At 33.3% G+C, this 72,089-nt stretch overlaps 9 pseudogenes; 8 read left to right on the top strand and 1 right to left on the bottom strand.

The window, feature by feature from the left end:
- Positions 1-5,972: 5,972 nt before the first annotated feature.
- Positions 5,973-6,518, top strand: LOC125420271 (small ribosomal subunit protein uS4c-like; annotated as a pseudogene).
- A 3,367-nt stretch (positions 6,519-9,885) lies between these two features.
- Positions 9,886-12,135, top strand: LOC125420272 (photosystem I P700 chlorophyll a apoprotein A1-like; annotated as a pseudogene).
- A 13,233-nt stretch (positions 12,136-25,368) lies between these two features.
- LOC132804252 (DNA-directed RNA polymerase subunit beta'-like) lies at positions 25,369-28,677 on the top strand (annotated as a pseudogene).
- Positions 28,678-39,753: 11,076 nt separating this feature from the next.
- On the top strand, positions 39,754-40,416 carry LOC132804251 (DNA-directed RNA polymerase subunit beta''-like; annotated as a pseudogene).
- Positions 40,417-40,841: 425 nt separating this feature from the next.
- Positions 40,842-42,139, top strand: LOC125419853 (DNA-directed RNA polymerase subunit beta''-like; annotated as a pseudogene).
- A 24-nt stretch (positions 42,140-42,163) lies between these two features.
- On the top strand, positions 42,164-44,926 carry LOC132804250 (ATP synthase subunit a, chloroplastic-like; annotated as a pseudogene).
- A 1,833-nt stretch (positions 44,927-46,759) lies between these two features.
- Positions 46,760-48,302, top strand: LOC132804132 (ATP synthase subunit alpha, chloroplastic-like; annotated as a pseudogene).
- A 9,568-nt stretch (positions 48,303-57,870) lies between these two features.
- LOC125419021 (photosystem II protein D1-like) lies at positions 57,871-58,865 on the top strand (annotated as a pseudogene).
- Positions 58,866-60,673: 1,808 nt separating this feature from the next.
- Positions 60,674-62,231, bottom strand: LOC125419023 (large ribosomal subunit protein uL2cz/uL2cy-like; annotated as a pseudogene).
- Between the last annotated feature and the right edge of the window lie 9,858 nt (positions 62,232-72,089).

Raw genomic sequence — 72,089 nt, 5'->3', positions numbered from 1 at the left:
ACAATAGCCTGGCAAATGGTTTGGTTCGATTCGGATTCGGGCACCCATGTAGGCGCCACTATAGAACCCATCATTAAGTTAAGATAGTGATAAGGTGAATACCCTATTTATTCAATGCTAGGCGTAATCAGTATAAGGACCTCAAAAAAATTATCTTTTCATTCTATCTTATGAACTTTATGGTGTATGAAGTTTCATATTTGATTCAAACGGGGTAATAGAGACTCCATTTAGCTTAAATTGATCTAGGCCAGAAGCAGACCTACATCAGAATAACCTTTTTTTGAAACACTTTGGTAGTGCTCTCGGATTGGAATTCACATAATGAATTGGAGCACATGGAGCCATCTTTTTATCTTTCTTTCATTCAAAAAGTATGGTAGACTAACTAATATTTATATAAGTTAATGAAAGAGCCCAATGCACAAAAATGCATGTTGGGTCTTTGAAACAGTTCAAATCATTTTGATAATAATAAATTTGATCTGTTTTACCGAGAAGGTCTATGGCTCGAGTTCGCATAGCCCTATAAACCTAAAACCTATGATTTTAATTGTAATATAAAAAAGAAAAAAATTAATATTTATAGAATATTAAAATATTAAAAATTTTAAATAATTTATATAATATTCTATATTCTAATTTAGAATTAATTCTAATTTAGAATTTTATTTATAATACAGAATATAAATATAGAAAGAATAAAAAAAAAAAAGAATTTTGAAGTCCTTTTCTTTAATTCTTTAGATTTAGTTAGATTTAGAGATAATCTAATCAAATTATCTGAAGTGAGGCAAAACCAAGAGAGGTTTATTTGTATAAGAGCAATATAAACAAATATGTATTCTATCTATATCAAAATAAATATAATAGGTAATAGAAATAAAATGGAATTAGAATTATAGTTTATAGTGGCTATGGATAATCTCGAAATTAGAGATATACCATAGCACTACACAATTATAGATGACTTGACAATTAATTCAATTCCAATAAATTAATCCGGTGTATTTTCTATATTTTCCACATTATTAATAGGAGTACATTTATCTTTTTGCTTTACGAATATGATATTTTTTGGGCATTTCTAATAATATCAAGTGTTATTCCTATTTTGGCATTTCTAATTTTCGGAGTTTTAGCCCTGATTAGCAAAAGACCCAAAAAACTTTTGAGTTATGAATCGGGAATAGAACCAATGGGGGATGTTTGCTATCTTTTTTGTTGTTTTTGATGTTGAAACGGTTTTTCTTTATCCATGGGCAATGAGTTTTGATGTATTGGGGGGATCCGTATTTATAGAAGCTTTAATTTTCTTACTTATCCTAATTGTTCGTTCAATTTATGGATGGTGAAAAGGAGCTTTGGAATGGTCTTAGCTCTTAAATATTCATCAGATAATAAATAAAAAACAAATTGAAATAGTTATGAATTCCGTTATTGAGTTTCCCTTCCTTGATCGAACAATCCAAAATTCAGTATTTCAACTACATCAAGTGATCTTTCAAATTGGCCAAGACTCTCCAGCTTATGCTCATTTCTCTATGGTACCAGTTGTTGCTTTATTGAATTTGCTTCATTAATAGGATCACGATATGACTTTAATCGTTATGGACTGGTGCCAAGATCTAGTCGTTGACAGGGCAGACCTAATTTTAACAGCGGGTACAGTAACAATGAAAATGGCCCCTTCCTTTGAGATTATATGAACAAATGCCTAAATCGAAATATGTTATTGCTATGGGAGCATGTACAATAATAAGGGGGATGTTCAGTACCGATTCTTATAGTATTGTTCGGGGGGTCGATGAGCTAATTCCCATAGATGTCTATTTGCCTGGCTGTCCACCTAAACCAGGGGCGGTTATTGATACTATAACAAAACTTCAAAAGAAAATATCTAAAGAAATCTATGAAGATTGAATTAGATCTCAATAGGCAAATCGGTGTTTTACTACCAGCCACAAGTTTCGTGTTTGATGTAGTAGTCATATGGGAAATTATAATCAAGGATTAATCTATCAACCACCATCTACTTCAGAGATCCCCCTTAAAACACTTTTCAAATACAAAAGTTCAATATCTTCCCATGAGTTAGTGAATTAGGCAGGAGCTTTTTTTGTTGTTGTACAGATACAGAATACCAAACAACAAGCAATCTTCATAAATTTCATCGTAATCGTAAATGTCAAATATTTATAATACTTATACAAACAAATTACTTATACAATACAAATAAAAATGCGAGAGAGATAAAAAAGATTCAGGGTCAGTTGTCTGCTTGGTTGGTCAAACATGGGCTAGTTCATAGATCTTTGGACTTCGATTACCAAGGAATAGAAGCTTTACAAATAAAGCCTGAGGATTGGCATTCCAGTGTTGTCATTTTATATGTATATGGTTACAATTATCTACACTCCCAATGTGCCTATGATGTAGCACCAGGTGGACTGTTAGCCAGTGCGTATCATCTTACGTGAATAGAGTATAGTATATATCAACCGAAAGAAGTATACATAAAAGTATTTGCCCCAAGGAGGAATCCTAGAATTCCATTTGTTTTTTGGGTTTGGAAAAGTGTGGATTTTCAAGAAAGGGCATCTTATGATATGTTGGGAATCTCTTATAATAATCATCCACATCTAAAACGTCTGTTAATGCTGGAAAGTTGGATAGGATGGCCTTTACGTAAGGATTACATTGCCCTTAATTTTTATGAACTACAAGATGCCCATTGAATAATCAGAAACTCATATTCACTTCTACAACTCCAGATATTCAAAGAATATTTGTACTTTTTTTATAGGTCAAAGAGCTGAAGTTTCATTCATTTCATATATTATGTATAAGTTAAAAAAAGGATAGGCTAAAAAAAAAATCCTAAATAAAAAAAAAGATAAAAAAACAATTAAATTAGAGGGATTCAGTATGATTTTCAAATTTTGAAAGATACTTTTTCTACATGAGCTGAGCTGAGTCAATAGGATGAAAAAGTTAATGATGCAAAACTATGTACCGTGAACATCACTTAGGGGGGTTCCAGAAAATAACAACATAAGGGGAAATGGAGAAATAGAATGTGAAAAGAAAATTGAAAAAAATGAATGCAAGGGGATCAGATCCTAGTTGTATTATATGTGAAATGAATGTTGTCTATTTGTACCCCTCAAATCTCCTTGTAATATAGAAGAAGTAGTACCATTCTTTGGAAATGAGAGGAGACACAGTATGAACAAATAAATAAAAAAACGAGGAAACAAAATCTATTTGTTTCTTTGGATACGCTTTACTCATCTATTAATACTCATCTATAAATATTCTCTATTTCTTAAATAGAAGGGATATCTCTCTAGCCGTTTAGATGGATAAACATGTATCATGATCTATACTATTAATTAATGAATATGTATGTCGACCAATTTGTAGAATCGATACTCATACAAACAATCCATGTGCCAGGAACAAGATTTGGATTGGTGACACGAGGATTTTCAGTCCTCTACTCTACCAGTTGAGCTATCTCGACCATTCAGGATGCATCATCCTCATTTTAATAGATGACTTGGGTCTATGTCAATTAAAAAGACGAAAAGGGGAGTACAAAGTCTTACCCAGGCCTTGGTTGAATTTCTTAGATCTTTTAAAAAAAAAAAAGACTTTGTAAGTTTCAGTACAGTACGAGTGATAATATGATCATTCCAATTTACAATCAGGGTTACTTGCTCAATAATGTTCATTTGTACATGTATCATATATATCACACGGCTTGTGAAAAGAAAAAAATTAATGAATGAGAAACATAATGAATTTTGAACCGCTAACGAAATGAGAGTATAGGATAAAAATTAGGGAATCAAATGGGCGTTTTTGGGGATAGAGGGACTTGAACCCTCACGATTTCTAAAGTCGACGGATTTTCCTCTTACTATAAATTTCATTGTTGTCGATATTCACATGTAGAATGGGACTCTATCTTTATTCTCATCTAGTTAATCAATTTTTCAAAAGATCTATTAGATTACGATGGAGTAAATGATTTGATCAATGAATATTCCATTTTTTTTACTTGGAATCGATTCACAGCAATTCTTTCATTTTTCATATAAACATATAAATAAATAAAAAAAGATTCGGGTCATCATTAATCATTTGGCTTGGAGATAGTATTTCAATACGTATACGTATATATAGGTTTATTCTTCATCCTTTGTGAAGTTTCGATAGAAGGATTCCTTTACTAATGCATCGCAGCCAACTCCATTTGTTAGAACAGCTTCCATTGAGTCTCTGCACCTATCCTATTTTATTATTACTTTCTAAATCCTTATTTGTTTCCAGAAAACATGATTTGGCTTAGGATTGCCCATTTATAATTCCAGGGTTTCCTTGAATTTGAAAGTTATCACTTGGTAGGTATCCATACAAAGGCTCAATCCAATTAAGTCCATAGCGTCTACCAATTTTGCCATATCCCCCCTTTTTTTATTAGGGTCTTGATGCCACTCTTCTTTATTCGTTTATTTATATTAGGCTGGAACTGTTGAATTCATTATATAGCAATTCCATATTGAAAGGCGTTTTCTCCTAATTTGGATATATTGTATATCTTCTTTCATCTCTATTGGATACTCATATCTGGTCCAATTAGAAAAGATTCTATCAGTTCTGTATTCGAAATTAAATTCAATATGAAATTAAATTTAACATACAATATATATGGATATATACCACATATATATTATGTATATTTATTATACATAAATATATATGTGGTATATGTATAAGCTAACATGCTATGCCCCTATTTGTATCATTTTTAGCGTGTAATTTTGAATACTTGAACGGTCGATTCTTTTTTTCGTTTAGCTTTCACCTTTTCGAATGAAAACACCGGAATATTTCATTATGATCTCGATTGCGTTTATATAGATTGGATTGCACTTTTCCTTTTCATTTTTTTCTCCCTCTTTCCCTTTTCTCAGGGCAGACCTTCTATAACAATAACATAAATAACATAAAAAAAAAGAACTAAAAAGGAAATTTTTTATTATAATACTTTTATAATATTAATTCTTTATTATAATATTATAATATTTTTAATCTTTTTTTATATTATAAACATTAATATTATAATATTCAAAGATAATTACAAAGTTATTTTTTAATTAACAATAAAAAATCTTACTATCTAATCAAGATATTGATTATTGATAGACATATAGTTGATAAAAAAATTGAAATTATATAGCGCTATATTAATTGTTATGTTAATTGTTATGTTTTATAATATTCAAATATCCAATATTTCTTTGAACTTCTATTCTATATTTTCTCTCCAGTCATATGAATTATGAACAGTTAATAGCTAAGATCCCAGTAGTTTACTAAATTCCTATGCATGTACAATTTATGTTATGCGAGCTCGCTTAGCTCAGAGGTTAGAGCATCACATTTGTAATGCAATGGTCATCGGTTCGATTTCAATAGCAAGCTTTTCTCCATCTGTTTGATTTTTTTTTTTTTTTACAAAATCGATAATAAGAATATTGAGATAATAAAAATATTGAAAAGGCTTCTTACCTTTTTACCTTACCAAGGGTCACCGATCTATTATCACTCTATTATCTCATAGAAACACCCAATTATAAAAAATAAGAAAAAAACTAGAAGTTCAATCTCTGTAAAACAAATCAATCAAGAAAAGAACCTTATTTATATATTGCTTATTTATATGTATTTATAAAATATATCATAAAATTTATTATTGTATTGTATAAAAATTATACACAATAATAAATAATATTTATATATACATATATTATATATACAATACAATACGGTGCGGATATTGATACAATTCATCTAATTATTTTTTGTAGTCCAAGACTTCAGTAAATTTCACTTCATTTATCATTTAGTTTAGTTTTAATTTCATTTAGGTTTATGAAATTTCAATAAAATAAGGAGTCTTGATGTCGTGTTACAGAGGACCTAGTTTCAAAAAAATATGTCATCTGGGGGCTTTTCTAGGACTAACTAGTCAAAAACCTCGAGCTGGAAGTGATCTTAGAAACCAATCGTGCCCGGTAAAAAATCCCAATATCGTATTCGTGTAGAAGAAAAACAAAAATTGCGCTTTCATTATAGTCTTACAGAACAACAATTACTTGAATACATTTATATCACTGGAAAAGCCAAAGGGTCAGGTTTTACTACAATTACTTGAAATGTGTTTGGATAACATGCTTTTTCGATTGGGTATGGCTTCGACGTTTCCCTGAGGCCGCTAATTGGTTAACCATAAACATATTTTTGTTAATGGTCGTATAGTAGATATACCAAGTTGTCGCTGTAGACCCCAAGATATTATTACAGCCTCTTCTGAGGAATTGCCAAAACATTTAACACTTCACCCATTTCAATATAAAGGATTAATCAATAAATAAATAGATAGTAAATGGGTCGGTTTGAAAATAAATGAATTGCTAGTTGTAGAATATTATTCTCATCAGACTTAAATCGAACTAAAATAATAAGAACGGGGTTTGAACACCCCCTAATACGTAAAAAGACATGAGGTAAGGGGTTTTAATCCGAGGATTTTTCTTCTGTTCATATTTCATAGATTAGTATGGCGATTTTCATTCCTTGTCCCTTCTTTACATTATAGTGTTTTCCATACCATAGAAATTAGTATTAGGAATAGAGAATCTATATCAAAGAGAGGGCTAACTGTTGGAATAATGGTATCCATTATTATTTGCTACATTGCGATCAGCAACATTGGTGAAGTAGGTAAAGGCTATGGAAAGAGACGGATTCGACCACTCGACCATCTATCCTACATAACGATTATGGTTCAGAAACCAAGTGAATAGTGAGTTATTCATATTCGATTTTTGGATAGGTATGTACACTCTATTTTTTTTTAATAGAAAAACTTTTATTGAATTAAAGATAAACCCTTCCTTCGATGCTGGGGAAGAATAATTTTTTTTGTCAAAAACAATACATAAAGATTTATGTTTGCGAAAATGGCACTCCCGGGCTTTTCTAATATTTACACCAGAATAAATCACTGAATTGATGCAAATACATCGAGCAATCTATTTTTTAAGACTATGTTTTATGGATACTTTTAGTTTATTATTATATTTAGTTTAGATTATTCGTCCATTTTCATAAAAATTCTAAAATGACTTTCCAGTTTTAGATCTTTCAACCCCTTATCCCAACTTCGGCCCCATAGATTTATTCCAAATTCAGGAAACATCCTGGGGTTTTTATATTTGATTGTATAGCGTATACCATTATACACACAATACACACAACACAAAATGGATGGTTAGACTATTTTCATCCATCATAGAATGATTATTCACTTCTTGTTCTTCTCTCTTTGGATCATAATACGATCAAAACTTCTAATTATCCTAATCTAAAGGAAAAATTCTTTGATTCTTCAACTTCGATGAAATAGGAATAGTTCCTTTCATTCTTTTACTACTACTATATTTTTGTTAGTATATTTTACTATATTTACATTTGAATGAAATATAATTGGATTCAAATTTTTTTAGTTTTATTGATTCCTGTCAAAAAGGAAAAGAAAGAATTTGAGTAGAAGGTCTTCTTTTTTAATGAGTCTATTTTTATATTATTTCATAATGTCCAATTCCCGTTGATTGGGGATTATTTTCTCACAACATGAAGGGGTAATTCAAAGAAATTATAGAATGGATTTTTGCATATGTCTAGATCTGGAATCTTATTGTGAATAATTCCGACAACTTCGGGAGAGAAAGAGGCATTCACCTATTACCAAGATGGTGTGATTCGATTCTTTTATTTATTTATTATTATTTTCTTTTTTCTTTCTTATTTAGTTATTATATTATAATTAATTATGTTGTAAATAAATTAATTACATTATCTTAAATTATAATTAATAAATAATATATATTATATATATTTATTAAATTTATAAATAATTATATAATTATAATAAATTACAATTATCAATTATAAAGTTTTAAATCAATTTTATATATATTTTTATATATTTTCTAATTTTTTCTTTTTATAGATATACTTTTTATTTTACCGCTCTCAATCTTAGGAGAAAGATACTCAGAATTAATATGAAGCTATGCAATTAGAAATCGATCCCTATGATTGAAGTTATATATTTTATAACACAGGCCTTATCCACGCAAGGAACGGAGAACATACGAAAGCTTTGGAATATTATTTTCGGGCACTAGAGCGGAACCCATTCTTACCACAAGCTTTTAATAATATGGCCATGATTTCTCATTACATGCTACTATCTCCACTATAGAAAGGGAAAGAAAGAGCAATTCCATTAAATAATACTAGAAAAAATAGCCTTTCTATATATGTGTTGTCCAAAACAACGATTTTTATCAGTTGTAGTAAAGAAATGCACTTCATAGAAGAGGAAATATGACTAAATTGGTATGCCTAGATACTTTATTCTATGGATAAAGGGTCTAATTGAAAAAGAAGTGCCGTAAAGATCAATTACTGAGATTTTGGGCCAACACAATAACAACTGCTTACTTATGTCATGATATGAGGTAAAAGTTAGGAATCCACTTATGTAATAGAGTTAATCCCCTAAGGTATTGAGCAGCGGTGTAGCATCAGATCCTAACGATAGTAAGTCTTTTCCTTCTTATGACGAAAGTCTTTTTCAAAGATTCTATATAAATTTATATATGAAACGGAGATATTTACCTTTAAGAAAATTCCAATGATAGCGAAAATACCTATGCTTTATGAAGGTGGGAGAAAAGATAAAACTGATTAAATCATTAAGCAAAATTAAAGTTTGAAACTCATAACCTTTTTTGGTTAACTCGAGAGAAAAAAATGGGATAGATCCATAAGAAATCTTATTCAATTATATATGGTAGATTAAAAAAATGAGATACTAAAAGAATTTGACTGCTGAGCTGTATGAGGTCAGAAACTGTCAAGTACGGCTCTAAGGGAAGGAATTTACCTACCTATTTAGACCGAGGAGAATAGGCCATTTGACAAGGAGATTCTGAAACTACTGAGGCTTGGTTCGACCAAGCTACTGAGTATTGGAAATAGACTATAGCGTTTACTCCTGGGAATTATATTGAAATGCAAAATTGGTAGAAGACCACAAGGCGTTTGGAATAAGAACACTATTTTACTCTAACTGTTTTTTTATATTTGTTATAATGAATTGTTTATGAATTGTTTGTGTCTCTATCAATCAAATAAAATGGATCATTTCTCTGGGAAGAACCAATCAAAAGATTTCATTATATCCCTTCTCCTTCTAAGATCGTTCTATTTCGTCTGTTATTTAGTAGGGATAAACGATTACAGATAAGTTAGAAAATATATTTCTTTTCTCCTGTTAATAATAATAACTAATAAAAGTAAAAAAGACCCTCGAATGACTAAATAGAAATACTAGTATGTCTCTTAGTAATGACTAATGACTGTTCACACGGTTTGGAGTAGAGTAATAGTAATAGTAATATATTCTATGTAAGACATAAAGTGTCTTCATTTAGGAACTTCTAATTGAGATATGAATACATTAGGTTGCATAAGAAAGAATTACATCAATTCAAAGCCCCCCTAAAAAATTTTATAAGATTAAAAAGGTCCGTTAATCGCCCCTAGCTATGTCATAATAGATCCGAACACTTGCCCCGGATCGACTTCCAGATCATAATTGCCCTAGTGAGTAACTAAAGAAAATAGATAGATGGAAGATAGAAGATAAAAAACTAAGTCTAAACATCTCTCATAGGTTCACTAATTACTTAACTATTGGCGTGTTTCTTTGTATGTGTTGTCCGTAAAGCGAAAGACTCAATGATTATTTGTTCACGGGAATCAGAAGTGAAAATTTTGGTAGATAGGGATCCCATAAAAACTTCTTTAAGGAATGGGCTAGACCACATCATTTCTTAAGAACAATAGCTAAAGGACCAGATACTACCACTTGGATCTGGAACCTACACGTTGATGCTCATGATTTTAATAGCCATACCAATGATTTGGAGGAGATCTCTCAAAAAAGTATTTAATGCCCATTTCGATCCATCATTTTTCTTTGGCTGAGTGCTATGTATTTCCATGGTGCTCGCTTTTCCAATTATGAAGTATGGCTAAGTGATCCTACTCACATTGGGCCTAGTACCCAAGTAGTTTGGCCAATAGTGGGTCAAGAAATATTGAATGGTGGTGTAGGCGGTGGTTTCCAAGGAATACAAATAACCTCCAATTTTTTTCAGCTTTGGTGAGTATCTAGAATAACTAGTGAATCACAGCTCTATTGTACTGTAATTGGTGCATTGGCTTTTGCAGGCTTAATGCTTTTTGCTGGTTGATTCCATTATCATAAAGCTGCTCCAAAATTGGCTTGGTTCTAAGATGTAGAATCTATGTTGAATCATCATTTAGTAGGGCTACTAGGACTTGGGTCTCTTTCTTGGCCAGGGCATCAAGTACATGTATCAATTTCTAAATGCTAGAGCAGATCCCAAAGAGATTCCATTTCCTCATGAATTTATCTTGAATCGGGATCCTTTGGCTGAACTTTATCCCAGTTTTGCTGAGGGAGCAACCCTTTTTTTTCACTTTGAATCGGTCAAAATATGCAGAATTTCTTACCTTTTATGGAGGATTAGATCCAGTAACCAGGGGTCTACGGCTGATCGATATAGCACACCATCATTTAGCTATTGCAATTCTTTTCCCAATAGTAGGTCACATGTATAGGACCAACTAGGTCATTGGTCATGGCAAAAAAGATATTTTAGAGGTTCATAAAGGCCCATTTACCAGCCAGGGTCATAAAGGTCTATATGAGATCCTAAAAATGTCATGGCATGCTCAATTATTTATTAACCTAGCTATGTTGGGCTTTTTAACCATTGTTGTAGCTTACCATATGTATTCGATGCCCCCTTATCCATATCTAACTATTGACTATGGTACACAACTTTCATTGTTCACACATCACATGTGGATTGGTGGATTTCTCATAGTTGGTGTTGCTATGCATGCAGCCATTTGTATGGTAAGAGACTATGATCCAACTACTCGATACAATGATATATTAAATCGTGTCCTTAGACATCACGATGCAATCATATCACATCTCAACTGGGTATGTATATTTTCAAGCTTTCACAGTTTTGGTTTGTATATTCATAATGATACTATGAGTGCTTTAGGGCATTCCCAAGATACGGTTTCAGATACTGCTATACAATTAAAACTCGTCTTTGCTCAATGGATACAAAACACCCATGCTTTAGCACCTGGCGCAATGTCCCCTGGTTCAACAATAAGTACCAATTTAACTTGGGGGTGGGGGGGGGGGGGGGTGGGGTGTGGTGATTTAGTGGCCGTGGGTGGCAAGGTTGCTTTATTACCTATTCCATTAGGAACCGCCAATTTTTTGGTACATCATATTCATGCATTTACGATTCATGTGATGGTATTGATACTTTTGAAAGGTGTTCTATTTGCTCGTAGTTCACGTTTGATACCAGATCAAGCAAATCTTGGTTTTCGTTTCTCTTGTGATGGGCCTGGAAAGGGGGGACATGTTAAATATCCACTTAGGATCATGTCTTGTCAGGGCTATACTGGATGTATAAATAAATTTTGATAGTAATATTCCATTTTAGTTGGAAAATGCAGTTAGATCTTTCGGGAGTATAAGTGATCAAGGAGTAGTAACTCATATCACGGGAGGCAACTTGTGCAAAGTTCCATTACAATTAATGGGTGGCTTTGTGATTTCTTATGGGCACAGGCATCCTAGGTAATTCAGTCATATGGTTCTTCATTATTTGCATATGGCCTCTTTTTCCTACGTGCTCATTTTGTTTGGACTTTTAGTTTAATGTTTCTATTCAGTGGGTGTGGTTATTGACAAGAACTTATTGAATCCATCATTTGGCTCATAATATATTAAAAGTTGCTCTTGCTACTTAGCCTAGAGCCTTAAGCATTGTCCAAAGATGTGTTGTAGGAGTAACCTATTACCTTCTGGGTGGAATTGTCACAACATGGGCATTCTTCTTAGCAATAATTATTGCAGTAGTATAATGGCTAGGAGGATTTGAAAGGCATTATGGCATTAAGATTTCCAAGTTTTAGCTAAGGCTTATCTCAGGACCCCACTACTCGTCGTATTTGGTTTGGTATTACTACCGCACATGACTTCAAAAGTCATGATGATATTACCGAGGAACATCTTTATAAGAATATTTTTGTGTATGCCGCTTTCTTGATTGCTTTTACATCAGGCAAATTTGGTTAATTCTTTTTTTAATGTGTTGTATTATCCTTGATAATATCATTTCTTTTGGTGGAAAAGGGGGATTGCCTTCTTATATTTCTAAGTCTAGGATCTGACTTGTATCATTGAAACTAAACTAATAGGAATTGAACCATTATGGCAACAAAAAATTTGATTCAGAGGAAGAAAAAGAGGCAAAAATTGGAACAAAAATATCATTTGATTCACTGATCCTCAAAAAAAGAAATAAGCAAACTTCTGTCATTGAGCAAAAAATGGGAAATTCATGGAAATTTTACAATGCCCACCCCATAATGGTGCACCTACATGCCTTCATCGATGTTGTTTCTTGACCAGAAGACCAAGAGCTACCTATTGAGACTTCAGTCTATCTGGACACATACTTCGTGAAATGGTTTATGCATGTTGGTTACTTGAAGCAACAAGATCAAGTTAGTAAGGATTGAACTATCTCTCCGTTTTTCTATTCATTTCTATGATTGATGATCATAGAGGGCCCTTTTACCATTCTGTATAAATGGGCTGTCCTATTTGTACAGATATGGTCGAGGGGCACATTCAATCCTTGTTTGCCTATTAGTTTCCCACTTGTCTTTTCATCGTGGGGTAGAGTAGCTTGGTAGCTTGCAAGGCTCATAACCTTGAGGTTACGGGTTCAAATCCCATCTCCACAACATTTTTTTGACAAAAAAATTTAGGTTTGGTTTTGTTAATTTGTTAACTAGTAATCAATTACCATTTTTCTTTGGGAGCCGGAGAAAAAGAAGGAGGGATAGAACCAATATACTATTGTGATCAACTTTACTTAATCCTTTATTCTATTAACTTAAATACATTAAGTTATTATTTCGGGCGGATAGCAAGAATCTAACCCTCATCTTCTCCTTGGCAAAGAGAAATTTTACCATTCGACTATATCCGCATCTTTTTTTTCGTTCCTGATACGAAATGTATAGATTATATTGGAGCAGAGCTAGGCCAAATACTCTCTTTCATTTTCATATTTGATGTTTTTTATAGTATACATAATTATATATATAATATAATTTTATATAATTTTAAAATTTATTATATTATGATATATTGTGAATAAAAAAATAAAGAACCTTTTTTTCGTTTATATATCTTATTATATATTTATATATTTTATTTTATTTTAATATAATATTTGTTTACATAGTTTATATATAATTTATAATACATATTTATTTCATATTTATATAAACAAAATTTACAAAACAAATACACAAATACATAAGTTTGACCCTTCCCTCTTCTAATTTTTAGAATTTTTTTCTTTATTTGTATTTATTTTTGGGGCTTATATGGAATTTTAATGTGTCTCACAACATGAAAGAATTCGGGGAGGGGTCAATTGTAGATCTAAAGAGAATAGGTTCAAAAGACGAGAGAATTAAGGATATCCACCAAAAAGACTTATCCAATCCATAATGATGTACTGGAAAATACAACCTTTTTGTTACCCATCCAACCATCAGGAGAAGCAAATACAACGGGTACACTAATCAGTAAGATTGATGAACTAGCAATTAATGTAAAAATAACCAATTGGAAAGCAATAGTCATGTTTCTAATCCTCCAATCTACCAACAAAAGAATTATACCATTTGATCTTATTATCAGCCAAAAAATTGTTAAAAAAAAAATGCATCATAGAAGTATTTTACCATGACTCCATCATTGATTCTATATGACTTATTACTGACTTTTACCATTTTATTTTATGAAGGCATAGAATCAAGAGTGGTTTTTTTACTTTAGAAAGGGGCATGCTGGATCATGCATCTATATATTTATATATATAGAGGCCTATAGATTCATACCGATATCTTTCTATAGGTAGTAATGGTATCAACTTATATGTCTGTGTTCTACTCAGCAGAAAAAAAAAATATCGAGGGTTCAAATCCCTCTCTTTCCTTTCATGGTTTGGTGAATAGATTTGTTGCTTTTCTTTATTTTATTGGTTTTTCCCTTTCAATATCATAAAAGGGAATGGCTCAGCTAAGTGGGATAGCCGAGCCAGAAAAAAAAAAATATTAGATACAAATGGGTTGAAAAGAAGGGAAAAAGGAATACTTTTTAAATCTAACTTGACCCACCTAACCTTATATGTATGGTGGAATCAAATTGATTCCTTCTTCAAGCATTAGGATTCTCGTCTCAGTTAAGAGGAGTCATGGAAAGAATAGGTTCAAAGTAATGATTAATTCCTTTTTCAAATCCTGCAACAGCTGCACAAGCTCTTCCTACATGCCATAAATGACCTATGAATAGGAAAAATCCTAGAGCAAAATGAGAGGTAGCTAACCAACTTCTAGAGAGACATAATTGACTGCATTGATCTTGGTCGCTATGCCCCCCATGGAATTTAAAGAACCTAAAGGAGCATGAGTCATATATTCCATAGAATGTCGTTCTTACCAAGGCTGGATGTCTTTTTTCACCCTACTCAAGTCCAAACCATTGGGGCCCCTTAGAGGTTCTAACCAGGGAGCATGTAGATTCCAAGAACACATAGTTTCTCCTCCAAAAATAACTTCCCTAGTCGGGGAGCACATTAGATATTTACCTAAACTGATAGGTCCTTGAGTGGATCCCACGTTAGCCCCAAGACATTGGTCTCTAACTAGAAAAGTAAATTCTTAAGCTTGAGAAGCTTCCAGTCTAGTAGGCCCATAAAACTCACTAGGCTAAGCGGTATTATTGAACTAGACAAAGAAATAAGCAATAAACCAAAAATAGATAAAGAACCTAAACTATAAGACAAGTATGCCTCTCCATATCATACAAATGCATGTCGAGCCCATGCAAAGGGTTTGGTTAAGATATGCCATATTCCACCAAGTATACAAATGGAACCTAACCATACATGCCCTCCAATTATATCTTCCAAATCATCCACACTAACAATCCACCCCTTTCCCTCAAAAGGGAATTTTGGTAAATAACCAAATACAATACTTGGGGTAAAGGTCAAGTTGGTAATTTTTCTTACATCTCTTCTCCTCCCCCCCCCCCCCCCCCCCCCCCCGGCGGGAGCCCAGGTATCATATACACCCCCAAAATAACGAACCTTGAACACTAGAAGAAAAGCACCTATACCTAACAAGATTAAGTGAATCCCCCAAATTGTAGTCATTTTATTTCTATCTTTCCATACGTAACCGAAGAATGGAAAAGATTCTTCAAGAGTTTCAGGTCCCAGAAAGTGCATGATAAATACCACCAAAGCCCAATACGACAAAGGAAATTAAATGAATTGCTCCAGACACAAAGTATGGAAAGGTGTCTAGAACTTTCCCCCCAGGACCTCCCCCCAACCTAGAGTAGCTAGGTAGGGAAGTAAAATTAATCCTTGTTTATACATTTTCTTCTTTGGTACGAAATGAGCCACTTCAAATAGGTTCATTGCTCCGGCCTAGAATAGGATTAATCCGGCATGAGCTACATGAGCCCCCAGTAGTTTACTAGATAAGTTGATAAGTCGGGTATTTTCAACCCACCAAGCGAAACTGGTGGTTTATTGGTCACGACCAGCTAAAGCTAAAGTTTATGTGATTCCGCCCGAGCACGCTCAACCGATAACCTGCTGGGGTGCTGACCTGACACGGATGAAGACCAGGCCAATCACAAGAGCTCAAATTAAGAGATTTAAGGGAAACCTGGGAGCATTTATACAGGGGGTAATCAATTCTCAACAGAGTTGTCCATACTTGAAGATACAAAGCCTATTCTAAGCATCCAAGTGGTGGAAGCCGATATGGACCCGGGTAGCAGTTTTGGTGCAAATATGGACAACGGGAAGCATGAAATGGTTCCAACTCTTTAGGATTCAATACATATGTCTAAGAGGATATGGAATCAAGTCAATCCAGCTTCAAAGGCATTCAAAAAGGGTTTGTACGGACAGCTTCAAATTTGGCCTATTTTTTACTGTATTTTGTGCTGGCTTTACTATATTTTGTTGAGTTGGCTTTTCTTCCTCTTCCAAGCATGGGAAACGTGTGGGACTTCATATTCAGCTTATTTAGCATCCTAAAAAGCATATTGAAGCTGATTTGGAGCTCAATTTGGTCAAGATTGGTCAAAGTCAACTTAGTTAACAAGCTAGTATTATAGTTTCCTAATTTGATTCTACTTTTTGTTTTAGGAAATTACCATTACTTTTTAGTTTTTATTTATTTATTTTCTGGAAAAATAAGTTTAGGAAAGTTATTATTTTATTATTTTCATTGTAAATTAATTAATTCCTAATTGAAAATAAAGGAATTAATTAATCCAAATTACATTAGGAAAGGAGTGAGAATTTCGGCCACCATAGGAAACTACTTTGTATGGACGGTTTTTTTCCTAGGGTTTTTAGGGCTTATTTTGTTTCTTTCAAAGCCTATTTAAAGGCTTATTTTTTAATAAGAATACAACTTTGATTTGATTAAGAAAATACTCATGAGATTAATTATCTCTTTGTTCTTTGAGAACATCTAAAACATCATTAGCGAATTGGTTGTTTTAGCTTGACTTATCAATAGGTTTTCCATCCCCTATTGTGGCGTCTACATTCTACCAAGGTTTCTAACCACAGGTTGGTTAGGGGTTGAGGTCCATTCAATTAGAACTTGAACTTAATTGAGATCCGGACTAATATAATATGGGTTTAGGAGCAGGTCGTCCTAGGTTCGTATCAAAAGTTCCACTAAAGAGCGTTTCCACGAGGTAGAACCTCCTCAGGGAATATAAGGTTTTCATGAGGCTGATTGGAATTCCTTCATTTAAAAGAATATCCATTTGTTGTTTTCTTGAAATGCTCAATCCCAATAGGAAAAAAGTAAAATTCTTTGATATATCTCTACCACTATTTATTTACTCTATTTAATATATTTTTTTCCAATAAATTCTAATTTTTCTAATGATCTAGATTCATATAAGGATCGGTAAGTGTAAAGGCTAAGGACAAGAGTAAAATAACGAAAAATGAACTTTTTCATTGAAAGACTGATTATCCAATTGATTTGGAAATAACAAAAAAAGACTGATTATCCAATTGATTTGGAAATAACAAAAAGATTATTAGTAATCCTCGCCGCTTTCGCTAAAGCGCATATCCATATGGATAGAAATATATCACTCTCTTCTCCATTCCAACATGAAAATTCTAATCGAAAATCTAAATTGAAAGGGTTTGAATGAAATCATTAAGAATAGGTATACTGTACACTTTATTTTATTATGTTATTTCCTTGGGATTTTAGTTTAATTGGTCAGAGCACCGCCTTGTCAAGGCCGAAGCTGTGGGTTCAAGCCCCGTTAGTCCTGATAGATCCAAATCCAATAAAATAACAAAAATACATCAATTCATCTCTCCATTTTTCTGTGAAAGGGAGTACAAATAGCCAAATTTCATTCCCAATTGGATCCCTCTTTTTTTTTTTTCATTTCGATTTTTTGGTTGGGTTTGGTTAAAATCAACGGTAAGGTAAGTGTAAAGGTGGTTGGATGATACTTCATCAAATGATTGTACAAGGAAGGCAGTAAGTTATAAAAAAAAAAAAAAAAGAATGAAAAAGAATGATAAATCAAAATTTAAATTTGAAATTTAAATTAATTTAAAGGAATTTTTGATTGGATCAGGAATCAACCTTTGAAGTCGGTATGGATAAAAGATATTCCTATGTTATACTATTCAGTTCTTGACGATGAATCGATTTGATAGCCCAGATATTGTTATTCATGATATTAATTCGATTCGATTACATCGAGACATAATTCATCCCATTGAATATACAAACAAAAGATTTATCATCTCTATGGGATTAAATCCCGAGTTATTGTCAATTAAAGAAAAATGAAATGATGAAATTATGGAAGTCAATATTCTTGCATTTATTACTACCGCACTGTTCATTCTAGTTCTTAATGCTTTTTTACTTATAACATACATAAAAACAGTAAGTCAGAGCGACTAATTTGACTTAAACTTGACTTTTTAGTTCTTATCAATGATTGAAGAAAAGAAATAAAATGAAAAAGATTCCAATTTGCGTATTAAATGAATATATTGAACAAAATAGAATCAACAGTATTCTAAGAGAGATCGATAGTATGGTAGAAAGAAAGATTCTTATTTTCTTTCTACCATGCTATCTAGTATTGTCATTGTACTGTATAAGGTTTACTGTCTTATTTGTAGGATTCTAATTCCTGTATTTCGGATTATTTTTAATATGAATCCCGATATCCATTGAAAGAAAGAAAAAACCAATGAAGGAAAAAAGGCTATGGATAAAATAAAAAGCAAGTAATCTATTTGTTAGCATTTTGACAAAGAAGTAATTGATTGAGCAGTTGACAGAGGTTTTGTGGGGTTCGGTTGGAACTTCTTCGAATTTCAAAAAGGATTAGTAAACCTCACCGATTTTTAACATTTGAACCATGATATGAAATGAGTTCAATAAAATAATAAACCACATAATAAAATAAGTGGTAAGTGCACAATATGTGACTCACCCAAGACAATATTTATTATGTGGAGTTGTAGTATCTCGTTGGACAACCACTATGTTGTTTCCCCTAACAAATGTGTACCCATGTAATAACATATTTCTAAAAAAATGAAAAAAAAAAAAAAAGGTTCCGTTCTTTCCCATTGCCCATATATAACTTTGGTAAGAGTCGGGTCATCGAAATAGAAAAGTTATGAAGAATACGGTTGGAATCAATTTCCTACGATTTGTATTCCTTTCGGAGAACAAACATGGGAATAATTGCAATATTTTTTTGATTGAAAGAGTTCATATATTATTCATAGAATCCATTGCTCCACTAGAATCAAATACCGTTTCAAAATGAAGATGTTTTTTATTTCCATTTCAAAATGGAATTTTAATTTAAATAGTGAAATTAAAATAAAAGAAGGGTTTGGAGGAAGATCTAAAAAAAAGAAAAAAAAAATTGATACTGTTTGGTTCCTAAAATCAATTAGCAGTACTTCTAGAGTCCACTTCTGCCCCATACTACAAGTGAAAGGGAAAATGTAAAGACTACCATTACTGCAGCCTAAGCGAGACTTACTATATCCATGTGAATTATGTCCTCTATCTCTATGAATATGGAGGAATTGTTCAATTATTGTTCACTACTAATAAAAAAATCACTGGCATAGAGTCAACGGCGGGTTCTAACCTAAAACTGTTGATAAAACAATCCAATAAATCCAATTATAAGATTTTTGGTATAATCGGAAAACATTAAGCACTAGCAAAATACACGGGACAACCCTTTGATTGAAGTACAAAAGGGCTGTTACTAACATGTAGTAATAATAGAACCTATTCTTTCTTTTGGTGCTCTTCATTTTATTTTTTATTAAATAAAAAGTATAAAAATATAGAATCAAGATAGATCACTATCTACCTCATACCCTTATTTCTTTCTTTCCCACCGTTCCCATTTGATATACGTCTCCGATTGGCTCTATGAAACAATCAAAGACGTCCTGTTACATGTTCTTGATTAGAGATTAAAATAAAAATATTATAGATTAAAGTAAGAATTTCTTTTTGTATTTTATTTATAATTTCTATTTATAAATTTATATTATAAATAGAAATTATAAGTTCAATATAAGTAAAATATGGAAAAATATCTATATATTCTTTACATATTCAAATAAATACATAAACAAATACATAATATATTCAAATAAATATATATATAATAAATACATATATAAATAAGTCAAAGCTAATTATCCATTCAATCTAATTAATATTGAATGAATCCCAGAGTACTCAAAGACTTTCATGAGTATGTATACAGAGTATCTTCTGCCCTTTCTGCAACTAATAATTTCATTAGATTCCCCGTCCGGCTATCCAATCTAATTCAATATCCAGTCAGTAGATACTGCATTAGTAGTGGAAGGGCTATCATATCAAGATTTACCAGTTCTTTTTGAATACTATAATATTTCCTTAAACCCTAGACGCACGTATTTACAGCATTTTAAAGAAAAAAAAAAAAAAAACCTCCGGATGCTTAGAATCAAGCAAGTATCAAGAGTCCTTTTCATCCGCTTGCTTCTGTTGGGAAAAAATAAAAAGGGTAAGTTTTATCAGCAAACCAAAATAAGGTATTTCGATTCTTTTGTTGATTAGGTGACACCCGGATTTGAACTGGGGAAAAAGGCTTTGCAGTCCCCCACTTTACCGCTTGGCCATGCCACCAAAGTGATACAAAATATGTGAAAAAATTCCCTGTGGATGTGGATTTTCAGTTACAAAAGCAAAAATTCAAGACAAATTTGAACCATTAACTATTGACTATGAATTCATGAACGGTTCTTGAATTTGAATTGAAAATTTTATTTCCCTAATGATATAAGAAAATGCAAATTGATACATAACTAATCTTTTTTTTTTTTTTTCTTTTCAATAAAATAAAGAAGGCTTCTCAATTTCAATTATAACAGCAATTAAGGGTATATGTAAACCCCATAACATAAATTTTTAAACAGATAAATCGGGTATCTTGTGTGTATATGATGCTTATAGGTAATTTTAGGAAATTTTAAGGAAATTATCATTGTTCGATTCAATTTTTATAATTTGTCAGTGAATAGATTGAATATTGAAAGTCAAAATTTTGATAGAGCATGATAGGTTCTTTCTGTCCCCAACAAAACAATATAATAAAAAAAAGAGGGAGAGATAGTTCTATTTATATCCACACATGTTTAATAAATATCAGCTTTTTTACACATTTCGATTCTATTCTACAAATTCGACTAAATATCAGCTTCTCTGTGAATTATTTTTTAAACAATTGAATCCACGAAAAAGTTAAGTGCTAGAAAAAAGAAAATCCTGAATACATTTATGGTATCCAATGGGATCGGAATACGAAATATCATAATAATGGTAGAAATTGAATCACTTTTTGGTTTGGTATTCTATACAAATTGTTTGAATATTCTAGACAAAACTCCATAAGAAAAAGTGAAATTTATCATTTTCATTTGTATCTGTTGCAAATTACAATTTGAGTAAGTTTCGTTATCCCTCCTTCATACGTATTTCATATATTCCATATATTATATGGAGTTAGGTCAAATTTCATGTGATTCAGTAAATAGAATATCAATTCCATCATTGCTATACTGATCCTTATGATTTGATGAAGAATGAGCAAATAATGGGATTTTTTTTCTATAAACGAGAAATAAAAAAATGCTTGGGGATGGAATTGAGGAAATGTCTACAATACCTGGATTTAATGAGATACAATTTGAAGGGTTTTGTAGATTCATTGATTGGGGCTTGACAAAAGAATTTTATAAGTTTCCAAAAATTGAAGATACAGATCAAGAAATTGAATTTCAATTATTTGTGGAAACATATCAATTGGTAGAACCATCGATAAAAGAAAGAGATGCTTTATATGAATCACTCACCTATTCTTCTGAATTATATGTATCCACGGGATTAATTTGGAAAACTAGTAGGGATACGCAAGAACAAACAATTTTTATTGGAATCATTCCTCAATGAATTCCTCATGAACTTCTATAGTAAATGGCATATATAAAATTGTGATTAATCAAATATTGCAAAGCCTTGGTATCTATTACCGGTCAGAATTGGACCATAACGGAATTTCAATCTATACCAGCACCATAATATCAGATTGGGGAGGAAGATTAGAGTTAGAGATTGATAGAAAAGTAAGGATCTAGTCTCGTGTGAGTAGGAAACAGAAAATATCTATTCTAGTTCTATCATCAGCTACGGGTTCGAGTCTGAGAGAAATTCTAGAGAATGTTTGTTACCTTGAAATTTTATTGTCTTTCCTGAATGATAAGGAGAAAAAAAATTTAAGTCAAAAGAAAATGCCATTTTGGAGTTTTATCAACAATTTGCTTGTGTAGGCGGAGATCTGGTATTTTCAGAATCCTTATTTAAGGAGTTACAAAAGAAATTCTTTTAACGAAGATGCTAATTAGGAAGGATTGGTCGACGAAATATGAACTGTAGACTGAATCTTGATATACCGCAGAACAATACATTTTTGTTACTGCGAAATATATTGGCCATTGCCGATCATTTGATTGGAGTGAAATTTGGAATGGATATATAATATGAATCATTTAAAAAATAAATGTATTCATTTGGTAGTGGATCTCTTACAAGATCAATTTGGATTGGCCTTGGTTCATTTAGAAAATATGGTTAGAGGAACTATATGTGGAGCAATTAGGCACAAATTGATATTGACTCCTCAGAATTTGGTAACTTCAACTCCATTAACAACTACTTATGAATCTTTTTTCGGATTACACCCATTATCTCAAGTTTTGGATCAAACTAATCAATTGACACAAATAGTTCATGGCAGAAAATTGAGTTATCTAGGCCTTAGAGGATTGACAGGGTGAATTGCCAGTTTTCGGATATGAGATATCCATCCTAGTCACTATGGATGCATTTGCCCTATTCACACGTCTGAAGGAATCAATGTTGGACTTATTGGCTCCTTAGCAATTCATGTGAGGTGTGGTCATTGGGGGTCGTTAGAAAGCCCATTTTATGAAATCTTTGAGAGATAAAAAAAAGTACGGATGCTTTATTTATCACCAAGTAGACATGAATACTATATGGTAGTGGCAGAGAATTCCTTGGCACTGAATTGAAGTATTCAGGAAGAACAGGTTGTTCTAGCTCGGTACCATTAAGAATTCCTGACTATTGAATGGGAAGAGGTTCCTCTTCAAAGTACTTTTTACTTCCAATATTTTTCTATTAGAGCTTTCCTCATTCCTTTTATCGAGCATAATGATGCGAATCGAGCTTTAATGAGTTCTAATTTGCAACGTCAAGCAGTTCCTCTTTCTCGATCTGAAAAGTGCATTGTTGGAACTAATTTGGAACGCCAAGTACCTTCAGATTCTGGGGTTCTCATTATAGCGCAACATGAGGGAAAGATCATTTATATCGATACTGACAAGATCCTTTTATAAGGCAATGGGGATACTCTAAGCATTCCATTAGTGGTATATCAACTTTCGAACAAAAATACTTATACACTTAAAAAGGGAAAAATTTTAGCGGATGGTGTTGCTACCATTGGCGGTGAACTCGCTTTGGGAAAAAACATATTAGTAGCTTATATGCCATGGGAAGGTTACAATTTTGTGGATGCGGTACTCATTAATGAGCGTCTGGTATATGAGGATATTTATACTTCTTTTCACATATGGAAATATGAAATTCAGACTCATGTAACAAGTCACGGTCCTAAAATAATCACTAATGAAATACCGCATCTAGAAGCCCATTTACTCCAAAATTTAGAACGAAAAGGAATTGTGATGTTGGGGTCTTGGGTGGAGACGGGTGGCATTTTAGTAGGTAAATTAACTGATACGAACCTAGGACGACCTGCTCTTAAACCCGTATTATATTAGCCCAGATCTCAATTAAGTTCAAGTTCTAATGGAATGGACCTCAACCCCTAACCAACCTGTGGTTAGAAACCTTGATATAATGTAGACGCCACAATAGGGGATGGAAAACCTATTGATAGGTCAAGCTAAAGCAACCAATTCTCTAATGGTGTTTTAGGTGTTCTCAAAGAACAAAGAGATAATTAATCTCACAAGTATTTTCTCAATCAAATCAAAGTTGTATTCTTATTGATAAATAAGCCTTTAAATAGGCTTTGAAAGAAACAAAATAAACCCTAAAATCCCTAGGAAAAACCGGCCACACAATGAAGAGTTCTATGATGGCCGAAATTCTCACTCATTTCCTAATCTAATTTGGATTAATTAATTCCTTTATTTTGAATTAGAAATTAATTAATTTACAATGAAAATAATAAAATAATAACTTTCCTAAACTTATTTTTCCAGAAAATAAATAAATAAAAACTAAAAATTATTGGTAATTTCCTAAAACAAAAAGTAGAATAAAATTAGGAAACTATAATACTAGCTTTTTGACTAAATTGACTTTGACCAATCTTTGACTAAATTGAGCTCCAAATCAGCTTCAATATGCTTTGTAGGATGCCAAATAAGCTTATTGTGAAGTTCCTTACGTTGCCCTTGCTTGGAAGTATGAGAAAAGGCTAATACAGTAAATACAGTAAAGCTAGAAAGGAATACAGCGAATCCGGCCTTTTCTTCCCCTTGTGTGCAAACCTCCTTGTTGGTCGGCTTTGAAGCTGCTTTGGCTGGTTTCTATGACTCATCCTCCATATGAATTGAACCCATAAGGATGGGGTTCCAATTCATACAACCCAACCTCCTTATTATCACCAAAAACGTCACCCGGTCCTGTTTTGGCTTCTATTGCTTATATGAGTAAAACAGGCCTTGGTTATTTAGATATGGCCAACCCCTCTTGACTATGACTTATTCCTTGTATGAAGACAGCAAGATTATCCTTGAACTTCTTGGCTTGGGCCCTAGTGATCGGTCCCACCTTCATTTGTATTGGGTCAGCATCCCAGCGGGTTGTCGGTCGAACAGTCTCGGGTGGATTTGCATCAGTAACACCCCAAATGGCGAAAGAATCATCGAATGCTTGAGAAGATAGATTCTTACGAGCCATACTTGGCATTCAGGTATCCACTTCAAAGGAAACTTGTCTAAAGTTACCTATCGGTGGTAGAGGTCGAGTTATTGATGTGAGATGGATCTAGAAAAAATAGGGGTTCTAGTTATAATCCAAAAATAATTCGTGTATATATTTCACAAAAATGTGAAATTAAAGTGGCAGATAAAGTAGTTGGAAGATATGGAAATAAGGGTATCATTTCAAAAATTTTATCTAGACAAGATATGCCTTATTTGCAGCATGGAAGACCCATTGATATGGTTTTCAACCCATTCGGAGTACCCTCACGCATGAATGTAGGCCAGATATTTGAATGCTCTCTTGGGTTGGTGGAAAGTTTGCTAGATAGACATGATCAAATAACACCTTTTGATGAGAGATATGAACAAGAGGCTTCGAGAAAAAATAGTCTTTTCTGAATTATATGAAGTCAGCAAGCAAGCAGTGAATCCATGGGTATTTGAACTCGAGTATTTAGGAAAAAGTACAATATTTGATGGAAGAATGGGGGCTCCTTTTGAACAACCTGTTATAATAGGAAAGTCTTATATCTTGAAATTAATTCATCAAGCTGATGATAAAATACATGGACATTCTAGCGGACATTATGCACTTGTTACCCAATAACCATTTAGAGGAAGGGCTAAGTAGGGAGGGTGGCGGGTAGGAGAAATGGAAGTTTAGGCTCTAAAGGGATTTGGTATTGCTCATATTTTACAAGAGATGCTTACTTATAAATCTGATCATATTAAAGCTTACCAAGAAGTACTTGGTACTACAATCATTAGAGGAACAATACCTAAACTGGAGGATGCTCCATAATCCTTTTGATTGCTCGTTCGAGAATTACGATCTTTGGCTTTGGAATTGAATCATTTCCTTGTGTCAGAGAAAAACTCCCAGATTAATAGGAAGGGTGCTTAATCAAAATGAATCAAAAATTTTATTTTCTGATCGATTGGTATAAACATCAACAACTTTGAATTGGATCAATTTCTCCTCAACAAATAAGTGCTTGGGCCAAAAAAAATCCTACCTAATTGAGAGATAATTGGAGAGGTGACAAAACCATACACTTTTCATTTCAAAACTAATAAACCGAAAAAAGATAGATTATTTTGTGAAAGAATTTTTGGGCCTATAAAAAGTGGGATTTGTGCTTGTGGAAATTATTCAGTAATCGGAGATGAACAAAGAACCGAAATTTTGTGACAATGTAGAGTTGAATTTGTTGATTCTCAGATACGAAGATATCAAATGGGCTACATCAAATTGGCATGCCCAGTAACCCATACATGGCATTTGAAACTTCTTCCTAGTTATATTACGAATCTTTTAGATAAACCTCTTAAAGAAGTTATATTTCGAATCTTTGAAATAAGCCTCTTAAAGAATTAGAAGGCCTAGTATATTGCGATGTGTGATTTGATCAAAATTATGATTTTACAAATTTAAAATGAGAAACTGTCATCCCATTCAATCGAATTAGGATGCCCTGGATCTGACATGTCTCTTGGTAGGAGTAACATGAAGCTCAAAATTATGGGTGTGTTCAATACTTCCAAGTAAAAAGGGAATTGTTCTATGGTCGATTCAGTAACAAATAAATAGAAATTTGTACCTCGTTAAAAAAAAAAAAAACTTATTTTATGGAATTAACCATTTCCTTTCTTTCTAAATGAAACAAAATTCTGTCGAAATAAGCAAAATAAGAAAATATGTCATGGTTGTGGGAGTCTATCCATCGTATATTGGCTTTAAGGGTATCATGAAATAACCGTCGATGTGAAGTAGGGACCTAAAAGATTGAATAGAACAATACATAAACAAGTAAATACCTTATGACTTCTAAGGCCACCCTTTAATTTAATTAAAATTAAGGGAATTCATCATTCGAAGGGAAGTAGACTACTCAAGAATTTCACATTTTCAGTTATTTTATTATGCCATAATTAAATAAAGAATTCAATTTAGAAAATATACTAAAACAAATAAATAAAATGAATCAATGAAATGTTGCTTGACCTTCTTTTGGAACTTGAGTAAGGAGTAGATTTTTTGGGGTTTTTATAGAATTTGAAAGTGGAAACGAAACCCATTTCTTTTCTTTATCTTTTTTGGTGTAACTACTTGAGCCGGATGAGAGGAAACTTTCACGTCCAATTTTGAAGGGGAAATTGAGCCGGATCCTATCCAAAATTTTCTTTTGCTAGGGCCATAACTAAAAAACCCACTTTCTTACGATTATAGGTTCATTCGAATATGAGATCCAATCCTGGAAATACAGCATCCCATTTTTTTTTACTACCCAAGGCTTCGGGACATTTCCAAATCGAGAAATTTCTACTGGAGCAAGTGCAATCCGAGAACAATTAGCTGATATCGATTTGTGAATTATTATAGATTATTCGTTGGTAGAATGGAAAGAATTAGGGGAAGAAGGTCCCACAGGTAATCAATGGGAAGATCAAAAAGTCGAAAGAAAAAGGGATTTTTTGGTTAGATGCATGGAATTAGCTAAGAATTTTATTTGAACAAATATAGAACCCGAGTGGATGATTTTATGTCTATTACCAGTTCTTCCTCCCGAGTTATGACCTATTATTCAGATCGATGGGGGTAAACTAATGAGCTCGGATATTAATGAACTCCATAGAAGACTTATCTATCGGAACAATACTCTTATTGATCTATTCACCACAAGTAGATCTATGCCAGAGGAATTAGTAATGTGTCAGGAAAAATTGGTACAAGAAGCCATGGATACACTTCTTGATAATGGAATCTATGGACAGTCAATGAGGGACAGTCATAATAAGGCTTACAAGTCATTTTCAGATGTCATTGAAGGCAAAGAAGGAAGATTTCGTGAGACTCTGCTTGGCAAACATGTTGATTATTTGGGGCAACAGGACTTCTCCAGACATTTGTAATTCGTGGTTTAATTAGACAACAGTTGGCTTCAAACGTAGGAGTTGTTAAGAGTAAAATTCGAGAAAAAGAGCCAGTTGTATGGGACATACTTCAGGAAGTTATGCAAGAGCATCCCGTAATGCTGAATAGGGTGCCCACTCTGCATAGATTAGGCATATAGACGTTCCAACCCATTTTAGTCGAAAGACGTGTTATTTGTTTACATCCATTAGTTAGTAGGGGATTCAATGCAGAATTTGATGGGGATCAAATGGCTATTTATGTACCCTTATATTTGGGGCTCAAGCAGAGGCTTGTTTACTTATGCTTTCTCATACGAATCTCTTGTTGCCAGCTATTGAAGATTCCGTTTCTATACCAACTCAAGATATACTTATTGGGCTCTATGTATTAACAAGTGAGAATCGCCAAGGTATTTATGCAAAGAGGTATAATCCATGGAATCATAGATATTATCAAAATGGAAGAACTGACGGTAATAAGTATATGAAAGAAAAAGAACCCCATTTTTGTAATTCTTATGATGCAATTGGAGCTTATCGGTAGAAAAGAATCCATTTAGATAGTCCTTTGTGGCTCCGGTGGCAACTAGATCTACATGTTATTACTTCAAGAAAAGCTCCCTTCGAAGTTCACTATGAACCTTTGGGTACCTGTCATGAGATTTATGGGCCCTATTTAATAGTAAGAAGCATAACCAAAGAAATTCTTTGTATATACTTTCGAACCATTGTTGGTCATATTTCTCTTTATTGAGAAATTGAAGAAGCTATACAAGGATTTTGCCTGGCCTACTCATATGATGTCCAATAATATGGTATCCAAGCTAAGTAATTCTATGACACTAGTGTGAATTCAGGTCTGTCCGGTTCAAATAGGACATAATTCCTAAATTTCTAAGCAAATCAAGATCGAGAAAAGGAAGTTTTCCAATCATTGACTCAAACCCATTAGCGAACCCCACTCAGCGGAATATGGAGGTACTTATGGCAGAATGGGCTAATCTGGCCTTTCACAATAAAGCGATAGATGGAACTGCCATTAAATGGCTTATTAATAGATTAATAGACCATTTTGGAATGGCATATACATCACACATCCTAGATCAAGTAAAGACTCTGAGATTCCGACAAGCCACCACTACATCCATTTCGTTAGGAATTGATGATCTTTTAACAATACCTTCTAAGGGATGGCTAGTCCAAGATGCTGAACAACAAGGTTTGATTTCGGAAAAACACCATCATTATGGGAATGTACATGCGGTAGAAAAATTATGTTAATCTATTGAGATATGGTATGCTAGAAGTGACTATTTGCGACAAGAAATGAATCCTAATTTTAGGATGACTGACCGTTTTAATCCAGTCCATATAATGTCCTTTTTGGGAGCTAGAGGAAATGCATCTCAAGCACACCAATTAATAGGTATGAGAGGGTTAATTTTGGATCTACAAAGACAAATGATTGATTTAACTATTCAAAGTAATTTAAGGAAAAGACTGTCTTTAACATAATATATCATTTCTTGTTACCGAGCTCACAAAGGAGTTGTGGATACTTCTGTACGAACATCAAATGCTGGATATCTTACATGTAGACTTGTTGAAGTAGTTGAACACATTGTTGTACGTAAAATAGATTGTGGCACCACCCAAGGTATTTCTGTGAGTCCTCGCAATGGGATGATGCTCTAATTTAATAGCCACATGCAATATCTCCTCCAATTCCACATATTGTTGCAATTCTAGTTGATTGGCTATTTCACGACTCAAACCACCAAGAAACCTTACCATGGTTGCTTCCCTATCTTCATTCAAGTTCAATCTCATCATGAGCATTTCCATCTCCTTATAATAGTCTTCCACGATACTGCTTCCTTGAGATAAAGATTGAAGCCTTTGATGCAGCAACCTATGATAGTGTGATGGTACAAATCGCTTCCCCATGGCTCCTTTCATTTGTCGCCATGTAGTGATCAAGTCATCACCAACTCTTCTTCGGGTGTTTTGCTCATTAGTCCACGATTGGAGTGCATAATGACCAAATTCCATTGCTACCAATTTCACCTTCTTGGCTTCCGAATAGTTGTGGCAATCAAAGATCATCTCCATTCGTTCCTCCCACTCCAAGTAAGCTTATGGATCACTTTTACCCATGAATGGTGGAATGCTTATCTTGATGTTGCCAAGATCATCATCTACATCCTCTCTCCTATGCCTCCCATGGCCTAGCCTCCCTTGGACAGCAAATGTTTCATCCATTCCTTCTTCAAAATCATCTCCGAAACCTCCTCAAACTCCTCTCTTGGTCGCCCACGGTCTCCTTGACCTGGACCTCGACCTCCGTGGAATTGTTGCCTCAAATTTGTCCCACCATGAGATGTTTCTATTCTATCCATCCTTTGATTTATGTGGTCGAATTGAGCATTCATCCGCTTCAATTGCTCCATTATAGCCCTCATGTCCGTTTGCTCTCCACTTCCCGTAGCTCGGGAACCACCATGGAATCCTACGAACTGTTCTTCATTAATTCTCAGTGGTGTGTCTCCTCTTCTTATTCTAGAATCTGCCATGTTATTAAAATACTGCAAAAATAAAATAAATCCTCATAATATTCACTCCCTCACGTGTTTCACTCAAACAAGGTCTCGACACTCGTGTTTGCACACTAGTTTCGACTTTTACCCTCTTTTAAGCTCACACACTCTTGCCTTTTTCCACTCAATGAATTATCTCAAAGTTCTAATGAAAACACCCAAAAAACAGAAATTAGATCACAAGTATGTTTTAATTAAACTTATCAACAAAACAGTAGCCAAAAAAAAAAAAAAAAAAAGGCAATACCAAAAGAATTCAACAAAGCCTAGTTTTTGGCTTTTCTAGGTAAAATAAAGCAAATTAATGAGAAAACTTTGGAATTTTGAAGAACTGGACCAGGTGGTCATAGATTATGAGTTCAAGAATAAAATTCTAGAAAAAGAAATTAAAATACAAACAAGAATCAAATTGAACAAAAATATAGAATAGTGGTGGTTGTTGTTCTTGTAATTCAAGTTTTGTATCAATTCCTTTAACTAATTTTAATCCAAATAATTTAAGCACCCAAAATCCAAATATTCAGCAGCAAAAATAATTCCTCTGCAACTCAAATATTGAATAAATAATAAAAAAACTAGCAGCTCCAACAAATTTCCAGCAAACAAATCAAACTCCAACAAACCGAAATATTTTTTTTATATTTTATTTGGCTTTGCCTCTTCTTCTTTTTTTTTTTTTTTCACTCACAGAACATAAACAACTGAAGTAGCAAGAATAATTACCAAAATTGCAATTCCAACTCCAAAACAAACACCAAACCCATGACCTCCCAATCAAAAATTCAAATTGTTCGATTTTTTTTTTTTTTTTATATGTTGCTGCAAACCCTTTTTTTTTTTTTTTAAATATATGAATGCAAATATTTAAGACTAAAACAGCAAAGGAAAATCAACAAAAACCAAAATTATCAAGAACAATGATGAAAAAAAACCAACAAACTAGGAAACAAAAATACGATAAAAGTAGAAAATCCTAATTCAACTAGGAATGATTTTTTTTTTTTTAATGATGCAAAACGTGTACGATGATAGAAGCAACTTTAGCCTAATGCTAAAATTGCAAATTAACATAAAAATAAATAAATCAAATAAAGATAGATCAAACCTAAACAAAATTTGGCTCTGATACCAAATCACACGAACCTAGGACGACCTGCTCCTAAACCCGTATTATATTAGCCCGGATCTAATTATGTTAAAGTTCTAATGGTCACCTCAATCCCTAACCAACCTGTGATTAGAAACCTTGGTATATCAAAGACGCCACAATAGGTGATGGATGTCCTATTGATAAGTCAAAACTAAAACACTCATTTACTAATGGTGTTTTAGGTGTTCAAAAGAACAAAGAGAATTCAATCTTGCAAATAATTTTTTTGTATAAAATCCAAGCTTCATTTCTCATTGAAAATAAGCCTTTAAATAGGATAAGATTACAAAGCAAAAACCCTAAAAAAATTAATTCAAAACCGGACTCAAAGTGTGGAGAAAAAGAAAGTAAAGAAAAGGAAAGTATAGAAAAGGAAAGTGCCTAATTTTTCCTAGTTACCTAAATTAATTTGGATTAATTAATTCCTTTATTTTGAATTAGGAATTAATTAATTTACAATTGAAATAATAAAATAATAACTTTCCTAAACTTATTTTTCCAGAAAATAAATAAATAAAAATCAAATAAAAGACTAAATTCCTAAAACAAAAAGTAGAATCAAATTAGGAAACTAAAATACTAGCTTTTTGACTAAGTTGACTTTGACTAATCTTTAACCTCTTTGAGCTCCAAATCAGCTTCTATATTCTTTTTAGGAAGCCAAATAAGCTTATTATAGAGTCCCACACAGTAAAGACAGCACAAAATATAGTAAGAACAGGCCAAATTTGAAGCTGTCCGTACTGTTGAAATGTGGTGATCTTGCCACAATGTGCAAGGTAGTTCGGTTACACTTGCACTCTTTGTTTTGCAACATCAAAGACCAAACATTATTTATGTTTATACATTTTATTTTATCTTGTAATTTTTAAGAATAATATCCTTTTTATAATGCCCTAAGCTCATTATCTAGCTTAAGGCCTTTTTTGTCTAGTTGCTGGAATTGTATTTCCAGCAACATAAGTCCACTTCCTTGGATGCCGTTTGAAGTAGGTTTGGGATTTGGACCTAAATTTTGGATAGGATAAACTAGATATGCATAGGAAGAAGCATAAAAAAGAATGGCCCAATTTGGAGCTGGGAAGGCTGAGTTAAGCCCAAAACAATCTGACCCTTGTGCAGTGTTGTTGCCCAGAAAACTGGGCAAAACTGCCTCGGGTTTGATTACTTTTGAATGGGTAAATGGAATTTGTTTTATCTGGTTTTTGGGAAGAACATATTTTAATATTCAAAAAGGCTTCCCTCCAATTTTCAAGTCAAATGGAGCTGGTTTTCAAATTCAAATGCCTTAGACAAACTGAACTGCCCATTAAAGAAGGTTTCTTGCATGCCCAGCACATTGATTAGAGTTAGTTGAGGTAGTTTGGCTTGGTTGGTTACTTTAATGCTTTTGTATTTATTGCTCAATATGGAAGCATGCCTTATTGTCTTTTTGATGTATTTAAAAGTATGAAAATTGTAATGAAAAACGTTGAGAAAGAAAATATTCAAAAAACAGATTTTGAAAAACAACATTTTTGGCTCTCTCTCTCTCAACTACTACATTTTTGGTTTCTTCTTCTTCCCAAAAGCTAACAACCTTCTCAAGAACCCTAAACCTCCATTAAAACCAGAAACAAAACCTAAACAAACCCAAAAAAAAAAAACAAAATCAAGAACCAAGAACCAAGAACCAACAACAATCATTCTTGACTAACACCTTGAATGATTGTGCTCTTAGGGTACAACAACATAAACCTACACCAAATTCCATCATGGTATCAGAGCATAGTGTAATTTCTTAGGACCTTGTGAGCTTTCAACCTAGACCATTTTATTTGTGAGAGGATCCCGCACCTAAAGCCTTCCAACCGAAACCAAAACCTCCCAAAAAGACTAGTTGAAACTCACCAAAACACCACCACCCGAGAGCTTGTTCTTGTATCCATTTTTCAAAACTTTTCAAAAACCATTTTTTCAAATGGCCTCACAATCCTTTGCAACCCCAACACCACCTAAGTTTGAAGGCCAAAACTATTCCATTTGGAGTATAAAAATGAAAGCCTACCTTCAAGCTTTTGGTTTATGGGAAGTCATAGAAGAAGGTTATGTAGTGGAGGAGTTGAGAGCTAATGCAACCCAAGCACAAAGAAATGCACATGAGGCCGAAGTTGCCAAGGGGTTCAAGGCCCTCACTGCCTTGCACTCCTCCATGAGTGATTCCATTTTTACAAGGATAATGTCATGCACAAGTGCTAGAGAGGTTTAGATAAAGCTTCAAGAGGAGTTCCATGGAAATACTAGAACTCGGCAAATGCAAGTTCTAAACCTAAGAAGAGAGTTTGAGACCTTGAAGATGAAGGAGAATGAGTTTGTCAAGGATTTCATGGAAAGGATGCTCAAAGTGGTAAATCAAATTCGGGTCCTTGGTGAGCAATTGGCCGATCAAAGGGTAGTAGAGAAAGTATTGGTGAGCTTACCCGAAAGGTTTGAAGCTAAGATTTCCTCCCTTGAAGAATCTAGAAATCTTAGTGAAATAACCTTGAGTGAGCTCATCAATGCTCTTCAAGCAACTGAACAAAGGAGAGCCATTAGAAAGGAGGAGACCATAGAGAGTGCATTCTATGGTGGCCACGGGAACAAAAAGAAGAATAAAGGAAGGAAGAGCAACAACACCAACCAAACCGGTTTTACAACCAACAACAACACAAACAACAACAAAAATGGATGGAATCAACAACAACAACAACAAAGCCATCAAAACCAAGGAGGGCATCCACCTTGCCAAGGAGAAGCTAATAGGCTAGCATTTCAATCTTGTTCTTGGAGATCAAAGGAGAAGCTAGGACTTATACATTCAGATATTTGTGGTCCTATGAGTGTTTCATCCTTAAATGGCAGCAAGTATTTCATAACTTTCATTGATGATTACTCAAGAATGTGTTGGGTGTATTTCCTTGAAAGAAAGTCACAAGCTTTGCAGAAGTTTGTAGAATTTATGAAGCTAGTGCAAAATCAATTCGGTTGCACTATAAAGGTATTAAAGACGGACAATGGTGGGGAAAACACAAGTGAGGCTTTCAAACAACTTTGTAAGGATCATGGTATAGTTCATGAATTCACTACACCATACACACCACAACAAAATGGTGTATGTGAAAGGAAGAACCGTACCATCATGGAGATGGCTAGATGTTTGTTGTTTGAAAGTGTCTTGCCAAAGAAATTTTGAGCCAAAGGAGTTAATACATCTATCTACATCCAAAATAGGCTTTACTTCAAGTCTTTAAGGAGTAAAATCCCATTTGAGCTTTGGTTTGGATATAAGCCTTCTCTCGATCATCTAAGGGTATTTGGAAGCATTTGTTACATCCTAGTACCACAAGAGAAGAAAGGAAAGCTTGATGAAAGGTCACAAGTTGATGTCTTGGTTGGCTATAGTGATGTGACTAACGGATAAAGGATGTATAACTTGGAAACCAAGAAACTTGTGATAAGTAGAGATGTGAAAGTTGATGAGGAAGCTAAATGGGTTTGTAGTAAGGAGGAGTTGCCTAGTATGGATGAAGATAATTGGCTTGAAGCTCATGATAACGATGAGGAACAAGGAAATGATGAAGGTGTTGCCATGATGATACGAACCTAGGATGACTTGCTCCTAAACCCCGTATCATATTAGCCCAGATCTCAATTAAGTTCAAGTTCTAATGGAATGGACCTCAACCCCTAACCAACCTGTGGTTAGAAACCTTGGTATAATGTAGATGCCACAATAGGGGATGGAAAACCTATTGATAAGTCAAGCTAAAACAACCAATTCTCAAATGGTGTTTTAGGTGTTCTCAAAGAGCAAAGAGATAATTAATCTCACAAGTATTTTCTTTATCAAATCAAAGTTGTATTCTTATTGAAAAATAAGCCTTTAAATAGGCTTCGAAAGAAACAAAATAAACCTTAAAAACCCTAGGAAAAACCAGCCACACACATAAAGAAACCTAGTTGGCCGCAACTATACTTTCTTTCCTAATCTAAGTTTGATTAATTAATTCCTTTATATTAAATTAGGAATTAATTAATTTACAATAAAATAAAAACCTTCCTAAAGTTATTTGTCCAGAAAATAAATAAATAAAAACCCAAAAAGAAATAAAGTCAATCGCAAATTAGGTAACGAGTTGACTTTGACATCTAGGCTGAATTATGTCTTCAACCGAGCTAACTTATGTCTGCTTGATGTCCAAGCTAACTTATGGCCTATCCGAGCTAATTGATGTTTGTCCGAGCTAAGTTGTGTCTGGCCGAGCTAACTGATATCTGTTCGAGCTAAGTTACATCCGATGCCCGAAGTCCGAGATCAGATGTCCGAGATAGTTGATAGCCGAGGTGGAATGTTGTCCGAGGTATGAATGTGCTATTGATGTCCAAAGGAACTGGTTTTGTCCGAGACATGGATGACACTAGTGTTGTTCGACACATGGATGGGCTGATGTTGTCCGAGGTAAAATGCTCCCCGAGGTGTGGATGTCCTCCGACGCATGGATGCCCTCCGAGGTATTGTTGCCCTCCGAGGTATGGATGTCCTCCGAGACATGGATGGATGTGTGGCACGGGCAGAATCACATCACATGATGATGAATATGGTGAGAATGAGCTAGAAATCTCCATAGGGGCTGATTTGGAGATTGGTGATGGTGTGAGAGGCACAAGACCTCTTAATAAGATTTATGAAAGATGTAATGTCGCATTGAGTGATCCGATCAATGTCCAAGAGGCTATGGCAAGAAAAGAATGGAGACAAGCCATGCAAGATGAAATCGATGTGATAAACAAGAATGACACTTGGAGCTTGGTAACAAAACAGAAGGGAAAGAATGCTATTGGGGTGAAGTGGATCTTTAGAACCAAGTACAATTCGGATGGGTCCATAAACAAGCACAAGGCAAGGCTTGTTGTCAAAGGATATGCACATCAAACCGGTGTGGATTATGGAGAGACTTTTGCACCGGTTGTAAGGATGGAAACTATAAGACTTCTCCTTGCAATTTTGGCACAAAAATCTTGGAAAGTATATCACCTTGATGTGAAGTCAGCCTTCTTGAATGGAGTATTGAAGGAGGAGGTCTATGTTATGTAACCCAAAGGTTTTGTGAAGAAAGGAAGTGAAAAGAAGGTATACAAGCTACACAAGGCCTTGTATGGCCTTAAACAAGCTCCTAGGGCATGGTATGCCAAGATAAATGGTTTTTTGACAAAGCATGGATGTAGGAGGAGTCCTAATGAGCCTACATTGTATATTAGGACTCATGGTTGCATGGTGTTGGTGTCTCTTTATGTTGATGACCTCCTAGTGACCGGTGGTAATGAGAAAGAAGTGAGCAATTTCAAAAGCGAGCTAGAATTGAACTTTGAGATGTCTAGCCTTGGAGAGATGAAATACTTTTTTGGAATTGAAGTTGTCCAATCATCCAAAGGCATCTTCATATCTCAAGAAAGCTATGTGAAGGAGTTGCTCAAGAAGTTTGAAGTGGAGGATTCTAATAGCGTTGCCACACCTATGAATGAAGGCATCAAGTTGGTGAAGGATGATGATTCTCCAAAGGTAAATCCTTCCATCTATAGAAGTTTAATTGGTAGCCTTTTATATGTATGCTCTACTAGACCAGATATCATGTTTAGTGTGGCTGTTTTGTCAAGATTTATGCATAGTCTATCACAAAATCATCTTAGTTATGCAAAAAGAATCCTAAGATATTTGAAAGGTACTAGTGATTTTGGTGTATGGTAAAAGGATGACATGAATGAAGCTTTGCTTGGCCATAGTGATAGTGATTAGGCTGGTTCTTTGGATGATAGTAAGAGCACATCAGGATACAATTACACTCTTGGAAATGGCCCTTTCTCATGGAATTCCAAGAAGCAACAAACCGTTGCACAAAGCACCGCTGAAGCCGAGTATATTGCTTGCTCAAGTTGTGCTAATCAAGGTGTTTGACTTAGGAAATTATTGGAGGACTTGAGCTTGAAGCAAGAGGAAGCCACGGTAATATTGTGTGACAATATTTCAGCAATAGCAATTGCACAAAATCCAGTCCAACACGGGAGGACCAAGCACATACCGGTCAAGTATCATTCCTTAAGGGAATTTGAAGCAAGTGGTGAAGTGAAGTTGGAGTATGTGACTTCCGAGGAGAACTTGGTGGATATCTTCACCAAGCCACTGGGAAAGAAGAGATTTGAGATATTGATAGGGCTTCTCAATGTCTCATACAAAATTGCCAAGGATGAGTGTTGAAGTGTGGCAATTTTGCCACTTGATGGTGCATGTCACCGGCTAGCATGCACACCTTGGTATCACCTCCTTTCCTTTTATGAGTTTATATTTTTTTGTATGTTTTTAATTGATTCAAGGTATATTTTGATAATGTTTTATGCCTAAGTTATGTATGAAAAATCATAGGTAAAATTATGCACAAAAGAGTAGGAACATTATGCTTGAAATGACTATGGTGCTGGATTCATAATTTCGAACAACATAGGTCCACTGTTTATCTTATATCTCAGGTTAGGGCTGAAAGTTTGTGGGATGTCGACAGACATATATAGAAGACTATGTTTCAAATTTCAAGTCAGAATGACATGGGAAAGTCCATTTTCTATTCCAAATAGATTTCCATATCTGATGGGCCCAGTATGCAGAGTATGGGTCAGTTTTGGAGCTGTTTGGCCCATGATCTGGTTCCAAAACTTTCCTAGCTCTTGGAACAATATTTATTGATGACCAAGGATGCTTCAAACCAAGTTTCATAAGCAGATTCAAAGGGGAACTAAGTAGGTGAAGCTAGTTTGGTTGTTTACCCAAACTAGTTAAACAATAGGAACTTAGTTCAATCCATGTGCCACTTTTTACTATATTTGGAATAGACATGTTGCAGCTGGTTTGTACCTCTTTTGTGTATGAAAATTTAGGTGTTGACCATTTTAGTTTTTAAATTTCAAATACTTTACTCATTTTGTAAGCTCACATGCTTGGCATGTGTGAACTAGTTGTAATTTCAAGCTTATATTGTTAAATGAATGAGATGGCTATACATCCAAGCCTCATTTTCAAAAACCAACATGGTCCCCTTCTTCTAATCTCTTCTTCAACACCTTAAAACACTCTGGGAACCCTAAAAACCAGAAAACACCATAACCAAAACCTAAAAACACAACTCACACATAACCATTCCCAAGAGCATCACCAAAAGCTTGCTTGTTGCTAACACTTCAAGCTAGCTTGCTCTTGGTCATAACCTTCTCACCCCAACAACGTATAGATCATGGGCATCTTGCTTTTCTACATTATATAGACGTGTATGTAACTATCGAGAGTGAAGATATTATGCATAATGCGACTATTTCACCAAAAAGTTTTATTTTAGCTCAAAATGATCAATATGTAGAATTCGAACAAGTTATTGCTAAAATTCATGCAGGAACATACACTTTAGATTAAAAAAAAAGGTTCAAAAACATGTTTATTTTGACTCACAGGGAGAACTGCACTAGAGTACCGATGTATACCATGCACTTGAATTTACATATAGTAATGTTAATCTTTTACCTAAAACAAGTCATTTTTGGATATTGTCAGGAGGTTCGTGCCGATCCAGTGTCATCCCCCTTTACTCCCCAAAGATCAAGATCAAACGAATGGTCATTTTATTTTTACCAAAGGAAAAATGTTTTCTAGCCTTTTAGAAAATCCAATAAATAATGATCAAGTAAAACACAAATTCTTTAATTTTGGTATTTCTGGTAAAAAAAAAGAGTATAATTTCGGATTATTCAGAATTTAATCGAATCATATATAAAGGTCATTGTAATTTCATATTTCCTTTTTTTTTTACACAAGAATTCTAATTTATTTTTATTAGCAAAGAGATGATGAAATAGATTCATTATTCTATTCCAGTGGATTGAAAAATGAAAGAAAGAACTACTGCCTCATTCCACTATTTCGATTGAAATACCGATAAATGGTATTTTTTGTATAAATATTATTTTTGTTTATTTTGATGATCCTCAATACAGAAGAAAAGGTTCAAGAATTACTAATATTGTGATGATAGGGTTGTATTCAATCCCTAAAAAAGATGATTTACTTGAGTATCAAGGAGTCAAAGAATTTAAGCCAAAATACCAAATGAAAGTAGATCGATTTTTTTTACCCGAATCTTCTTCCATAATGGTACGGAACAATCGTATCATTGAGTAGATACACGAATCATTTTAAATATAAGAAGTCGAGAAGGCAGATTGGTACGAATGGAGAGAAAAAAAAAAAGATTGAACTTAAAATCTTTTCTGGAGATATCCATTTTGCTGTAGAGATGGATAAGATATTTCAACACAGCGGTATCTTGATACCGCCGGGAACGGTAAAAAAATAAAATGTAAGGAATCAAAAAAATTGAAAAATTGGATCTATGTCCAATGGATCACACCTACCAAGAAAAAATATTTTGTTTCGATTCGGCCCATAATCATATATGAAATAGCGGACGGTATAAATTTAGAAACACTTTTCCTCTGGGACCCATTGCAGGAAAGTGATAATCTAGAACTTAGAGCTATCAATTATATTCTTTATGGAAACAGCAAACCAATTCGGGGAATTTCTGGCACAAGCATTCAATTAGTTTGGACTAAGATAAAAAAAACTTCTTCTTTTGAAGAGGCCCACACTTCCTTTGTTAAAGTAAGGACAAATGATCTGATTTCCTAAGAATCAACTTAGTGAAATCCCATATTTTGTATATCAGAAAAAAGAATGATCTGTTAGGTTTAGGATTGATCTCTGATAATAGGTCAAACTGTGCTAATCCATTTTATTCAATTTATTCCAAGGAAAGGATTCAACAATCACTAAATTGTTTGATAATTTTAAATAGAAGTAAGGAATCTCAATCTTTGATAATTTTGTCATCGTTCAATTGTTTTCAAATGGGTCCATTCAATGATGTAGAATATTACAATGTAATAAATGAATCAATTAAAAGAGATCCTGCAATTAGGAATTCGTTAGGCCCTTTAGGAATAACCTCTCAAATTGATAATTACCTTTTAAAAGCTCATAATCAAATCTCGGTTTCTAAATATTTAGAAGTTGACAATTTAAAGAATACTTTTCAAGTACTTAAATATTGTTTAATGGATGAAAATGGGAGAATTTATAATTCCGCTCCATGCAGTAACATTTTTTTGAATCCATTCAACTTAAATTGGCATTTTCTCCATCATAATTATGATTATAATTATTGTGTAGAAACATCTACAATAATTAGCCTGGGCCAGTTTATTTGAGAAGATGTATGTATAGCTAAAAAAGGGCCGTACCTAAAATCGAGCCAAATTGTAATTGTTCAAATTGACTCTGTAGTAATAAGATCGGCAAAGCCTTATTTGGCCACTCCAGGAGCAATTGTTCATGGCCATTATGGAGAAATACTTTCCAAAGGAGATACATTAGTTGCATTTATATATGAAAAATCAAGATCTGGTGATATAATGCAGGGTCTTCCAAAAGTGGAACAAATGTTAGAAGTGCGTTCGATTGATTCAATATTGGTGAACCTAGAAAAGAGGGTTGAGAATTGGAATGAGCATATAACAACAGTTTTTGGAATTCCCTGGGGATTCTTGATTGGTGCTGTGCTAACTATAGTGCAAAGTTATATATCTTTGGTTAATAAGATCCAAAAGGTTTATCGATCCCAGGTGGTGCAGATCCATAATAGACATATAAAAATTATTGTACGTCAAATAACATCAATAGTGTTGATTTCAAAAGATGGAATGTCTAATGTTTTTTCACCCGGAGAACTAATTAGATTGTTGTGAGTGGAACGAATGAGGCGTGCTTTGGAAGAAGAAGTTTGTTACAGAGCCATATTATTGGGAATAATGAAAGCATCATTAAATACTCAAAGTTTCATATCCAATGCGAGTTTTCAAGAAACCACTCACATTTTAGCAAAAGCTCCTCTACGTGGTCGTATCGATTGGTTGAAAGTTTTGAAAGAGAACGTTGTTCTAGGGGGGATGATACCTATTGGGACCATGTTCAAAAGATTAGTGCACCGTTCAAGGCACCATCAAAATATTCCTTTGGAAATGGAAAAGAACAACTTATTCGAGTGGGAAATGAAGGACATTTTAATGGACCACAGAGAATTATTTGATTTTTGCATTTCAAAGAATTTACATGGTATATTAGAATGATCATTTCTAGGATTTAGCTTCTTTTTTTTTTTTTCTTTCAACGAAAAAAAGAAAGAGAAGAAGTGTGGGGAGATATGACAAGAAGATATTGGAACATCAATTTAGAAGAGATGATGGGAGCAGGAGTTCATTTTGGTCATGGTACTAGGAAATGGAATCTCGAAACTTATATAATGCAAGTATGTAAATTGAAAATGACATGGTTGAATCAAGATAATTCCTTTTAAAGTTCTATTCTTTAAGATGTTAATATGAATGTTTTATTATGTTCCATCAACACACTAAAAGAGTTATACAATCTACCCGGTGTGGAAGTAGGCCAACATTTCTATTGGCAAATAGGAAGTTTCCAAGTCCATGGCCAAGTACTTATTACTTCTTGGTTGTAATTGCTATCTTATTAGGTTTAGCCATTATAGCTATTCGTAATCCACAAACCATTGCGACTGACAGTCAGAACTTCATTGAATATGTCCTTGAATTCATTCAAAACGTGTACAAAATGCAAATTGGAGAAGAATATGGTCCCTAGGTTCATTTATGGGAACTATGTTTTTATTTATTTGTGTTTCGAATTGGTCAAAGGCTCTTTTACCCTAGAAAATCATATAGTTACCTCATGGGGAGTTAGCCGCACCCACAAATGATATAAATATACTGTTGCTTTAGCTTTACTCAAATCAATACATATTTCTATGTGGGCCTTTAAAAAAAGGGATTAGGCTATTTCGGTAAATACATTCAACCAACCCCAATTCTTTTGCCCATTAACATCTTAGAAGATTTCACAGAACCCTTATTACTTAGTTTTTGACCTTTCAAAAATATATTAGCCGATGAATTAGTAGTTGTTATTCTTGTTTCTTTAGTACCTTTAATGGCTCCTCTACCTGTCATGTTCCTTGGATTATTTACAAGTGGCATTCAAGCTCTTATTTTTACAACCTTAGCTGTGGTTTATGTAGGCGAATCCATGGAAGGTCTGTTTAGAGAATCATGGCAAGTGTTAGCCATGAAACATGCAAAACTGAGACCAAGGCAAGGTAAAAGCTGAAATGCCTTAGCCAAAATCATTAACCTAGTTTGTTTCATATTTGGTTTGTATTTTAATCCTAGCAAATTGTATAATCTAGGCTAGATAAGTTGTTACACAAAGACACCAAAATATGTTTTTTAAAGTATACTAGCCAAATTAGGGTTTAAGAAAAACCAAGCACCTAGATGACATGGAAAGCACCTTGGTGACAAGGATGGTGACATGGAAGCTATTTGGTGACATGGAGCTTCACCATTCGTCCTTTCTCTCAACCAATTCATGGAAGGACTTATGTCATCATGCATGAGGACTACTTCACCATGAAGCAACTAATGAGGCAGCAACACTTGTCAACCAACCATGATGCATGTGACAAAGTTACTTTACACATGTTATTTTGCTTCACCATGAAGGACTTGTTTGTATTGGTCCTTAAAACCGGTCATGGTGTGCTTTCACACCCATTTTGTATGCTATAAATATGTATTACAGTTCCATGAATGAACATTATTTAATTTTGGAGAAATATACCTTAGTTTCCATTTGAAACCAAGAGAACACTAAAACCGGCATTGTTACAAATTTTTAGCAGCTTATTACATCAAAGCCGAGATACACCTTCACTCCAAATCAATTTCAATCCTTCATACCTTGTTTTCTTTTGATTAACCTTGCCCTCATTCTTTCAAGGCCATCATTGATTAGTTTTTGACATAGTATTTTTTTTAGCTTAGCCTAGCGACATGTCTACATGTCTCAAAGTAATCCACTTAGACTTAGGGAAGAAAAATATACAAATAAGATCGAAATAAAAATAAAGTATATATGATCTAGAGTAATAGTAAAGAATTACGATATTAAGTTAAGGAATTGTAAGAAAATTAAAAAAATAAAAATAAAAAGGAAAGAGATCTCAAAGATCTTTTTCCTCAAATTCCTGTTTGGTTGTTTTATACCACCTTCCAATGAATACTTCCTTTTTATTGATATTGTTTTGTTCATTCAATTCACCGATTGACCAATAATAATAATAATAATAATAATAAATTAAATGAACTTCGATAACTCAATCCTGATATTTCTATGCAATAATTATGTCTAATGAATTTGTCAGTTAGATTGATAGTACTCATGGGGGATAATGATAAATAAAAATAGAAGATAAGGGTTTTACAAAAAAGATATTTATAAAAGAGGGGGTTGGTTAGAGGAGGAAGGGGGGGTCGAGCTAGATGTATGTAATCTAATCGTTATAAGACAAATTATGTATGTTTTGAAGAATGATTCTAGAATCCGACTGAATCTAAGATACGAATAGTTGGTTTACGTTATAGGGGAAAGACATGTATATGTGATATCCAATATTAACTAGGTATATATGAATTAAAGATATATTTAATTTACCCTAATATTGTGTTATGAATTTTGATAGGGATTCCAATATAAAAATGGTTGGAAAAATAAAAATAAAAAAGAAAGAACTGGCCGAACAAAAGTCGTACGAATTAACAAAAATTACGTGGATAGGAAAATATCGAAGCAGTTCTATTGGTTCAAGAATATTATTATTTCAATTCGATGTTTTTAGTGACTTTGAATTGATAAATCTTAGCGATAGAATAAGTAAACCATACTTCATTGGTTGATTGTATCATTGACTATTTCTTTATTTTCTTCATTTTTTGCGAGTAAGTAAGCCATAATTCATTGGTTGATTGTATCATTAACTATTTCTTTATTTTCTTCATTTTTTGCAAGTAAGCCATAATTCATTGGTTGATTGTATCATTAACTATTTCTTTGTTTTCTTTATTTTTTGCGAGGAATTTATCATGAATTGATTTCTGCCGCTTCTGTTATTGCTGCTGGATTGGCTGTTAGGCTTGCTTCAATTGGACCTGGGGTTGGGCAAGGTACTGCTGCAAGCCAAGCTGTGGAGGGGATCACCAGACAACTAGAAGTAGAGGGAAAAATATGATGTACTTTATTGCTTAGTCTGGCTTTTATGGAAGTTTTAACAATTTATGGACTGGTTGCAGCATTTGCCCTTTTATTTGCAAATCCCTTTGTTTAATCCTAAAAATATATTTTTTTTCTTTTTTATTTCCTTGGATTTGCTGCTCTTGCTTTTTCAAATTATATTAAGATTTCACTCTTACAATTTCGTATTCGTTGTGACAACAACCCCCTGGAAGGACTGGTTTGAGGATGATGAATTAAATTAGCTGATTAACTCGCTTTCTTCTCTTAGTCTAATGGAACTTTTCTTAAGAAGTATTGCAACAAATGATAAATTTTATTTCGCAATGACATAAGACCTGGTACCTAATTCTAATAAGTATCATTCTTATTGGAAATTTCCAAGTGAAAAACAAAAATCCATTTACATCTATAAATCAATATATACATATATTTTGACTTTTACCCTATTCCTATTTAATTTAGAAAAATAATAGAATAAAAAAATATAGATAATTAGTCTATCTATAAGAATAAGAAAGAGGAGATCATATGAAAAATGTAACTGATTCTTTCCTTTCCTTGGGTTATTGGCCATTCGCTGGGAGTTTCGGGTTTAATATTGATATTTTAGCAACAAATCCAATAAATCCAAGTGTAGTCTTTGGTGTATTGATTTTTTTGGGAAAGGCAACGTGTGCCAGTTGTTTAGTTCAAGAATAGGCTGGATCCAACCAACTGCACTTTTTTTCATTATAACACGAAAAGGTGCACGATTATGCGAATTACTTTTGAATAAATTAAGAAATCGTATTTAAGAACCATAGCATTTCATGATTCATTGGTAAATCTACTTTGATTCTCTATCGACCAATAATGTGGGATTGTTAATAGGGTTAAAGCTAAATCGTTTGAATCCAGATGCAGTGTGGTACTCTTTGTACAACTATGTTAATACAGAATATGTTAATCTAGAAATGGTTTCAAAGAGCTGGAATTTTTTTTCGATATAAAACATTCATGTTGATAAAAAATTATTTGAACCCGTTATTTGTATTTGATTTTTAAAAATTAGAAAAACGGATATTTCACCCCCCACCCTGTTTTTTTATTTTTTTAATCCAATGTTGAATCGATGACCTATGTATAAAGTAAAAAAGAACTCTTTGGATTTTGAAAAGGAAAAAAAACAAAAAAAGCAACTTTGCTGATAATTATTTGTTTGGTCAGAAGAGTCCTCCGGATATTATGTTCTTGGATTAGTGATCAGTTTCTATACTTTCACAAATAAGAATAGAGAAAAGAGGATAGGCTCATTACATTAAAAAAAGCTAGGGAGCTTCCCCCATACATAAGTAATTAGGCGTGAGAGCCAAATGAATCAAAAGATTCATGTTTGGTTCGGGAAGGGATCATGGAAGTTTTGAAATGAATGGAAAGATAATCTACTTTCATTAGGTGATTTATTAGATAATCGAAAATAGTGGATCTTGAAGACTACTCAAAATTCAGAAGAACTACATGGGCCCCGTGGGGGGTTGTGGAACGGCTGGAAAAAGCCCAGTCCCACTTACCGAAAGTAGAAATTGAAGCGGAGCAGTTTCAAGCGAATGGATACTCTGAAATAAAACGAGATAAATTGAATTTGATTAATCCAACTTATAAAACCTTGGAACAATTAGAAAATTACAAAAATGAAACCATTCATTTTGAACAACAAAAAGCTATTAATCAGGTTCGACAACGGGTTTTCCATAAAGCCTTACAAGGAGCTCTAGGAACTCTAAATAGTTGTTTTAACACCGAGTTACATTTACATACCATCAATATTAATATTGGCATGTTTCGAACGATGAAAGAAATAAAGGGTTAGTATTTCTACTGCAGGCATTATTTTTCTTTCAAACAAAAATAAAGAATTAAGAAATACTCATGGTAACTATTCAGCAGATGAAATTAGTAACATTATTCGTGAACGTATTAAGCAATATAATAGAGAAGTAAAGATTTTAAATACCGGTACTGTACTCCAAGTAGGCGATGACATTGCTCGTATTTATGGTCTTGATGAAGTAATGGCGGGGGAATTAGTAGAATTTGAAGAAGGTACGATAGGCATTGCTCTAAATTTGGAATCAAATAATGTCGCTGTTGTATTAATGGGTGACGGTTTGATGATGCAAGGGGGAAGTTCCATAAAAGCAACAGGAAGAATTGCTCAGATCTCTATAAGTGAGGCTTTTTTGGGCCGTGTTATAAATGCTTTGGCTAAACCTATTGATGGTCGAGGTGAAGTTTTAGCTTCTGAATCCAGGTTAATTCAATCTCCCACCCCGCGTATTATTTCGAGACATTCGGTATATGAACCTCTTTAAATAGGACTTATTGCTATTGATTCGATGATTCCTATAGGATGTGGTCAACGAGAATTAATTATTGGGAACAGTGAAATCGGCAAAATAGCAGGAGCCACATATACGATTCTCAATCAACAAAGGCAAAATGTAATATGCATTTATGTAGCTATTGGTCAAAAAGCATCTTCTGTGGCTCAGGTGGTGACTGCTTACTAGAAAGAGGAGCAATGGATTACACTATTGTGGTAGCTGAAACAGCCGATTCTCCAGCTACATTACAATACCTCACTCCTTAACAGGAGCTGCTCTAGTTGAATATTTTATGTACTGCGAACAACACACTTTAATTATTTATGATGATCTCTCAAAACAAGCACAAACTTATTGCCTAATGTCTCTTTTATTACACAAACCACCAGGTCGAGAAGGAAGTTCTCATTTATGTGAAGGAAGTATGACAGCTTTACCAATAGTTGAGACTCAATCGGGAAATGCTTCAGCTTATATTCCTACTAATGTAATTTCCATTATAGATGGACGAATATTCTTATCCGCCGATCTATTCAATGCCAAAATCAGACCTGCTATTAATGTGGGTATTTATGTATCCAGAGTAGGGTTCACAGCTTAAATGAAAGCCATGAAACATGGAGCTAGAAAATTAAAATTGGAATTGGTGCAATTCGCAGAATTAGAAGCCACCTGCACAATTCACTTTTGATCTCGATAAAGCTACTGACAATCAATTGGAAAGAGGTTAACGATTACCTGAGTTGCTTAAAAATCTCAATCAACCCCTCTCGCGGTGGAAGAACAGATAATAACTATTTATACTGGAACCAATAGTTATCTTGATTCATTAGAAATTGGGCAGGTAAGGAATTTTTTCGTTGAGTTACGTATTTACTTAAAAACGAATAAACCCCAGTTCAAAGAAATCATAGCTCTGCCAAGACATTTACCGAGGAAGCAGAAGCCCTTTTCAAAGAAGCTATTCAGGAACAGTTGGAACGTTTTCTACTCCAGGAACAAGTATAAAGAAAAGAAATTGATCACTTTTAATTTTTATCAATCTTAATTCAGTATTAATTAAATCTTAATTTAATACTAATTTTAATAATAATAATTAAATTATATACTTTTTTATATTATATAATTAATAATTATATAATTATTTAAATTATTCTAAAATATTAAATTATTTTGAAATAAAATATAAAAAATAATTATAAAATATAAAAGTTTTTGTTTTTTGTAATAGTTATTTTCTATAATAATATAGAAATAATAATATATTACATTTCTATATTAAATATAATATTAATTTTAAATACATAATAATTATATACACATATTAACATACATTAAATATATAATATATTAAAATATATAATATATATTAAATATATGGAAATAATATATAAACTAGATTATACTTATATTACAAGTACTAAGTGTATAGAGCGCCTCTTATTCAAATTATTCAAAAGATCTTTATTGACATGGAAATCTAAAAATATATGGAAATAAATTGCATCCAATAGAATTTGAACTTATACCAGAGGTTTAGAAGACCTCTGTCCTATCTATTAGACAATGGACACTTTCCATTCCAATTTTTTTATATTTATTTTCTTTTCATATTTATTATTCAGACGAAATGAATATGTGAAAGAATTCCGGGAATTGCATATTCAACTATGCATTACATTAATTATATTCATTTTGTTTATATTTCTACAAAACATATTTATTAGAAATTTGATATTTTGATATTTATTAAATATATAAATATATATTAGATATAAATATCTATTGGATATATAGATTTATAGGTTTTGACTATAAAAAAGAAATATTGAAAAATTTTGAATAGAGATAAGAGAAAGTAAGCACAAGCGGGTAGCGCGAATCGAACTCGCATCGTTAGCTTGGAAGGCTAGGGGTTATGGTTGACGTTGATTGATCATTGTTAACGTCTCTAATTCAAAAACGAATGTGAAACTTTTGTTTCATTCGGCTTCTTTATGGAAGATAAATAAATTTTCAGATATCAATGAAATTAAAAAAAATCTGACCCATAACTTCTATGTCAGCTTTTCGATCTGAATGCATTCAAAATGACCCGCTTTCAAGACGATCCTTGTAGAAAAGAGGGGATTATAACAATCTTTGTAGTTACTTCATTCTCTATTTCTATTTGAAAGAATCATTAGGAAAAGGATTTTGTTTCCATCGAGCTCAAACAATTTTTTTGATGTCTCTAGTAAACCAAAGTCATTGTTTAATTAGCTATTTTGTTTCAATTTTCCCTATACAAAAAAGAAAAATTGAAGATTTAGTTACGATTAGAAATACACTTTCTATCTTTATCCATGAATCCTTTACTCATACTCATTCAATTGGAAATATTGATTGATCTAGTTAAAAAAAAAAAAAATTATGTTTTGTAATTTCATAATCCAATTTTTCAATTTCTATTTGACTGCTGGATACAAATCACGGGAATGTATATTCTTCCTCGAATTTTTCATTGAAAGGTAAAGGATTTAGTCCCTTTAAGAAATAAATTTTTTGCTCGGAATGGAATATTAATCAAACCGAGAGACCCTTTAACTATTCGGGGGTTAATAGAATGAATTGAACTTTTACCACTAAACTATACCCGCTCCAATTTGATTATTGTATATAAATGGACTTTTTGTCGAAGAAGAAACTCGAGCGTAATCAAAAGATAGGATAAAAAAAAATATGCATTGTGCATGAATCCATAGTTCCGTGTTTTATTATATACATATTTTTATTTATTTTTTATATCAGCAAACAAAAAAAAATAAATAAATAAAGAAAATAAAGAAGATAAGAAATCTCACTTTGATTCTATATCATTTGCTTCTATATCAAAATAGGTCTTTTTAGGACTTTTGTTGTTCCAATAACAAGCCTTTTTGTTTTGGCTTCAAATTGATTGTTTTCAAATTAAATAAATCATTTTATCTTATTACCATTGAACAGAACAAAAGAGGTCCGCCCGGCTAGGTACTGACCAAGCCAAGCCATTGAAGTAAGGGGCCTTTTCGGAAGAAATCAAAGAGGTTTTTTTAATTTATTATTAATAAAAATATATTATTTTTTATCTTTTTTCATTATTTCTATATCTTTTTTCTACTTATATATTATTTTTTCTATTTATATATTATATAAAATACAAAATATATCTATTAAATATATATTAATTATATAAATCTATTCAAAAAGTCTGTTAAACATAGTAACAAATATAGATTCCATTTTTAGATTTGATTTATGTTGGATTTATATATTGGACTATTGTAGATTGGATTGTTGATATCTCTTTCAAGTCTTTTCTTTATACATATATGTTATATGATTATAGAATTATATATAACATATATGCATACGTTTTATATACAGTTTATATAATCTAATTATATAATATAAATGCTTTTATTTTATCTAAATGGTCTAAATGGAATTTGATTCTATATCATTATCATTCCATATCTATTATATAAACTATTGTATATATATATATTATATATAATAAAATAATAAATATATATAATAAAATAATATGAAAAACACTAAAAAAAAGAAAAAAAAAAAGGAAGGCTTTTTTGAAGCCTTATTTTTGTGATGTAACATAATAATTACCTCCTTTCAATTGGGGAAGAGATGGCTGAGTGGATGAAATCATCGAATTACTAATCCGTCGTGTGAGTTTTTTGTATAGAAGGTTCGAATCCCTCTCTTTCTGTTTTCATCGATATATTGTTCTTTTCTTTCAAATTCTCACGAGTTCAGTGTGGAATAGATAAAATCCTGCTAAGCTAAGAAAGTTTTAAAATCAAGGAAGAAAAAACTTATTTCTCTTTTTTTTTTATTTTTTATTTTTCACGTCCAGGATTATGCCCTGGGTCGTTAGATAGGAATCCAAAGATAAAGAGCGAAACAAAGAATATTACTACCGTGTAAACACTTAGTTTTAGAGTAAGAATTACACAATATCCAAAATTCTTTTTAAGGAAAAAAGAGAATAGATTCGCTATTTTATTTTAGACCGCATACCCTACTCTTTTTATTTTGTATTTTGACACCAAGAAATAAAGTTTTTTTTTAGAATTGGAAAATGAAATTTTCAAAAAATGCATTTGTAATATTTATAATATAAGTCGATAAGTGGAGTTTTTCATTACCAAAAATTTTCTTTCGTACCCACAATTTTACATTGTGAGTACTCCAATAAGGCATTTCAAAGGGAAAAAGGTCATAATAAGGAAATGGGTTAATCCAAATTTCTCGTGGCTGTACAAAAATTTCAATATTGGAATCGAGAGTTCATACTCTAAAACCTATCTAATATTATCAAGCGTTATGTTAGAATTTTTTTTCGAACCAATCATGAATTTGGCTAGGACGTTATTAAAGATCTCATCGAAAACTTACAGCAGCCTGCCAAACAAAAGCTAAGACAAAAAATAGCACATGTATTACTAGCATGACATCTACGATTGGATTCAAAAAAGCATAGGCCTCGAGTAATTTGGCGATCAAAAAACTGTTTGAACAAAGGGCAGAATTAAGATAGATCTAGATCAAACTAAATATACTAAGCATAACAAATATTTTGTTATTTTTGTTATTGAAGATAATTGTATTATTTTGATTGAGTTATTAACAAGTTTAGTTATTGATAGAAGGGAAAATGAATAAAACTAAATAAGATAGACTCCAAAAACCTTCTGTGATTTGAACTCCCCCAATAAAAAATCCTTCAATTCTCAAATCAAAAGAGAATGGAGTAAATCATACTTTCATACAATATCTTAATTGAATTCCATGTAATGATCAATAAATTCAATTTAATTCTATATTGACACATATTAAAATTCTAGCAACAATCTATATATTTTATAGATATTTATACTGGAGTTGACCAACAACCAATACCAATATTAGTGTTTATTAGGGTCGTATAGAAATGGGGCATGGCCAAGTGGTAAGGCAACGAGTTTTGGTCCTGCTATTCGGAGGTTCGAATCCTTCCATCCCAGAGCATGCCCAACCCATTATAGTATTATAATATATACAAAAGCTATATATCAGAAAAAGATTGTCTTTTAAAATAAAACACCTTTCTGTTTAAGAGTATAATATTGGATTGGAAAATTTTTATTAGTATTTTTAATAATTCTTCTCTGAATCATATCTTTTTTGCAAATTGAATCGTGTTCAAATAACACACAGATATAATTGGATCCATTTGTGATCCCTAAATGTTAAATATTTAACATAAAATATATATAATTCCTTTTAGTAACAATTTTTTAGTATATCTGTATAGGTATGTCGTATTATTCTTATTTCAATTCCAATTTTAGAAATCAGTATGAAAAAACAACAACCTTACCTTACACCTAATCTTTATCCACTAGTTCACTAAAACAATAAATTGGATTTTTTAGCGATCTAGTTTTTTAATCATTGATGGTTCAATACAAATATGGATTTCTTTTAGGATACTAAAATGTGGTCCTTACTTTAAAATGTTATTCAAATAATGATCTCGAGTCTGGAAAATTTTCAATCACCTAAATCTTTTTGATGATTTCTTATGAGTTCGTAGTACTCGAAGAAGTGTGAAATTGGTAAATTTTTCCTATCACTATCAAGTTACTTGAAGGTGCAGATTCAAAAAGAAATTTCTTATTTTATTCATGGTATTCATGGTATTTATATTTTCTTTATATTTTATTATATTAAATAAATAAAAATGAAATAAAATATATGTTAAAATAAATATATGAACTCGGTGTTCGGGATTAAATTGAATTCGTTCTGAGACTTCATTAGAACCTAGCCATTCATATTTCATATAGAAAGAAGAAGTATAGATTACTATGTACGAACCGAACCAATGACTGTTCATGATTCCATAATTGAATCAATTACATACTGGTTCCAAACTAAAGGCATGTGATGGTAAAACTTCGTTAAAAACTATGTGGTAGAAAGTAACGTGCGACTTGATGGACACGATCTGTTGTGGATTCTTACATCCATCATTTTTTATTATACAGGAATTATAGAGGAATGAACGTGCTCTTGACTCGACATTGTTTCTTTTGTTTCAATAGAACTCTCTTTTTTTTTTTTGGGGGGGGGGGGGAGTGATGTAAATCGTACATGATGGAGCTCGAGCAAAAAGTATTGATTCATTTCTCGGAGGCAAGAATTTAGGGTTAGTATTAATCAATAAATTGGGACAACTTCATAAATATATATACTTTCCATATATAATATGAAATGATCCAATTCAAGCAAGTTTCAAATTCAAAAGTAAAATTTTTTGGAATTGGTAAAGTGTATTAGACAAGAATCACTCAATCCTATGATTCTTTAATAGAAAGAAATCATAAAAAAAAAAGGGTATGTTGTTGCCATTTTGAAATGAGTCAAAATCACCAAAGTAATGTCTAAACCCAATGATTCAAGGCAAAGATAAAGGATCCTTGAACAAGGAAATACCATTTTCGATTGTCTCAACAACTAGATTAGAGTGTAGAATCAAAAGAGATTCTAAAAGAGACAGACAAAAGGGGGGTTAGAACCACTCAATAAATGAAATGCTTGAAAGGTTTCCTTGAGTTATTTGAGAGTTATCCAACTTGAGTTATGAGGATGCAAATTGTAAACATGAATAATTTTTTTGGTGGGGGAAAGAATAAGTATTTAAATCATAGTCGAGTTGATTTGATGATGTTATGGATATACTTGACCTTATCATTATATACATAGAAATAATTTCCAATTTTCTTGAGCCATACAAGGAGAAAACTTCTTATACCTTTCCAGGGGTATTGTTCATCTATCCCAATGAGTCATTTATCAAATCGTTGCAATTGATGTTCGATCCAGAAGAGAAAGAAGAGATCTTCAGAAAGTGGGTTTTTATATCCTGATAAAGAATCAAACCTATTTAAATGTTCCTGCTATTCTATATTTCCTTGAAAAAGGCACTCAGCCTATAGGAACTATTCATGATATTTCAAAGAAAGCGGGGGTTTTTACAGAACTTACCCTTAATCACCAAACGACTGTCAATTAATGAAAATATCAAAATGAAATTAAACATATAAGAAATCTATGAATAAAGAAGGTGGAGATCACTTGGAGAGAGCTTTGTATAGTCTTTTCTCTGCTATTCTCTTTTAATTTGTTATTCTTATGTTTGATTTTGGGTATTACCATTAATGGTAATGGGGGTTAATTCAATTTCTATGAACAAATAAAAAGGGGGATTAAGCTTTTTTCTACTTCTTTTCTTTTCGTTATTACTTTTTTCTTATATCTACATCCCTTATTTGTCTATATGTCGATTAGTTATGTAGTGCCAATCCAACACAAGTCCTTATTTTTTATTTAAATTTACAATATTTTATTTTTTTCTAGTTCTCCATTGTATTCTTTTCTCAAATACTCATATTGACAACAATGTATCGAATAAATATAATTTGATCATGGATAAATGGATCTATTTTTCTCCATGCCATAGATTTGATTTCATTCAAGGAATGGGTTCAATAGATTTTCTATACTACAAGAAGTTTTTTTTTGTATGATACAATTTGTTTTGCCATTTCAAATTCAATGTTGTGATTACGCCGTGTAATTCAACCTTTTTATTTATTTTATTGGGATTATGATTGTATCTACACATTCTAATTCTTTTATTTGGGTTGCTAACTCAACGGTAGAGTACTCGTCTTTTAAGTGCAGCTAGCATCTTTTACACATTTGTATGAAGCAACGGATTTGTCCACACCACCGGTAGAGTTTGTGCAGCAGCAATTGATCCTAAAAGGAGTGAATGGAAAAATTATCGCGTCTTATCAATTGAGAATTCTGAGAATATTTTATTCTTTCTAGATATGTCCAAAACCTTGTTTAAATTGTTTGAATTCTTGGTATGGCAGAAAAAAAGAAATTGGAAAATCAATTTCAAGTCGAGTCGAGTGAATAAATGGACAGAGCCCAATTGTGGCCCTAATTATAAGGAAACAAAGAGTAATGAGATTTTAGCCTTTATTTTTGAATGGTTATCCAAATGATTACCCGAACTAATTAGACGTTAAAAATATATTAGTGGTTGACGTGGGAAAGGCTTTTCCTTGAGGGATTATCCATTTTTTATGAGTCCTGCCTAATAGGTATTCTGCATTATGAGGTGGAGATAAATGTGTAGAAGAAGGCAGTATATTGATAAAGAGGTTTTTTTTTTTAAAAAAAATTCAAAAGAGTGATTAGATTGCAAAAATAAAGGATTTATAACCATCTTGTTATCTTAGATTGAACATAAACCACTTAGATGAAAAAAGAGAGGATAAAGAGTCTGCTGATGGTCCTAACTTTTTCCGAGGTATCTATTTTTTTCATACTATAATACATTGTTTTGACTATATCGTACTACGTATCATTTGATAACTCAATAAACCCCTTATCTCTGGTTCAAATCGAATTTCAAATCGAAGAATTCCAAGGATATTTCAAACTAGATATATCTCAGCAACAGGATCTCCTATACCCACTTATCTTTCGGGAGTATATTTGCTGGAAAATGTAGGTTATGGCAATAAATCTAGTTTACTAATTGTAAAATGTTTAATTACTTGAATGTATCACCAGAATCATTTGATTATTTCCGCTTATGATTTTGACCAAAATAAATGTTTTGGGTACAACAAGAATTTGTATTCTCAACTGATATCAGTGGGATTTACAGTCATTGTGGAAATTCCATTTTCCTTACGATTCCTACGATTAGTATCTTCGAGGCCAAAAATCATAAAATATTCTAATTTATGATCAATTCATTCAATATTTCCATTTTTAGAGGACAAATTTCCACATTTAAATTATGTATCAGATGTACAAATACCCTACCTCATTCATCTGGAAATCTTGATTCAAACCTTTAGCTATTGGGTGAAAGATGCCCCTTCTTTGCATTTATTATGGCTTTTTCTCCATGAGTATTATAATTGGAACAGTTTTATTACTCCAAAAAAATCTATTTCTTTTTTTTTTTGAAAAGTAATTTAAGATTTTTCTTGTTCCTATATAATTCTCATGTTTACAAATACGAATCCCTCTTACTTTTTCTCTGTAACCGATCTTCTCATTTATGGTTAGCATCTTCTGGGGTTTATTTCTATGGAAAAATAAAACATCCTATACAAGAAGTCTTTTCTAATGATTTTTCGATGGTCTTATGGTTCTTCATGGAGCCTTTCATGCATTATGTTAGATATCAAGGAAAATCGATTTTGGTTTCAAAAGATACACCTTTTCTAATGAATAAATAGAAATATTTTCTTGTCCTTTTATGGCAATGTAATTTTTATGTGTGGGCTCAACCAGGAAGGATCTATATAAACCAATTAGCCAACCATTCTCTCTGCTTTTTAGGCTATCTTTTAAGTATGTGACTAAATGCTAGAAAATTCATTTATAATGGATAATGCTATGAAGAAGCTTCATACATTAGTTCCAATTAGCCTAATATTAGATCATTGGCTAAAATGAAATTTTGTAATGCATTAGGACATCTTGTTAGTAAGTCGACCTAGACCGATTCATCAAAGTTTGAGATTATCGATGGATTTACTCGTATATGTCGACATCTTTCTAATTATTTAAGCGGATCCTAAAAAAGAAAAAGAGTTTGTATCGAATAAAATATATACTTTGACTTTCTTGTCTTAAAACTTTGGCTAGTAAACACAAATGTACTATACGGGTTTTTTGAAAAGATTAGGTTCAGAATTATTGGAAGAGTTCTTTACAAAGGAAGAAGGGGTTCTTTCTTTGATTTTTCCAAAAACTTATTCGACTTTTCGAAGGTTATATAGAGGGTGAATTTGGTATTTGGATAGTGTTTGCATCAATGATTTGGTCAATCATGAATGATTGGCTCTTTGACCATGGAAATGGAAATTATCCTTAAATGCTGAAGAGATAACAAAAAATTTATTTAGTCGTCTATTATGAAATGTTCATGCGGTAAGAGTAAGGGTTGGTCAATTGAATATTCAACTTTCCTAGAGGCTTACCTAGGGAAGGAACTGGATTTTAGATGTATATATAGGGAAAGCCGTGTGCAATGAAAAATGCAAGCACGGTTTTGGGAGAGATTTTATCTTTTTTATCTTTTTTTTCTAATTCTACGAAGTAAATTATCTACTCCATCCGACTCGTTCAGTATTTGAACCCTGAGCAACCCATTCTAATTATTCTATCGAAATCATATGTATCTAAATTAAATTCGAATTTTAATCCAAATTTTGTAACTTGTTTATTTTTATTCAATTTATTTATTCAGTTTATTAAAAAAAAAAAAAAAAACAAGGATGAATCTGGATAGATAAAAACCTCGATATGTCTATAAAATGTTGAATATAGGTTGACATGGGTGTATAAGTCATGTTATACCGTTGAATAACAAGCCCACAATTCTCTATTTATAGAAAATTCATGTGCTTAGGAGTTCCAGTTGATTAATAATTTTATAAACCAAGATTTTACCATGATTGCAATTTTAGAGAGACACGAAAATGAAAGCCTGTGGGGTCGCTTCTATAACTAGATAACCAGCATTGAAAACCATCTTTACATTGGATGGTTTGGTGTTTTGATGATCCCTACCTTATTGACCGCAACTTTTGTATTTATTATGGCTTTCATTGCTGCCGTTCCGATAGATATTGATGGTATTCGTGAATCTATTTCTGGATCTCTACTTTATGGAAACAATATTATTTCTGGTGCCATTATTCCTACTTCTACAGCAATAGGTTTACATTTTTACCCGATATGGGAAGCGGCTTCCATTGATGAATGGTTATACAATGGTGGTTCTTATGAGCTAATTGTTCTATACTTTTTACTTGGTGTAGCTTGTTATATGGGTCATGAGTGGGAACTTAGTTTACGTCTGGGTATGCACCCTTGGATTGTTGTTGCATATTCAATTCCTGTTGCAGCTGTTACTGTTGTTTTCTTGATCTATCCAATTGGTCAAGGAAGCTTTTCTAATGGTATGCCTGTAGGAATCTCTGATATTTTCAACTTCATGATTGTATTCCAAGTTGAGCACAACATCCTTATGCACCCATTTCACATGTTAGGCGTAGCTGATGTATTCGGTGGCTCCCTATTCAGTGCTATGCATGGTTCCTTGGTAACTTCTAGTTTGATAAGAGAAACCAAATCAAATGAATCTGCTAATGAAGGTTACATATTAGAGGAAGAAACCTACAATATCGTAGCTGCTCATGGTTATTTTGGACGATTGATCTTCCAATATGCTAGTTCCAACAATTCTTGTTCTTTACACATCTTCCTAGCTGCTTGGCCTGTAGTAGGGATTTGGTTCACTGCTTTAGGTATTAGCACTATGGCTTTCAACTTAAATGGTTTCAATTTCAACCAATCTATAGTTGATAGTCAAGGTCGTGTAATTAATACCTAGGCTTATATCATCAACCGTGCTAACTTGGGTATGGAAGTTATGCATGAACGTAATGCTCATAACTTCCCTCCAGATCTAATTGCGGTCGAAGTTCCCTCTACAAACGGATAAGACTTTGGTATTAGTGTATACTGAATTATTGAACATAAAGGAGCAATAATCAATTTCTTGTTCTAGCAAGAAGTTTGGTATTGCTCTTTTAGGAGGTTTTTTACTTAAATTTTTTTCTTTACTTCAACATACCCATACTTTCGTTATGTAGAAATTTTTATTTTCGATATCCTCTTCTTAATTTTTTTTTGTTTTACATTTAATTTTAAAGGTCTCAATTCCATTTTCTCTTCTTTTAGTTTGAAGAATGAAAAAAAATGGTAAATGGTGTATATTGACCTATTTGTTTGTGATTTGTAAGTTTGTAATTTGTAATAGGGACCGATGTAGCCAAGTGGATCAAGGCAGTGGATTATGAATCCACCATGCGCAGGTTCAATTCTCATCGTTCGTGATACGAACTAGGACGACCTGCTCCTAAACCCGTATTATATTAGCCCGGATCTTTAATTAAGTTCAAGTTCTAATGGAATGGACCTCAACCCCTAACCAACCTGTGGTTAGAAACCTTGGTATAATGTAGACGCCACAATAGGGGATGGAAAACCTATTGATAAGTCAAGCTAAAACAACCAATTCTCTAATGGTGTTTTAGGTGTTCTCAAAGAACAAAGAGATAATTAATCTCACAAGTATTTTCTTAATCAAATCAAAGTTGTATTATTGTTGAAAAATAAGCCTTTAAATAGGCTTTGAAAGAAACAAAATAAACCCTAAAAACCCTAGGAAAAACCGGCCACACAATGAAGAAGTCTACCTTGGCCGAAACTTTCCTTTTCCTAAACTAATTTGGATTAATTAATTCCTTTATTTTGAATTAGGAATTAATTAATTTACAATGAAAATAATAAAATAATAACTTTCCTAAACTTATTTGTCCAGAAAGTAAATAAATAAAAACTAAAAAGTAATGGTAGTTTCCTAAAACAAAAAGTAGAATAAAATTAGGAAACTACAATACTAGCTTTTTGACTAAATTGACTTTGACCAATCTTTGACCAAATTGAGCTCCAAATCAGCTTCAAAATGCTTTGTAGGATGCCAAATAAGCTTATTGTGAAGTTCCTCACGTTGCCCTTGCTTGGAAGTATGAGAAAAGGCTAATACAGTAAAATACAGTAAAGCCAGCAAGGAATACAGCAAATCCGGCCTTTCCTTCTCCTTGTGCGCAAACCACCTTGTTGGTCGGCTTTGAAGCTGCTTTGGCTGGTTTCTATGACTCATCCTCCATATGAATTGAACCCATAAGGATGGGGTTCCAATTCATACAACCCGGCCTCCTTATTATCACCAAAAACGTCACCCGACCCTGTTTTGGCTTCTATTGCTTGTATGAGTAAAACAGGCCTTAGTTCTTTAGATGTGGCCAACCCCTCTTGACTATGACTTATTCCTTGTATGAAGACAGCAAGATTGTCCTTGAACTTCTTGGCTTGGGCCCTAGTGATCGGTCCCACCTTCATTTGTATTGGGTCAGCACCCCAGCGGGTTATCGGTCGAGCAGTCTCGGGTGGATTCGCATCAGTTCGTCCATATATATATATGTATATTTAAATTAAAAACAAAAAATATTAAAAATATTAAAATAGTTAACTATGTATACTGTATATTAACTAAATATACTATAGATATTAACTAAATAAAGACTAAATTAAGAAAAATTTTAAAATTTAAATTGAAGTATCAACTAAATAGGATCAAGTGTACAAAAGGATTTTTTTTTTTTTAGTGAACGTGTCACCATTAATTACTCCTTTTTTTTCTTTTTTTTTTTTGGGTAAAGACGAATAAACAAATTCCATTTACTACGGCAACGAAGAATCAAATTATCACTATATTTATTCCTTTTTCTACTTTTTCTTCTAAGTGCAGGATAATCCCAAGGGGTGATCGGTTTTTTCCTACCAAGTGGGGCCCTCCCTTCAGCACGCCCATGGGCATGGTCTACAGGGTTCATAACTACTCCTCTTACTACAGGACGCTTAGCTAGCCAACATTTCGATCCTGCTCTACCCAAATTTTTCTTGTTCAACCCAACATTCCCCACTTGTCTGACTGTTGCTGAGCAGTTTTTGGGTATCAAATGGATTTCCCCATAAGGTAATTTTAATATGGCCGATTTCCCCGCTTTTGCAATCAATTTCGCTTCAACACCTGCTACTCTAGCTAAATTTCCACCTTTTCCAAGTGTGATTTCTATGTTATGTATGGCTGTGCCTAAGGGCATATTAGTTGATGTAGATTCTTCTTTTTGATCACTCAAACCCCTTCCCAAACTATACAAGCTTGTTCCAAAGCCAACGGCTTTCTGAATGTAGATGATGATATCTATACAGATGGATCTTATATATATTGTATAATTCTTATATATATCATATAATGAAATACCACGTAAGTGGATATATAGGAATCAAAATCTACTGAATCATTCATGTTATGATCTTCTACATCCTAGGTCTTCCCGTTCCTGCATCTGGCTTATGTTCTTCATGTAGCATTTAGACCGAATGACTCAATGAAATTATGTCGATACTTCCACATATTACGGGTAATGTAGGAGACATCTCTATTTTTCCCACCGGGATCCTTAGAATTACCATTGCTTAGCTTTCAATTCACTTCTGACCATCAAATGAAATGTGAATAACTCATCCTCCTCTCTTTGAAATAGAGGGCGCTTCTAGTTCTGTCGTGCTTGAAACAATTTTGTCTTCTCCATATTACTATATCTCTAGAGTCAATAATATCATATGAGAAACTACTAAACTCAATCACTTGCTGCCATTACTCTTCAATTTTATGTTGAGGTCTATCTTGTAGAGGTATTCAAATTGGACCAGTGATCGATTTCTAGGTTTTGTCGTAAACCTAATTGGTTACTTCCAATTACTTAAATCAATAGTTTAAACCGCACTCAAAGGTAGGGCATTTCCCATTTTTATAGGAATTTCTATACCATAAACAATGATATCTCCAATTATAGCCCCTCTGGGATGTAAAATATATCTTTTCTCACCATCCTCATAGTGTATGAGACAAATGTATATATTTCGATTAGGATCATATTCTAGAGTTATGATTCTACCATATATGTTTTTTTCATTCCATCAAAAATCGATTTTATGGTATAGATGCTTATGACCTCCCCCTCTATGCCCTGCGGTAATGATTCCTCTTGCATTAGGACCTTTACCACAACGATGCTGCCTATAGATCAAATTATTTTGTGGATTTGATTTCACTTGACCATCTACGGCTTCTCTGCGTGTGCTTGGGGTAGAAGTTTTGTATATATGTATGGCCATGCTATTAAGTATTTTGATATAAGTTCTTTTCTTTCTAACAAGTGGAATAGAATAACTCGGTCGAAGCATAATGATCATATGTCTGTAATGCATTGTATGTCCCATAATAGGTCCCATTCTTCTACCCTTTCCCGGGAGTCAATGACTATTTATAGCTATTACCTTGACACCAAAGAAGAGTTCGACCCAATGCTTTATTTCTATCCTAGTTGATCCTGATTCAACATTAGAAGTATATTGATTTTTCAACAACAACCGAATGCTTTTATCTGTAAATACTGCATATTTGATTCCATCCATAAATCTATTTTCTTCCCTATAAGTTCTAGTCTCATTAAGCATGCTAGTTCTTACTATTCATATGTTATGATATGAATATAACACGCCAATTCGTTATGTATGGATGATGAGATTCCATTGATATAGAGCCAATTCCAATAGACGTATTTTATTGGAGGGTCCCATTGGCATGCATGCAGTAGGAATTGAACCTATGAATTCGCCAATTATGAGTTTGGCGCTTTAACCATTTATCCATGGATGCTTAGCGGGGATCCTCGTGCATGGTGAATAACCAAATTCCAATTGAAACGAAATCTTTAGGATAAATTAGTGCAATATAGGAGGACTCAATGAATGGAAATCAATTTAAATTCTGGATTTTTGGATTAAGAGAGGTAAAGAATACTCTCTGTTTCTTAGATTCATGGACCCAATTCAATTCAATGGGATCTTTCATTCACATTTTTTTTCCATCAAGAACGTTTTATAAAACTCTTGGACTCTCGAAATTGGAGCATCCTACTTTCACGCAATTCACATTTACAGGGTTCAACAAGCAATCGATATTTCATGATCAAGGGTGTAGTACTATTTGCAGTATCGGTCCTTATATATCGTATTAACAATTGAAAGATGGTCGAAAGAAAAAATCTCTATTTGACAGGGCTTTTTCCTATACCTATGAATTTCATTGGACCTAGAAATGATACATTGGAAGAATCTTTTGGGTTTTCTAATACCAATAGGTTGATTGTTTCACTCTTGTATCTTCCAAAACGAAAAAAGATCTCTGAGAGCTGTTTCATAGATCTGAAAGAGAGTACTTAGGTTCTCCCAATAACTAAAAAGTGTGTCATGTCTAAATCTAACTGGGGTTCGTAGTGGTAGAGGAACTGGATCGGAAAAAAAGAGGGATTTTAGTTGTAAGATATCTAATGAAATCGTCGCTGGAATTGAGATCTCATTCAAAGAGAAAGATATTAAATATCTAGAGTTTCTTTTTGTATATTCTATGGATGATTCGATTAGTAAGGATCATGATTGGGAATTGTTTGATCATCTTTCTCCAAGGAACAGGTAAAAACTAATCAACATGAATTTGGGACAACTATTTGAAATCTTAGTGAAAGACTAGATTTGTTATCTCATGTTTGCTTTTCATGAAAAAAATACCAATTGAAGCGGATGGTTTCTTTAAACAACAAGGAGATGGGTAAACTATTCAATCAAATGATATTGAGCATGTTTCCCATCTCTTCTTGAGAAACAAGTGGACTATTTCTTTACAAAATTGTGCTTAGTTTCATATGTGGCAATTCCACCAAGATCTTTTCTTTAGTTGGGGGAAGATTCCGCACGAATCAAATTTTCTGAGGAACATATCTGACACATAGTGATCACTTATTAAAGAATGACTCTGGTTATCAACTGATTGAACAATCAGGAGCAATTTACTTATGATACTTAGTTGACATCCACAAAAAGTATCTAATGAGTTATGAGTTCAATACATCCTGTTTAGCAGAAAGATGGATATTCCTTGCTTATTATCAGAAAATCACTTATTTACAAACCTCCTGTGGGGCTAATAGTTTTTCATTTTCCATCTCATGGAAAACCTTTTTCGCTCCGTTTAACCCTATCTCTCTCTAAGGGTATTTTAATGATAGGTTCTATAGGAACTGGACGATCTTATTTGGTCAAATACCTAGCGACAAATTCTTATGCTCCTTTCATTATAGTATTTCTGAACAAGTTCCTGGAAAGGGTTTTCTTATCTATGATAGTGATGATATTGATGATAGTGACGACATCAACCGTGACTTTGATACGGAGCTGGAGCTTCTAACTATGATGAATGCGCTAACTATGGATATGATGCTGGAAATAGACCGATTTTATATCACCCTTCAATTAAAATTAGCAAAAGCAATGTCTCCTTGCATAATATGGATTCCAAACATTCATGATCTGGATGTGAATGAGTCAAATTACTTATCCCTTGATCTATTAGTGAACTATCTCTTCGGGGATTGTGAAAGATGTTCCACTAGAAATATTCTTGTTATTGCTTTGACTCATATTCCCCAAAAAGTGGATCAAGCTCTAATAGCTCTGAATAAATTAAATACATGCATTAAGATACGAAGGCTTCTTATTCCACTACAACGAATGCACTTTTTCACTCTTTCATATACTAGGGGATTTCACTTGGAAAAGAAAATATTCCATACTAATGGATTTAGTTCCATACTAATGGATTTAGGTCCATAACCATGGGTTCCAACGTACAAGATCTTGTAGCACTTACCAATGAGGCTCTATCGATTAGTATTACATAGAAGAAATCAATTATAGCCACTAATATAATTAGATCTGCTCTTCATAGACAAACTTGGGATTTGTGATCACAGGTAAGATCAATTCAGGATCATGGGATCCTTTTCTATCACATAGGAAGGGCTGTTGCATAAAATGTACTTTTAAGTAGTTGCTCCATAGATCCTATATCTATCCTTATGAAGAAGAAATCGTGCAACGAAGAGGATTCTTATTTGTACAAATGGTACTTTGAACATGGAACGAGCATGAAGAAATTAACGATACTTCTTTATCTTTGAGTTGTTCTGTCGAATCGGTCACTCAAGACGTTTAGTCTCTACTCGGACTCGATGAAAAAAATGGGATCACTTCTTAATGACACGTTGAGAATGATTCTGATCTAGTTCATGGACTATTAGAAGTAGAAGGCACTCTGGTGGGATCCTTATGGATAGAAAAAGATTGCAGCCAGTTTGATAATGATCGAGTGACATTACTCCTTTGGCCTGAAGCAAGGAATCCTTTAGATATGATGCAAAATGGATCTTGTTCTATTGTTGATCAAAGATTTCTTTATGAACAATACGAATTGCAATTCGAAGAAGTGGAAGGAGAAGGAGTGATGTGATTCCGCCCGAGCCCGCTCAACCGATAACCCACTGGGGTGCTGACTCGACACGGATGAAGACTACGCCAATCACAAGAGCTCAAATTAAGAGATTTAAGGAAAAACTAGAAGTATTTATACAGGGGGTAATCAATCTCAACAGAGCTTGTCCATACTTGAAGATACAAAGCCTATTCTATGCATCCAAGTGGTGGAAGCCGATACGGACCCGGGTGACGGTTTTGGTACATTTTTGGAGTCCGAGAAGCATGAAATGGTTCCAATGCTTTATGGGTTCAATACATATGCCTAAGAGGTCATGGAATCAAGTTAAAGCAGCCTCAAATGCAATCAAAAAGGGCTTGCACGGACAGCTTCAACAATTTGGCCGAATTTGCTGTATTGCTTGCTGGCTTTACTGTATTTTACTGTATTAGCCTTTTCTTATTTTTCCAAGCATGATCAACGTGTGGGCCTTCATATTCAGTTTATTTGGTATCCTCCAAAGCATCTAGAAGCTGATTTGAAGCTCAAAGAGGTCAAAGATTGATCAAAGTCAACTTGATCAAAAAGGCTAGCATTTTTAGTTTCCTAATTTGTTTTTACTTTTTGTTTTAGGAAACTACCATTACTTTTTGGCTTTTATTTATTTATTTTCTGGAAAAATAACTTTAGGAAGGTTTTTATTTTATTCTTTCCATTGTAAATTAATTAATTCCTAATTTAATATAAAGGAATTAATTAATCAAACTTAGATTAGGAAAGGAAGTATAGTTTCAGCCAACTAGGTTTCTTTATGTGTGGTGGCTGGTTTCCTTTATGTTCTAGGGTTTTATTTCGTGGCTTTGTAGCCTATTTATAGGTCTAGTAATCAATAAGAAAGCAACTTTGATTTGATTAAGAAAATACTTGTGAGATTAATTATCTCTTTGTTCTTTGAGAACACCTAAAACACCATTAGAGAATTGGTTATTTTAGCTTGACTTATCAATAGGTTTTCCATCCCCTATTGTGGCGTCTACATTATACCAAGGTTTCTAATCACAGGTTGGTTAGGGGTTGAGGTCCATTCCATTAGAACTTGAACTTAATTAAAGATCCGGGCTAATATAATACGGGTTTAGGAGCAGGTCGTCCTAGGTTCGTATCATTTGGTATTAGAGCTAAATTTTGTTCAGGTTTGATCTATCTTTATTTGCTTTATTTGTTATTGTGTTATTCTGAAATTTTAGCATTAGGTTAAGGTTGCATCCATCCCATACACGTTCAGCATCTTAAAAAAAAAAAAATTCATTCCTAGTTGAATTAGGATTTCCTAGTTTTATCGTATTTTTGTTTCCTAGTTTGTTGGTTGTCTTTTATCATTGTTCTTGTTAATTTAGTTTTTGTTGATTTTTCTTTGCTGTTTTATTCTTTAGTATTTGCATTCATATATTCCAAAAAAAAAAAAAAAAGAAGTTTGCGGCAACATTTAAAAAAAAAAAAAAAACTACACATTTTGTTTATTTGGAGGTCACGGGTTTGGTGTTTGTTTTGGATTTGGAATTGCAATTTTGGTACTTACTCTTGCTACTGCAGTTGTTTATGTCCTGTGAGTGAAAAAAAAAAAAAAAAAAAGAGGTAAAGCCGAATAAAAAAAAAAAAAAAAAGAAGAAAAAAGAAGAAAAAATATTTCGGTTTGTTGGAGTTTGATTTGTTTGCTGGAAATTTGTTGGAGCTGCTGGTTTTTTATTATTTATTCAATATTTGAGTTGCTGGAGAATTATTTTTGCTGCTGGATATTTGGATTTTGGGTGCTTAAATTATTTGGATTAAAATCAGATAAAGGAATTGATACAAAACTCGAATTACAAAGAACAACAACCAACAACTTTTCTATATTTTTGTTCTCTTTGATTCTTGTTCGTATTTGAATTTCTTTTTCTGGAATTTTACTCTTGAACTCATAATCTACTACCATCTGGTGCTGTTTTCAAAAATTCCAACGTTTTCCCATTATTTTGTGTTTTCTTGTCTAGAAAGCCGAAAAATTAGGATTTGTTGGATTCTTTCGGTATTGCCTACTTTTTGCTACTGTTTTGTTGATAAGTTTAATTAAAACATACTAGTGATCTAATTTCTGTTTTGTGGGTGTTTTAATTAGAACTTTAAGATAATTCATTGAGTGGAAAAAGGCAAGAGTGTGTGAGCTTAAAAGAGGGTAAAAGCCGAAACAAGTGTGCAAACACGAGTGTCAAGTCCTCATTTGAGTGAAACACGAAAGGGAGTGAAATTGTAATGTCCTATTTTATTTCTATTGCATTATTATACTAACATGACAGAATCAAGAATGAGGAGAGGAGATCCACCCTTGAGGATTAATGAAGAGGAGTCCATAGGATTTCATGTTGACCCACGAGCTACCAGGAGTTGAGACCAAGCAGACATGAGAGCTATTTTGGAGTCAATACAGCGGGTTAGTGCTCAAGTTGAGCATGTGAATCAAAGGATGGGAAGGCTAGAAGTTTCCCAAGGAATTCCGAACACAAGAAATAGCCAAGAATTCCATGGAGGACGAGGAGGTTGTGAGAGACCGAGAGAGGAATTTGATGAGGAGCCATTCGGTGGAGACTTTGAGGAAGGTATGGATGAAACTTTTGCTGTCCAAGATAGAGCTGGCCGTGGAAGATATAGGAGGGAAGATACAGATGATGATTTGGGAAATATCAAGGTTAACATCCCACCTTTTATGGGTAAAAGTGATCCCGAAGCTTATTTGGAGTGGGAAGAAAAGATGGAGATGATATTTGATCGCCATAATTATTCAGAGGCTAAGAAGGTGAAATTGGCAGCAATGGAGTTTGGCCATTATGCATTCCAATGGTGGACCAATGAGCAAAACACCCGAAGGACAGTTGGTGATGACTTGATTACTACATGGCTACAAATGAAAGGAGCCATGCGGAAGCGATTCGTACCATCACACTATCATAGGTTGCTGCATCAAAGACTTCAATCTTTAACTCAAGGACATGGATCCGTGGAGGATTATTATAAGGAGATGGAGATGCTTATGATGAGACTGAACTTGAATGAAGATAGGGAAGCAACCATGGCAAGGTTTCTTGGTGGTTTGAATCGTGAAATAGTCAATCAACTAGAATTGCAACAATATGTGGAATTGGAGGAGATGTTGCATGTGGCTATTAAATTAGAGCATCAATTCAAGAGGAGGGGTGTAAGATCATGGTTTGGAGGTGTTTCCAACAGCGGAAGGTCCAATTTAAGTGGCTGGAGGAACAATCCCATCTATGAAAGCAAGCCAAAGCCGAAAGTCAAAGAAGAAAGTTCAAACTGGCCAAGGAAAGAGACTAGAATCAAATCTGTCCAAGCACCAAAGAATGAGGTAAAATTAGATCCTAAACCTTTTAGAACTCATGATGTTGTGTGTTTTAAGTGCTAGGGAGGAGGACACATTGCTAGCCAATGCCCGAATAGAAGAATCATGGTGTTAAAGGGCAATGACGAGCTAGAATCGGAAAGTGAAGAAAGTGAGGATGAAGCCAAACAAGAGGAGGAGGACTTGGAGGATGAACCCGAAACCTTGCAAGAAACCAATGCTGAATTAAACTTGCTTTCTAGGAGAGTACTTGCTGTATACAAAGATGAGGATGAAATTCAAAGAGAGAACATCTTCCACACTCGCTGCGAAATACAAGGTAAAATTTGTAGCTTGATTATAGATAGTGGGAGTTGTACCAATGTGATAAGTAACCTTGTAGTTGATAAATTAGGCTTGAAAACAATTAAACATCCAGAACCCTATAGGTTGCAATGGTTAAATGATAGTGGTGAGATGAGGGTAAATAAACAAGCCAAAGTAAAATTTAGTATAGGTAGATATGAGGATGTAGTCTTGTGTGATATTGTTTCCATGATTGCTGGACATATACTATTAGGTAGACCATGGCAATTTGATAAAGATGCTACTCATTTTGGTCGAGAAAATAGTATTGTTTTCAGGTTTAAAGGGAAGAAGGTCAAGCTGGAACCATTATCTCCTAAAGAGATTTACAAAGACCAATTACAAATGCAACAAATGAGAGAAGCCGAAAAGCTCAAGGAAAAAGCAAGTATGGCACCAACGGCTTCACCATCCAGAAGGTAAGAATGAGGTTGCTAATCAAGGTAAGATTTCTAAGACTCATATTAAGTGGAAAGATCAAGGAAAAACCGAAAGAGAGGGGAAAGAAAGTGGCAAACCCAAGAGCTTGGAGAAGGAAGGGAAATCCGAAGGTTGCGCCAATCCAAGGGGGAAAAAGAAAAAGAAAGAAAAGAAAGGTCAAGTAGCAACTTTTATTTGAGTTTAGGGGATATTAATAAGGTTATTGAGTGTAAGAAACCTTTGCTAGTCATGATTTATAATGAAAATTATTTTAATGATCAAACTGACTTTGAAGAACTTGAATTGCCAAGTTCAATGATTTGTCTTTTGAAGGAATTTGGATATGTCTTCCCAAATGAAATTCTAAGTGGACTACCATCCAATCAAGAGGGAAAAGGTGAGCTTACTGTCCAAGGTAAGTTTTCTAATACTCAGGTTGTGTGGAAAAATTTTAAGAAAACCAAGAGTGAGAAATTTGGTGCAAAAGCCGAGAGTGAGGAAGGTGAGATGGTCGTGAGTGAGAAAGGAAAAGGGAGACAAGAAAGGAAAAATATAAATTTTTATCTTAGTTTTGCTGATGTTAATAAAGTAATTATGAATAAGAAATCATTGCTGACCATGAATTTTAAAGATACTTATTTAAAGATGTCTTTATTGCATAGAACTTTATCCGCATTGTTGAGAGCTTTACTTAGTGGTAATTTGAAAATTTGGGAAATATTGTTTGCTAACTTTAAAAAGTGTAATTTTTACCATAATGAGCATGTATTTCTAGATTTTGTTGTAATAGTGTTTGACCCAGGAGAATTGGTTTGGTTGCACTTACGAAAGGAAAGGTTTCCTAAACAAAGAAAGTCAAAGCTCATGCCACCTATGGATGGACTTTTTCAAGTTTTGGAGCCGAATAACAAGAATGCCTACAAGCTTTATTTACCGGGTGAGTATAACATGAGTGCTGCATTTAATGTTGCTGATTTAACTCCTTTTTCTGCAGGTTATGATCTTGATTTGAGGAGAAATCCTTTTCAAGAGGAGGGGAATGATGTGATTCCGCCCTAGCCCGCTCAACCGATAACCCATTGGGGTGCTGACTCGACACGGATGAAGACGAGGCCAATCACAAGAGCTCAAATTAAGAGATTTAAGGAAAAACTGGAAGTATTTATACAGGGGGTAATCAATCTCAATAGAGCTTGTCCATACTTGAAGATACAAAGCCTATTCTAAGCATCCAAGTGGTGGAAGCCGATACGGACCCGGGTGACGGTTTTGGTACATTTTTGGAGTCCGAGAAGCATGAAATGGTTCCAATGCTTTATGGGTTCAATACATATGCCTAAGAGGTCATGGAATCAAGTTAAAGCAGCCTCAAATGCAATCAAAAAGGGCTTGTACGGACAGCTTCAACAATTTGGCCGAATTTGCTGTATTGCTTGCTGGCTTTACTGTATTTTACTGTATTAGCCTTTTCTTATTTTTCCAAGCATGGGCAACGTGTGGGCCTTCATATTCAGTTTATTTGGTATCCTCCAAAGCATCTAGAAGCTGATTTGAAGCTCAAAGAGGTCAAAGATTGATCAAAGTCAACTTGATCAAAAAGGCTAGCATTTTTAGTTTCCTAATTTGTTTTTACTTTTTGTTTTAGGAAACTATCATTACTTTTTGGCTTTTATTTATTTATTTTCTGGAAAAATAACTTTAGGAAGGTTTTTATTTTATTCTTTCCATTGTAAATTAATTAATTCCTAATTTAATATAAAGGAATTAATTAATCAAACTTAGATTAGGAAAGGAAGTATAGTTTCAGCCAACTAGGTTTCTTTATGTGTGGTGGCTGGTTTCTTTATGTTCTAGGGTTTTATTTTGTGGCTTTGTAGCCTATTTAGAGGTCTAGTTATCCATAAGAAAACAACTTTGATTTGATTAAGAAAATACTTGTGAGATTAATTATGCATTCTTTGTACTATCCATAAGATTAATTATAACAAGTAACCCACTCATATTCTAGAACTATAGAAACAAAGAAATTTCACGATCGAACTACCAAAATAAAATGGGATAAAAATCAGAGACCTAAATGCTTCACTTTGTAGTGAAAAGCTAGTTACTAGTTCTTGTGAATCTAATTCATTCCAATTCCATCCAATAAAATGGAAGAATTATAAATCTCTAAAATAATAGATAGGAATACCGCAAAAATAGATAGAATTATAAATCTCAAAGGAGTAGTTCCCCCACCCAGGAGCTACTTGACCCTATTATGAATTCAATGGTTTCAATAAACTCCCTACAGTAGTTCGTCTTAAACCAGATCTAGTATTACTCTCAACAGTTTGTGTAGCCATAAATCGTATTTTATATTCATTTAGATCCGTTGACTTTGTATACCATTCCATTGTAAATAAATGATCTTATCATAGACTAGTATGCCTTATATACTACTTTTGGGCAACCCTCTCAGCAACTAAGAGATCCATTCGAGGAACACGGAGAATAGTTGAAG

The sequence above is a fragment of the Ziziphus jujuba genome, chromosome 6 (genome assembly GCF_031755915.1).
Source record: "Ziziphus jujuba cultivar Dongzao chromosome 6, ASM3175591v1".
Classification (NCBI taxonomy): domain Eukaryota; kingdom Viridiplantae; phylum Streptophyta; class Magnoliopsida; order Rosales; family Rhamnaceae; genus Ziziphus; species Ziziphus jujuba.
The sequence above is the reverse complement of the archived record's forward strand: the minus strand, read 5'-3'. Positions and strand labels throughout refer to the sequence as shown.